Source organism: Oryx dammah, unplaced genomic scaffold, assembly GCF_014754425.2.
Source record: "Oryx dammah isolate SB20612 unplaced genomic scaffold, SCBI_Odam_1.1 HiC_scaffold_16, whole genome shotgun sequence".
Taxonomy (NCBI): Eukaryota; Metazoa; Chordata; class Mammalia; order Artiodactyla; family Bovidae; genus Oryx; species Oryx dammah.
In genome coordinates, this window is record NW_024070200.1 from 43576234 (window position 1) to 43647864 (window position 71631).

At 45.0% G+C, this 71631-nt stretch overlaps 3 protein-coding genes across 3 annotated transcripts; 1 reads left to right on the plus strand and 2 right to left on the minus strand.

The window, feature by feature from the left end:
* Positions 1 to 28275: 28275 nt before the first annotated feature.
* On the plus strand, positions 28276 to 29189 carry LOC120875556 (40S ribosomal protein S2-like). The gene has a single exon (XM_040257439.1). The coding sequence runs from the start codon at positions 28293 to 28295 to the stop codon at positions 28617 to 28619; it is 327 nt and encodes a 108-aa protein (XP_040113373.1). The 5' UTR covers positions 28276 to 28292; the 3' UTR covers positions 28620 to 29189.
* A 16-nt stretch (positions 29190 to 29205) lies between these two features.
* TMED3 (transmembrane p24 trafficking protein 3) lies at positions 29206 to 40061 on the minus strand. The gene is made up of 3 exons (XM_040257437.1): positions 39712 to 40061; positions 37319 to 37567; positions 29206 to 30047 (listed from the first exon to the last, which is right to left on the minus strand). Exons 1-3 carry the CDS (start codon positions 39880 to 39882, stop codon positions 29811 to 29813), a joined length of 657 nt encoding a protein of 218 aa, XP_040113371.1. The 5' UTR covers positions 39883 to 40061; the 3' UTR covers positions 29206 to 29810.
* Positions 40062 to 59512: 19451 nt separating this feature from the next.
* ANKRD34C (ankyrin repeat domain 34C) lies at positions 59513 to 61638 on the minus strand. The gene has a single exon (XM_040257440.1). The coding sequence runs from the start codon at positions 61636 to 61638 to the stop codon at positions 60031 to 60033; it is 1608 nt and encodes a 535-aa protein (XP_040113374.1). The 3' UTR covers positions 59513 to 60030.
* Positions 61639 to 71631: the final 9993 nt, after the last annotated feature.

Below are 71631 nucleotides of genomic sequence, written 5' to 3' on the forward strand. Positions count from 1 at the left end.
AGGAATGGAAACCCACTCCAGTATTCTAGCCTGGGAAATGCCATGGACAAAGGAGTCTGGTGGGCTACAGTCCAAAGGGTCGCAAAGAGTTGGACACTCCTGAGCAACTAAGCACAGCACTGAACATAACACAGATAACTAATGAGAACATACTGTATAGCACAGGAAACTCTACTGTAGTGACCTAAATGGGAAGGAAATCCAAAAAAGAGGGGATATATGTATACGTATAGCTGATTCACTTTGCTATACAGTAGGAACTAACACAACATTGTAAAGCAACTATACTCCGATAATGGCACCCCACTCCAGTACTCTTGCCTGGAAAATCCCATGGATGGAGGAGCCTGGTAGGCTGCAGTCCATGGGGTCGCTAGGAGTTGGACATGACTCAGCGACTTCACTTTCACTTTTCACTTTCATGCATTGGAGAAGGAAATGGCAACTCACTCCTGTGTTCTTGCCTGGAGAATCCCAGGGACGGGGGAGCCTGGTGGGCTGCCATCTATGGGGTCACACAGAGTCGGACACAACTGAAGTGACTTAGCAGCAGCAGCAGCATACTCCGATAAAAATTTTTAAAAATTAATAAGTGCAATTGTATCAGTAACATTATTCCATTTATATAGCCAGCAAGCCTCTAATAAGTGCTTTATAATATTTATGAGGGCACAAATGTGTAGTGAAATTGCACAAGCCCATGCACGGGGATGATACTCAGATTCATCCCAGTGTTTACTTCTGGGAAAGAGGAGGGTACTGGCCTTTGGTACTTGTAAGCAGGGCCCTTCAATTTCTCTGGACAATTTGATTTCTTTCAACAAACCTCAGTGACTACTTAATGCATTGTGGTGACCTGAATGGGAAGGAAATCCCAAGAAGAAGGGATGCATATATACATATAACTGATTCACTTTGCTGTAAGCAGAAAGTAACACAACATTGTAAAGCAACTATACCCCAATAAAAATTAATTTAAAAATAGATAACCATATAAAGAATGACTGCAAGCATTATGTGATAGGTGACACAGGTGGTGCATGCTCCAGAACCACTAAGAAGGAAAATATCATTCTTGGCTGGTTTGCATTAAGATCTTATACCAGCCAATTCTGGAATATTGATCATAGATTTATTATATATAGAAAGTTATCTGAAATCACATGTGTCATTTATTTCTTTGTAGACATAGAAGAGTTTGACTTAAAGTTAAAATATCTGCTTTGATGTAATAAAGAGGAAAAAATAAAAATAAAATTTAAAAAGTTCAGTGAAATAGGTACTGTGTTAAAATTGGATGGAACTGTGGTAATAAGTACACACGTCTTACCATTCTCTGTGCTTTGCTGTGTGCTTGAAATATTGTTGTTGTTTAGTCGCTCAGTCATGTCTGACTCTTTGCAACCCCATGGACTGTAGTCCACCAAGCTCCTCTGTCTATAGCCTTTCCCAGGCAAGAATATTGAAGTGGGTTGCCATTTCCTCCACCAGGGGATCTTCCTGGCCCAAGGATGGAACCCACATCTCCTGCTTGGCAGGTGGATTCTTTACCACTGAGACGCCAAATAAATCTAGTGGGACAAGCAATACAAGAAGCCCTTCTCCATGTATAGCCCCACCTTTGTGTCCAAGGGAGTCTGGTCCCCAAACGTGCTGTGAATGGTGGAGAACCTCTTCCACAGGCATCTCACAATGAGAAGCAGAAGCCAGGCTTGAGTGCCAGCCTGTGCATCTAAGAGCTGCTGTGCCATCACAGTCAGGCTTCATGAAGCAAAATCTGTTTGCAAACTTCCCTCCCCCTGAGTATTTTTCTAGGAAATCTCCAGTTGCCAATGTAAGGTGAATCCAGCTCTGGGCTTTCCTAGCCAGAGACACAACCAGAGCCAGGGGAAACAGATCCACACACATATGGAGGTTTGATTGATTACAAAGATGGTACAGCAGAACCCAGGATAAGGGTGGTCTTTTCAATGAATGGAACCAGGACAAGTAGGGAGAAATCAAATAATATTGGACTCTTATAAAATAGATAAAAAGCAACAAAGTTAGGTTATAGACTTAACTATAAAATGCAAATTTACAAAGCTTTTAGTGGAAATTCAAAAGAATCTCTTCCTGACTTATAGGTAGAAAATGTACGTGCTACAGTCCTTAGGGTTGTGAAGAGTCAGGACGAGTTGAGAGAGTAAGATTGACATATATACATTGCCACGTGTAAAACAGATGACAAGTAGGAAGCAGTATAGCACTGAGAGCTCATCTCGGTGCCCTGTGATGACCTAGGGTGGTGGGATGGGGTGGGTGGGAGGAAGAATCAAGAGGGAAAGGATACATGTAAACACATAGCTGATTCACACAGTTACACAGTAGAAACCAGCACAACATTGTAAAGCAATTATATTCCAACAGAAAAGATGGCATAAAATTTTAAAAGTAAAATCACTAAAGATAAAAACAGTTATAGTTTAAAAAAGATGCCCTGGAGGAGAAAATGGCAACTCACTCCAAAATTCTTGCCTGGAGAATCCCATGGACAGAGGAGCCTGGTGGGCTATGGTCCATAGGGTTGCAAAGAGTCAGACTCAACTGAGCGATTCAAGAACAACAATAAAAACAGTACTTTAAATATTGGACCCTCAAATTCAGCATCTGTATAAGATGCCTCAAATTCTATCACATGTTATGTGTGGATCCCACCCCAACGGTTCAGTTCAGTTCAGTTGCTCAGTCGTGTCCGACTCTTTGCAACTCCATGGACTGCAGCACGCCAGGCTTCCTTGTCCATCACCAACTTCTGGAGCTTGCTTAAACTCAGGTCCATTGAGTAGGTGATGCCATCCAACCATTTCATCCTCTGTCGTCCTCTTCTCCTCCTGCCTTCAATCTTTTGAGCATCAGGGTCTTTTCTAATGAGTCAGTTCTTCGAGGCAGTGGCCAAAGTGTTGGAGGTTCAGCTTCAGCATCAGTCCTTCCAATGAATACTCTACTCAGAACTGATTTCCTTTAGGATTGATTGGTTTGATCTCCTTGAAGTCCAAGGGACTCTCAAGAGTCTTCTCCAACATCACAGTTCAAAAGCATCAATTCTTCGGCGCTCAACTTTCTTTATAGTCCAACTCTCACATCCATACGTGACTACCGGGAAAGCCATAGCTTTGACTAGACGGACCTTTGTTGGCAAAATAAAGTCGCTGCTTTTTAATGTGCTGTCTAGGTTGGTCATAGCTTTTCTTCCAAGGAGCAAGCGTCTTTTAATTTTATGGCTGCAGTCATCATCTGCAGTGATTTTGGAGCCCTCCAAAATAGTCTTTTACTGTTTCCATTGTTTCCCATCTATTTGCCATGAAGTGATGGGGTTGGATGCCATGATCTTAGTTTTCTGAATATTGAGTTTTAAGCCAAATTTTTCACTCTCCTTTTTCACTTTCATCAAGAGGTTCTTTAGTTCTTCTTTGCCTTCTGCCGTAAAGGTGGTGTCATCTGCATATCTAAGGTTATTGATACTTCTCCCAGCAATCTTTTTTTTTTCACTTTATTTATTTATTTTTTGGAGGCTAATTACTATACAATATTGTATTGGTTTTGTCATACATTGACATGAATCTGCCACGGGTGTACATGTGTTCCCCATCCTGAACCCCACTTCCACATCCCTCCCCATCCCATCCCTCTGGGTCATTCCAGTGCACCAGCCTCAAGCACTCTGTATCATGCATCAAAACTGGACTGGTGATCGGTTTCACATATGATAGTATACATGTTTCAATGCCATTCTCCCAAACCATCCCACCCTCACCCTCTCCCACAGAGTCCAAAAGACTATTATGTACGTCTGTGTCTCTTTTGCTGTCTTGCATACAGGGTTATCATTACCATCTTTCTAAATTCCATATATATGTGTTAGTATACTGTATTGGTGTTTTTTGTTCTGACTTACTTCACTCTGTTATAATAGGCTCCAGTTTCATCCACCTCATTAGAACTGATTCAAATGTATTCTTTTTAATGCCTGAGTAATACTCCATTGTGTATATGTACCACAGCTTTCTTATCCATTCGTCTGCTGATGGACATCTAGGTTGCTTCCATGTCCTGGCTATTATAAACAGTGCTGCAATGAACATTGGGGTACAAGTGTCTCTTTCAGTTCTGGTTTCCTCGGTGTGTATGCCCAGCAGTGGGATTGCTGGGTTATATGGCAGTTCTATTTCCAGTTTTTTAAGGAATCTCCATACTGTTCTCCATAGTGGTTGTACTAGTTTGCATTCCCACCAACAGTGTAAGAGGATTCCCTTTTCTCCACACCCTTTCCAGCATGTATTGCTTATAGACTTTTGGATAGCAGCCATTCTGAATGGCATGAAATGGTACCTCATTGTGGTTTTGATTTGCATTTCTCTAATAATGAGTGATGTTGAGCATCTTTTCATGTGTTTGTTAGCCATCTGTATGCCTTCTTTGGAGAAATGTCTGTTTAGTTCTTTGGCCCATTTTTTGATTGGGTCGTTTGTTTTTCTGGAATTGAGCTGCAGGAGTTGCTTGTATATTTTTGAGATTAATTCTTTGTCAGTTGCTTCATTTGCTATTATTTTCTCCCATTCTGAAGGCTCTCTTTTCACCTTGCTTATAGTTTCCTTTGTTGTGCAAAAGCTTTTAATTTTAATTAGGTCCCATTTGTTTATTTTTGCTTTTATTTCCAATATTCTGTCTCCTGGCAATCTTGATTCCAGCTTGTGCTTCATCCAGCCCGGCATTTCACATGATGTACTCTGCATATAAGTTAAATAAGCAGGGTGACAATATACAGCCTTGACGTACTCTTTCCCAATTTGGAACCAGTCTGTTGTTCCATGTCTGGATCTATGTCTGCTTCTTGACCTGCACACAGATTTCTCAGGAGACAGATAAGGTGGTCTGGTATTCCCATCTCTTGAAGAATTTTTCACAGTTTGTTGTGATCCACACAGTCAAAGGCTTTTGAATAGTCAATAAAGCAGAAGTAGATATTTTTCTAGAACTTTCTTGCTTTTTCCATGATCCAGCAGATGTTGGCAATTTGATCTCTGGTTCCTCTGCCTTTTCTAAATGCAACTTGAACATCTAGAAGTTCATGGTTCACATACTGTTGAAGCCTGGCTTGAAGAATTTTGAGCATTACTTTGCTAGCATGTGAGATGAGTGCAATTGTGCAGTAGTTTGAACATTCTTTAGCATTGCCTTTCTTTGAGATTGGAATGAAAACTGACCTTTTCCAGTCCTGTGGCAACTGCTGAGCTTTCCAAATTTGCTGGCATATTGAGTGCAGCACTTTAACAGCATCATCTTTTAGGTTTTGAAATAGCTCAACTGGAATTCCATCACCTAGCTTTGTTCATAGTGATGCTTCCTAAGGTCCATGTATTCAAACCCCAACAGTCCCACGCATTTGCAGTGTTCCAGTTGTTCTTAGGGGCTGCCTTCCTCTCTCCTCCATTGCTGCCCCCTACATTGATCTCAGCACTTAACTCAATTCTCACCAACCATCACTGGTTGCCTTGACCAGATTTTGCTAAAGATTTGGAGTAGTGGAAGGAGATTACAACACAGTAAAGTCCAGACATCAGGTTAAATTTAACGCTAGACTTTAACGTCCTAAAAATGTATGAAATATTCCTCTGATGGTCGTGCCTGAATCATAAGGAAGAGACCTGCTCTTTGTGGACCTAAGGGGGCGTAACAGCCACTCCTGAGGGATCCTGGCAATTTGTGTATTATAATAAGGTTTTTACACATATGTACTCAAGTATTTCTCTTGCTGGGTATGATCATCTGATTGTCACCTTTTTGATACACATTTCTTCTCCTCTCCCATCCTCTCCCTTTTGTGAGCTTTGTTGTTGCTGTTTAGTTGCTCAGTGATGTCCAACTATTTGCAACCCCATGGACTGTAGCCCACTAGGCTCCTTTGTCCTATGGACAGGTCCATAGGATTTCCCAGGCAAGCATACTGGAGCAGGTTCCCATGCCCTCCTCCAGGGAAGTCTGTCAATCTCTCCAGCTGCCAGGAAACATCTCCAAACTCTGTATCATTTGTTAGGGGAGCTGTTTATTTCTTTTTATGCCCTTGTGCCCAGGGGGAAACCTCCTCTTTCAACTCAGAGGTCCATTAGGTGATTTTTCTGGGGAAGGATCCATCTCCTTTACATAAATTATGCCACTTCTAAGAACGCAGATGCAAATACAGTCTACTTTTGTTTTCAATTGCTTTTTTCCCCCTTCTGGCTGCATAAGCCTCCTCACCTACCTGGTCTCTCCTTCCTGCCTCAGACATCAACTGAAATCAGAGGGGGTTCTGAATGCCCCAGAGGTGGGGGATGAGAACTGAAAATACATCCACAGACAGCCAGAGCCTAAGCAGAAGTAGGTAAAACATCAGTTCAAGAAGATGTGTTTTTTTGTTTGTTTGTTTGTTTAAAAAAAAAACTTTAAATTCTAAAATTAATGAATGCTTTTTTTTTTAAATAAAGAAGAGTATAACATGGAAAATAGAGTTCCCTTCTTCAGAGGAACTTGCTATTGTTAGGTAGGTAGAATAGGGAAAAGGAGTCCAAAATGGCGGTGGCTAAAAGACAAGGAAGGGGAAAGCCTGCAAAAATAGAACAAAAGAAGGGGGAGGACCGGAGTGAGGACCTCAGGTAAAACAAACAACACTCCTGGCTGGCCCAATTTACATAGGACAGGCCCAAGGAGAGATAAACATATAAATAGAGGAGCCAAAGCTAGCTCGCTCTCTCCCTTGCGCTGGGGCGCTCTTCTCCTCATGTCTTTGGATTGTCGTGCCCTCACACCTCGAAGATGGATTTTCCTGCTATCTTCTCAATAAAATAGAGCTGTAACACTGAGCTGTAACACTGATTTGTCTAAGAGCTATAACATGGTCCATTCGAGACCTGAGAGCTATAACACGGTCTATCCAAGACCTGAGAGCTATGACACGCCGAGGGGGCTTTAACGTCCGTCACTCCAAATCTTTGTTGTGACGAGGCAAAGAACTGAGGAACATACACTTGCGTGACACTGTCAAGCTGGTGTATCCTTGCAAACATTTTTATCCATAAGTAAACACAGACATTCATATATGCTTGTATATTTATTTACAAATGTCAATACATGTACTGTCAGTTAAAATTGGCACTTGCCATCCCTCTCTGCAAGGATGAAATCACGTGCTGCTGCAGCTGTCGACCTTCAACACCCTGGGAAAGGGGTTCAGGTGGAGAGCAGAAATGAGGCACCCTGTGCTCTGGGAAAACCGGGCAGAACCGGTCTTCAGACAGTTGGATATTTTCAGGAGCTGATTTTTTTGAGCCCACTTCTTGTATCTCCTCATATCTAGAAAAGCACTAAAACCCTTCATGACGACTGTTTCTTGCGACTAGCAGAAACCTTCTAGAAGAACATGCACTTGACAGCATGTATTCCCCCTTCACCAAAATCACATCTAAACTGACCTCCCCTCTCCCCACATCTCTTTGAAGCAGTTTCTCAAAACTCTCTGAGGTGCTGTCTCCTGGGCAATAGTCCTCATTTTTCCCCAAATAAAACTTAACTCGCAACTCTTATGTTGTACATTTAAGTCAACAATCATATTTTTTTTCGTAAAAGAAAGCTTATATTATGCATTCTCTTCTGAGATTTTCGTTTCCATTTCACATAATATATTCAGTACATTTTGTCTATGTCAAGACATACAAATGCCCCTCTTTTTGAATGTCTGCCTAGTAGTAACTCATAGTGTGGCTATATTGTAACTTATTTAACTTACTGATGGATTTTTGCATTGTTCCTAGTTTAAGGATGTTATAAATAATTGCTGCAGTCAGAATCTCCTTACAGATCTTTGTGCACTGCTGAGAAGCTGTGAGATAAATTCCTAAAAGCAGAAATGCAAGAGATGGGGGATGAGCACTTAGGCTGTGTTTTTTAGAGTAGCCTCTCCTGATTTCCTTTCCACCCTGTCACCATCTGTATTGGAGAAGAAAATGGCAACCCACTCCAGTGTTCTTGCCTGGAGAATCCCAGGGACGGGGGAGCCTGGTGGGCTGCCGTCTCTGGGGTCGCACAGAGTCGGACACAACTGAAGCGACTTAGCAGCAGCAGCACCATCTGCTGACCTTCTCCATCCCTTTGAAGAAGGAAAGGGACAGGCCGAGCTGACTCCATCTTGAAAAAGAAGGAAACTCCATTTTACATTCCCGGTGAATTTTGAACTATGTACCTGATAGCCAGGGAGATCACATACCTACTGCTGAACAGGCCTCCCAGACTGATAGACACCAGATTCCATACCAAGATTTCCCTTCACCAGAAAGAATCCCCTATGTAGTCAATCACCTTTGTAATCTTTATGGTACTCATTGGTATAGGTTACAATGTATAACCAGCTGACCCTTCTGATTATGAATCATGGCTGTAACCTGATTGTATTCCCCTTTAACATTTTCCAGGCTAGGTTTAAGGAACTTGGGGGTGTGTACATTTTGAGCATGTACACTTAAGGTTTATAAGGCTTTCACAAAAGTCAGTCAGGGTTCCAGGCTAAAGAGGATACTCTGCTTCGGACACACCGGTGTAATAAACTGCACTCCACTATCCGCGCTGTCCTTCTGAATGAGTTTGTTTCCCAGAGCGTTTGGCTAGAACACCTTCACTTTGCTTTTTTGTTCTCCACAGCACTTGTCATTGTCTGAGATGGTGTATATTTGTTTATCTTTCATCTTCCCTTTTGGAAACTCATGACCAGAGGGGCTTTGCCTGTCTGTCCACAGCTGCAGCTGTTCAGTGGTGCTCTCAGATTCTAGAGAGTGTCTAGCACATAATAGGTGTTAGATAATTTTTTATTCATTTGTCCCTTCATTCCTTCATAAATGTATATTAAGCACATGCCAACACTGTTCTAAGCACTGGGAATACATCACTAATGAAAGTGGACACAGACTTCCCTGGTGGTCTAGTGGTTAAGAATCTACCTGTCAATGCAGGGGACACAGGTCCAGTCCCTGTGTCTTCCCTGGTCTGGGAAGATGCCACATGCCATGGGGCAACTAAGCCCGTGTACCACAACTACTGAACCCCCTCCCTAGAGCCTGGGAAGCACAACTAGAAAGCCCATGTGCCACAACTCCTGAAGTCTTTGCGTCCCAGGGCCTGTGCTCCACAACATGGGACGCCACGGCAATGAGACGCCTGAGCACCACAGCTAGAGAGTAGCCCCCACTCACTGCGACTAGAGAAAGCCTGCAAAAAGGAACAAAGACCCGGTGCAACCAAGATAAATAAATAACTTTAAATAAGTTCATCAAATTTAAAAACAGAAAGTGGACAAAAATCCCACCCTGTATTCAACAAATGCAGGTCTTGTTTTAGCTGGGGAGTTTATGGAGCTGGAGAACACTTTGAAGTCTTCAAAGGAGGCTGTTTTTCCTCTCCTCTGTTGAATTGCTGCATCCCTGCAGGAAAGCATGACACAGACCCACACTGATTCTGGGTCCAGAGGTGGTCTCTTCCCGTGTACTTGCCTACCAGACGCGTGCTGGGGGGTTAGCACACTGATCAGCAGAGTGTTCCAATAGGGCTGGATCACCCAATAATGACAAAGCACTGGATGAGAAGACTGTTCTTTTACTGTCTCTGACATTTAATTTCAAACAAGGATGTTCGCTTGGGCCAAAACATTTCAAATGAAATCCTTTCACCTAAAAATTCAGAAGTAAGCTGCATTTTCTTGAACATTTCATCAGTTAATCCATTAAAAAAAATAGCTATAAAAGTGGACAGCCAATGATGCCCAGAAAATCACAGCTGGAAAAGGAAGAGGTTGGGCTCAGAGAAGGCGGACCAGCCAGGCAAGGGAAGGTCAAGGCTGACTTCTTGAAGCTGGATTTCTTGGAGGTTCACATCTGCCAGCATGTCCCCCAGACAGTGAGCCAGGCCTGAACCGAGGGGCCACGACTGAAGCCTGTTCTCCCACTGTCTGATCTGCTGCTGTCCCTTTGGGGATAGGCACAGTGTGTGCCCCAAGCCAGGCAAGGATGCTGAGAGTGGTCCAGCCATGTCAGATAACTGGCTATGCTGGAGGTCTGGTTTGAAACTCCAGCCACTTCCAGGACTCTCTTGATGGGAAAGCTGGGGTCACTCAGACCTGACAAGAGGTCAGCAGTGGGTCAATGTGTGTATTTGAGGACAGGTAAAAATGAAAGAATAGCACCATTTTGCTGTAGGTAGTGTGGCTTATTTCTTTCATTTTTAGATGTTTTATTACAGAATATTATATATATATATATATATATTTTTTTTTTAAGTAGAAAACAGGGATAGGCAAAAACCAAAACAAAATCTACACATCACGTTGCAGCCCTATTTACAACAGCCAAGGTAAGGAAGCAATTTCAAACATCCACTGACAGATGAATGGATAAAGATTTGGTCCATATATACAATGGAATATTGCTCAGCTATAAAAAAAGAATGAAATAATGCCATCTGCAGTAACAAGGATGCAACTAGAGATTATCATACTAAGTGAAGTAAGTCAGAGAAAGATAAATATCATATCACTTATATGTAGAATCTACTTTTCTAAAGATATAAATGAGTTTATTTACAAAACAAAAGCAGATGTATAAATGTCAAAAACAAACTTATTATTTTCAAAGGAGAAACATGGAGGGGGGATAAATCAGGAACTTGGGATTCACATACATACTCCACTATCTATAAGACAGATAATCAACAAGGACCAACTGAATAGCACAGAGAACTTTGCTCACTATTCTGTGAAAAACTATATGAGAAAAGAATCTTAAAAAGCATGAATATATGTATATGTATAACTGAATTACTTTGTTGTACACCTAAAACTAACACAATATTGTAAATCAACTACATTTCGGTAAAATTTAAGTATTAAAAAAACCCAAAATCTACATATCACACTTGATGTGCCATTAAGAAAAAAATACATGGTGAAATTTTGACAATATTCTTTCTGGGGTTTTAATCAAAGCAAAAATGTGTGTGTGTGTTGTGTGTGTGTGTTTGCATATTTTAACTCCCACTGGGGCTATACTACAGATAATGTTTTATAACTCAAGGAAGTTATTTTCTTAATAAAATTCCTGCACATTTAAGAAAGCTCTTTCCGCTAGCAGTAAAAAATATATAATTTTGCTATTACAGCAAATGGGATCTTTTTTTCCATTAAATTTTCTAACCAGCTCTTGGTTTGCAAGAAAATATTGATTTTGTATATATTTTTAACCAGCCTTCTTACTGTACCCTTGTTAGTCCTAACAAATTTTTAGTTAATTACCTTGGGATTCCTACAGCTAGAATCATCTTGGCTACAAATAAAGGTTATTTGTAAATTATGACTTTTATTATATTTTCGAGGCCTAAGCACATAAAGAAAACTCAATTCTCAAAGGAACATGGTACTTAAATAAACATAAGCATTCCTCTGTCTTGCTGTAAATGAGATCGAATCAACAGCCCTGTTCAGGGTTGACCACAGGATACCTTATATTCTAGGACTGAGCAGAGTTTGTCTCCAAAAAATGACCCTGGTCTGTGGCAGGTTAGCACAGCGGCTTGAATGTTCACCAGGCGCCAGAGCTAATCAGAATGCTGACCTGTGCTTTCTGGAGAGCTGACCGTGGGGTGAGACTGGGTCAAGGGAACGTCTATTAATTGTCCAGAAATGGAACCAAAGGTCTGTGTCACATGAATGTGTGTCAAAGAGGATTTTTAAAGCCTGATTTCCCCATTTAATTTTATGAAGTATTTTATTCAGAAAGAGTGGAGAAGGAATCTATTTTGAAGCACTAGTATTTAAATTTTTTTTCTGGACGCTTGACCCATTTTTTCCTATGGAGTTGGTAGTGTTTTTCTTCTTGATTTGTAGCTCTATCTTTTTCTTCTTTTGGTGTAGACTATTTTGAAGTCTTAATTGAAACTGTTACAATATTGCTTCTATTTTGTGTTTCGGTTTTTTGGCCAAGAGGCAGGTGGGATCTTAACTGCCAGACCAGGGATCGAACCCACACCCCGTGCATTGAACCCACACCCCCTGCATTGAAAGCCAAAGTCTCAACCACTGGACCACCAGGGAAGTCCCCCTCTCTCTTTAATATCTCCTCCTTTTCTCCCTCTACTGGAGCTTTTCCATGGTGTTGCACTACCCACCCTCTTTAAAAACAATCCACCCCATTTCTCCATCTGGTTACAGCTCAAACACAGCAAAGCGTTAAAGCAAGACCCTTTTAAAACATTATCTACCTGCCTACAGCTCCTCATCTCCTTGGATGAGTCTGATCAAGTTGTAGGCAAGATGTTGGTTGACCTGAGAATGTTGAACTAGGTGGTTCTCAACAATTTTTAAATTCCATGACATTCTGTGGTGCGTTCAATAGCCCTGAATAATTAATTCCCAGCCTGAGATCCTCTGCAGGACGATTTTCTCTGCTCACAAGCAATGACTAGCCCAACCCTCCAGGCAGAAAGTAAGCTTTATTGATGTTTCTCTACTGCCCTCTTGTGGTCATTCCTCATATTGCTGCAGTTGTAAGAAGGAATTCATTGGGTATTTATGGGGGGAAAAGTGTTAATTACTTTAAGCGGGGGTTTACTAGGTAGCTCAGTCGGTAAAGAATCGGTTTGCAGTGCAGGAGACCCGGGTTCGACCCCTGGGTCGGGAAGATCCCCTGGTGAAGGAAACGGCAACCCACTCCACTATTCTTGCCTGGAAAAAACAGCGGAACCTGGTGGGCTGCAGTCCATAGGACTGCAAAGAGTCGGGTAGGACTGAGCAACTAACACTTCACTTCACTACAGTGGGAGATATGTGCATGTGTGCTAAGTCACTTTTGCTGTGTCCGACTCTATAATCCTATAGCCTGTAGCCCACCAAGCTCCTCTGTCCATGGGAATTCTCCAGGCAAGACTACTGGAGTAGATTACCATTTCCTTCTCCAGGGGGATCTTCCCAACCCAGGGATCCAACCCATGTCTCTCTTGCATCTCCTGCATTGGCGGGCGGGTTCTTTACCACAAGCGCCACCTGGGAAGCCCAGTGGGAGATACACCTTCATGCCATTCTCTGTGGAGTTCACTCTTTCTTTAGAAGTAAGACACAGCCCAGAAGTGTATTCTGTAGCAGCACGTACCGTCACAGAGCTGGATCACAGGTCTGACTTCACTCCTTACACACACCACCCTCACCACCATCTCCGTCACCTGCATCATGCCCACCACCACCGCTGCCAACACCACCCAAAGGCAGAAGCTGTCAAATCACGTGGACTTTTGAAATGGAAGTTAATAGAATCAACAGCAAACGGAGCAGATTAGCTATAAAACCTAATGTTTGTCCAGAGCTTTTCATTTTGCAAAGAACGTTCACAAATACTCATTGAAACCTTGCAACAGTTTAAGAAGTGAAGTAAGTACTATTGCCATCCTTGTATTTACTTTGCTCTTGAAAATTTTAATACCGAAAAGTGCAAAAGGTAATATAACACACATCCGCATATGTGCCACCCAGAATTAACAAATGCTAATGTTTTGTCATATATACCGGAGACTTTTCTTTTAAGAAAAGCCCAGAAGACAATTAGACATTAGAACTTACACTTTCTTCTATCTTCCTCATTTATTGTATTGTTATTTTTAAATCATTAGAGTTTATGAAATTTATTCTAGCTAGATTTTCCATAGTGGTTCATCTCAGGCATATACCTTAGTGGATGAAATACTTCTGCATTTTTAATTAATATGATGGTTTCTCTCTTTCCTTGCTCTTAGAGGTCTTTCAGGAGGTAGCTTAGAGTAACCCCCCTACACACGAACGAGTTCCATTCTGAGAGCATGTCTGTAAGTCCAATTTGTTCCTAAGTCCAACAAAGTTATCCTAGGTACTCAACTAACACAATCGGCTATATTTATAATACTTTTCACACAAATAATACAAACACAAAAATAAAACATTTTTAATCTTACAGTACAGTACCTTGAGAAATACGCTAGTACAGTACAACAGCAGGCACACCGGGCTGGCATTGAGTGAACAGGCAAGAAGAGTTATTGACTGGAGGAAGGAGAAGGGGTGGGAGACAGTAGAGCTGAAGGGTCGTCAGCTATAGGAGATGGAGGACAAGCTGAGATGCCACTCATGCCCGAGGTTGATGGCATGGGTTCTGGTTCCTTGCTAGATTCAATTGTTCACATCTTCAGAAGTTTGAAACTTGGAATTCATATATAGGGGACTTAACTGTGTTCAGTAATGGTTCATGAGTGCTCTGACCCCTGAGTTCCTTCCAGCTTTAGAGTGGTCACCTCCTGCCTTTGTATTTGAATCACAAGCTCACAGTTTATAATCTCCTTTGGTCTGCACTCTCTTTACCTAAGTTGCTTAGAGACACTACTTTGCTGTCTTTCTCACAGTAAATGTCATAGAAAAGTTGGAGATCACATGATTTCTTCTTGGAGATAACTTGCTTTTTTGTCTTTGTTTTTAATGTAACATAGATGTTGATGACTTCTTCATTTTTTTTTTTTTTGGAAATTCAGTAGCTTCACTAGGATATGTCTGTGTTGACTATTCTGCTTCAATCTTTCCTAAACTGCAAGGTACCCTTAAAACTGAGGATTTGGGTCTTCCTTTATTTTTATTAAAGCTTTCTCTTTCATGTCTTTAGATTTGTTGCGGCGGTTCTGTTTTCTTCTTCAGGAGCACCAGTTATCGGCATGACGGATATCCTTTGTTGTAAAAATCTCTCAGCTTTTCCCTGATAACTTCGGGTTCTTTGTTCTTTTTTCTATTTTATTTGGATAGTTTTCCCAAGCCTTTCTTTAGTGTTCCTACCTGTGATTTCAGTTGTATCTGTTCTCTTTTTGGCATCTTCAAATTGACAGTCATTTCATAACATTTTTTTTCTTCTTCCACATCTTCCCCTGAGATTTGACAATTCTTTTTCATCTCTTCTGCTGTATTATGACCTCTTCTATAATTCTTTGTAAGCTTTTTCTGAAGTCTTAGTGCCTTTTTATAAAAAATATGAAGGAAGTAAGTCAGAAAGAGAAAAATATTAAAGTATATATATGGAATCTAGAACAATGATACAGATGATCTTATTTGCAAAACAGAAATACAGAGGCAGATGTAGAGAACAAATGTACAGATTTGTAATATACACTATTGATACTATGTATAAAATAGGTAACTAATGAGAACATATTGTATACCACAAGGAACTCTACTTCAGGCTCTGTGGTGACCTGAATGGGAAGAAAGTCCAAAGGGAGGAGACATATGTGTATATATGGTGGATTCATTTTACTGCACAGCAGAAAATAGCACAACATTGAAAAGGAACTATACTCCAATAAAAATTAATTTAAAAATTGCTAACAACAAAAAAATAAAGACTTGGGGGAAACTATGTTTGCATTGTTCTGCTTCCTGGAATAATTCTCCTGAAATGCACTCTTCTAATTGTTACCGTGCTGTTATTTCTGGTCCTGTTTGTTGCCCCTCCTTTTGTCATCCACGTCACTGATTTGCAGGATTCGGGACAGTGGGGAGCTTGGAGCAAGGCATCTCCAAAAGCATTTCCATCAGTTTTCTTGGGCACACGCTGGGAACAGGCTTCTGCTCAGCAGCCTTCAAGGTGATCAAGCAGACAGCAGTTTTTTAGCAATACCCCGCCAGCCGCAGGCCTATTGGGGGTAAGATCTGGTGTCATCAGGATCACAAAGCTGACTGTCTCCCATACCCCTCATCCACTTGTCACATCTCCTGTCCATCTGTCTGACAAGCTTCCCCTCCAACCCCCTCCCTGACGACGCTGAGATGGGCAAGAGAGTAGGAGTCACCCCTGCCACTCTACATGGCTCTGAGGTGCCACCATTCCAAGCTGTGTTGCTGCACCATTCAATATAATATTCCTTCTTTAAGAAAAGCCCAAACATGGGGACAGTTTCAATCTCTGGGTTAGGAAGATCCTTGGAGAAGGGAATGGCAACCCACTCCAATATTCTTGCCTAGATGATCCCATGGACAGAGGAGCCTGGTGGGCTACTGTCCATGGGGTCGCTAAGAGTTGGACACAACTTAGCGACTGAGCACACGCATCCAGGAGGTTCTAACTATAGCCTGCTGCTGCCGCAAGAGCTGGAAAAACAGGTTCTCCCCAAACTTTGTTCCAGAAACAATTATTCAACTGTATTAGGCTGCACTCAGTTGTGAGTTTGGTCAGGCAGGTTCTACCTGCATTCTTACAATAAAAATCATTCTTACAATAATTGGCCTTCAATTCTGTTCTGTTAGATACTGAGATAATTACCTCGATTTAATTTAGTTGTTTTCCTGGCAAGTCTTCATCATTTTATTTTTAACATTCCTGTGTCTTTTAATGCATGTCTCAAAACATATTACTGGATCTTATATTTTTTACCTAATCACAGTTTCCCATTTAATTAACTACATTTATTATAATCATTCTTTCATTAGAAATATACAAAGGTACTTCTTTTTTTCCCTATTTTCACTTACTATGCTATTTTTTTCTGCCTCCTTTCCATTTTTCCTCAGGTAGATCAAATTTTCTTTCACTGATTCCAAAATTATTTTTTCCAATTTTGTTTTCATGGTGGCTGCTTGCTTCTAACTTAAGGTCCAAACTCTTATCTACTTGTCTATTGATTTCTTAAACTTACCATCCTCATGCTCTTCTGTTTCTCTGCCTGCATTTTAAACTTTTCCAACCTTGTTCAAAATGGTAGTACTGTGTTGGGAGCTGCGTTAGGCATTACTGACAAAATGGAGGCACGGCCCAAACCCCCTCTCCTCATCTCGCAGGCACAGTCCCGGGATGAAGGGCTTAGCTCTTGTGATTCTGACTTGTTTCTTCCTTTCTTTGGTTGAGTTGGCTGGAAAGAATGTTAAGGTGCTTATTGTTCTTGAGAGGAGCATGAGAAAGCACAAAGCTTTCTGCAGTTGTGCCCAGAAAATAATCCATAAAGTTAACCACTGACATTTGTTCAAAGATCTTTACAAAGAATGTTCCAGGATAAGCATGTAGGCCGCAGCTTGAGGCCATGGGAAGGATTGTTATCTGAGACCTGTTTGTGAGGGGAATGTTTATGGCAAAAGAAGTTTGCTGAGCTTCAGTTCAGTTCAGTTCAGTCGCTCAGTCGTGTCCAACTCTTTGAGACCCCATGAATCGCAGTACACCAGGATTCCCTGTACATCACCAACTCCGGGAGTTCACTCAGACTCACGTCCATCGAGTCAGTGATGTCATTCAGCCATCTCATCCTCTGTCGTCCCCTTCTCCTCCTGCCCCCAATCCCTCCCAGCATCAGAGTCTTTTGCAATGAGTCAACTCTTCGCATGAGGTGGCCAAAGTACTGGAGTTTCAGCTTTAGCATCATTCCTTCCAAAGAACACCCAGGGCTGATCTCCTTCAGAATGGACTGGTTGGATCTCCTTGCAGTCCAAGGGACTCTCAAGAGTCTTCTTCAACACCACAGTTCAAAAGCATCAATTCTTTGGCGCTTAGCCTTCTTCACAGTCCAACTCTCACATCCACACATGACTACTGGAAAAACCATAGCCTTGACTAGACGGACCTTAGGCGGCAAAGTAATGTCTCTGCTTTTGAATATGCTATTTAGGTTGGTCATAACTTTTCTTCCAAGGAGTAAGTGTCTTTTCATTTCATGGCTGCAGTCACCATCTGTGGTGATTTTGGAGCCCAAAAAAATAAAGTCTGACACTGTTTCCCCATCTATTTCCCATGAAGTGATGGGACCAGATGCCATGATCTTCATTTTCTGAATGTTGAGCTTTAAGCCAACTTTTTCACTCTCCTCTTTCACTTTCATCAAGAGGCTTTTTAGCTCCTCTTCACTTTCTGCCATAAGGGTGGTGTCATCTGCATATCTGAGGTTACTGATATTTCTCTCGGCAATCTTGATCCCAGCTTGTGTTTCTTTCAGCCCAGCGTATCTCATGATGTACTCTGCATATAAGTTAAATAAGCAGGGTGACAATATACAGCCTTGACGTACTCCTTTTCCTATTTGGAACCAGTCTGTTGTTCCATGTCCAGTTCTAACTGTTACTTCCTGACCTGCATACAGATTTCTCAAGAGGCAGGTCAGGTGGTCTGGTATTCCCATCTCTCTCAGAATTTTCCACAGTTTATTGTGATCCACACAGTCAAAGGCTTTGGCATAGTCAAGAAAGCAGAAATAGATGTTTTTCTGGAACTCTCTTGCTTTTTCCATGATCCAGCAGATGTTGGCAATGTGATCTCTGGTTCCTCTGCCTTTTCTAAAACCAGCTTGCACATCAGGAAGTTCATGGTTCACGTATTGCTGAAGCCTGGCTTGGAGAGTTTTGAGCATTACTTTACTAGCATGTGAGATGAGTGCAATTGTGCAGTAGTTTGAGCATTCTTTGGCATTGCCCTTCTTTGGGATTGGAATGAAAACTGACCTTCTCCAGTCCTGTGGCCACTGCTGAGTTTTCCAAATGTGCTGGCATATTGAGTGCAGCACTTTCACAGCATCATCTTTCGGGATTTGAAACAGCTTAATTGGAATTCCATCACCTCCACTAGCTTTGTTCGTAGTGATGCTTTCTAAGGCCCACTTGACTTCACATTCCAGGATGTCTGGCTCTAGGTGAGTAATCACACCATCGTGATTATCTGGGTCATGAAGCTCTTTTTTGTACAGTTCTTCTGTGTATTCTTGCCACCTCTTCTTAATATCTTCTGCTTCTGTTAGGTCCAGACCATTTCTGTCCTTTATTGAGCCCATCTTTGCATGAAATGTTCCCTTGGTATCTCTAATTTTCTTGAAGAGGTCGCTAGTCTTTCCCATTCTGTTGTTTTCCTCTTTTTCTTTGCATTGATCGCTAAAGAAGGCTTTCTTATCTCTTCTTGCTATTCTTTGGAACTCTGCATTCAGATGCTTATATCTTTCCTTTTCTCCTTTGCTGTTCACCTCTCTTCTTTTCACAGCTATTTGTAAGGCCTCTCCAGACAGCCATTTTGCTTTTTTGAATTTCTTTTCAATGGGGATGGTCTTGATCCCTGTCTCCTGTACAGTGTCATGAACCTCATTCCATAGTTCATCAGGCACTCTATCTATCAGATCTAGGCCCTTAAATCTATTTCTCACTTCCACTATATAATCATAAGGGATTTGATTTAGGTCATACCTGAATGGTCTAGCAGTTTTCCTACTTTCTTCAATTTAAGTCTGAATTTGGAAATAAGGAGTTCATGAGCCACAGTCAGCTCCCGGTCTTCTTTTTGTTGACTGTATAGAGCTTCTCCATCTTTGGCTGCAAAGAATATAATCAATCTGATTTTGGTGTTGACCATCTGGTGATGTCCATGTGTAGAGACTTCTCTTGTGTTGTTAGAAGAGGGTGTTTGCTATGACCAGTGCATTTTCTTGGCAAAACTCTATTAGTCATTGCCCTGCTTCATTCTGCAGTCCAAGGCCAAATTTGCCTGTTACTCCAGGTGTTTCTTGACGTCCTACTTTTGCATTCCAGTCCCCTATAATGAAAAGGACATCTTTTTTGGTGTTAGTTCTAAAAGGTCTTGTAGGTCTTCATAGAACCGTTCAGCTTCAGCTTCTTCAGCATTACTGGTTGGGGCATGGACTTGGATTACCGTGATATTGAATGGTTTGTCTTGGAGATGAACAGAGATCATTCTGTTGTTTTTGAGATTGCATCCAAGTACTGCATTTCAGACTCTTTTGTTGACCATGATGGCTACTCCATTTCTTCTGAGGGATTCCTGCCCGCAGTAGTAGATATAATGGTCATCTGAGTTAAATTCACCCATTCCAGTCCATTTTAGTTCGCTGATTCCTAGAATGTCGACGTTCACTCTTGCCATCTCTTGTTTGACCACTTCCAATTTGCCTTGATTCATGGACCTGACATTCCTATGCAATACTGCTCTTTACAGCATTGGACCTTGCTTCTATCACCAGTCACATCCACAACTGGGTATTGTTTTTGCTTTGGCTCCATCCCTTCATTCTTTCTGGAGTTATTTCTCCACTGATCTCCAGTAGTGTGTTGGGCACCTACTGACCTGGGGAGTTCCTCTTTCAGTATCCTATCATTTTGCCTTTTCATACTGTTCATGGGGTCTGAAGGCAAGAATACTGAAGTGGTTTGCCATTCTCTTCTCCAGTGGACCACATTCTGTCAGCCCTCTCCACCATGACCCGCCCGCCCTGGTTTGCCCCATGGGCATGGCTTAGTTTCATTGAGTTAGACAAGGCTGTGGTCCTAGTGTGATTAGATTGACTAGTTTTCTGTGAGTATGGTTTCAGTGTGTCTGCCCTCTGATGCCCTCTTGCAACACCTACCATCTTATTTGGGTTTCTCTTACCTTGGGAGTGGGGTATCTCTCCACGGCTGCTCCAGCAAAGCGCAGCCGCTGCTTCTTACCTTGGACGATGGGTATTTCCTCACCGCCGCCCTTCCTGACCTTCAGCGTGGGATAGCTCCTCTAGGCCCTCCTGTGCCAGAGCAGCCACCGCTCCTTGGACATGGGGTTGTTCCTCCCGGCCGCTGCCCCTGGCCTCAGGTGTGGAGTGGCTCCTCTAGCCCGTTCATGCGCGGTTGTAGCCTGGCACTCTCAGCCGCTGCCCTTGACCTCGGACGTGGGGTAACACCTCTTGGCCGCCGCCCTTCAGGCATGGGGTCCTCTTGGCTTCTGCCCCTGACCTCGGACATGGGGTAGCTCCTCTCAGCCGCGCTTAGTGCGCTGGTCGCAGCCGCCTGCGCTTTCACTTACTCTTGCTGAGCTTAGGGTTTAGGAATAATTAAGAATAGCTAAAAGCCTTTTTAGGAGATAGTGAGCTTAGGATGCTAGGGGCAAACAGGATTTAGAAAGATAAGAAATAAATTGAGGAATGTGGTATGCAGCCCATAAATAAGCATGAGTTACAATGTAATCACAAGGACACATAAGACGAAGTAGATAATAGATAGGATAGTGAAAAAGTTGGCTTAAAGCTCAACATTCAGAAAATGAAGATCATGGCATCCAGGCCCATCACTTCATGGGAAATAGATGGGGAAACAGTGGAAACAGTGTCAGACTTTATTTTGGGGGGCTCCAAAATCACTGCAGATGGTGACTGCAGCCATGAAATTAAAAGACGCTTACTCCTTGGAAGAAAAGTTATGACCAACCTAAATAGCATATTCAAAAGCAAAGACATTACTTTGCCGCCTAAGGTCCGTCTAGTCAAGGCTATGGTTTTTCCAGCGGTCATGTGTGGATGAGAGAGTTGGGCTGTGAAGAAGGCTGAGTGCCGAAGAATTGATGCTTTTGAACTGTGGTGTTGGAGAAGACTCTTGAGAGTCCCTTGGACTGCAAGGAGATCCAACCAGTCCATTCTGAAGGAGATCAGCCCTGGGTGTTCTTTGGAAGGAATGATGCTAAAGCTGAAACTTCAGTACTTTGGCCACCTCATGCGAAGAGTTGACTCATTGGAAAAGACTTTGATGCTGGGAGGGATTGGGGGCAGGAGGAGAAGGGGACGACAGAGGATGAGATGGCTGGATGGCATCACTGACTCGATGGACGTGAGTCTGAGTGAACTCCGGGAGTTGGTGGCCTGGCATGCTGCGATTCATGGGGTCACAAAGAGTCAGACACGACTGAACTGAACTGAAGTGCAACCCGATTCTGAGAGAATCGCTGAAGCAGGAACTCTGTTTGTAGGGCAACAGTGATTTCTGGAGACAATAAATCTGGGGGGGGGGGGGACTGAAAATGTCAAACCTTTGACTTAATGCTTTTGTCAAAGTATAAAAGAGAACCTGAAACTTGAAATAAACATGTAGTCCCGTACTTTGAGTCAGAGGCTGCATCATCCCCCGCCAACACCGCTCACCCCTTCAGGCTGATTCCCTGGCTGTTGGAGCTGGACTCGCCGTACTCGGTTGGCATGTGTGTATTTTCTTTCCTCTTTTCTCTGGCTACAGATTGGCTTTTTTTGGCAGTGAAAGTGCGGAGCCTTAACCACTGGATCACCAGGGAAGTCGTTGCCCTAGATTTTTAAACAAGAATTAACATCAGTTCTCACACATGTTACAGCTGTCTCTGAGGTTTAGTTCTCTTCTCTGCTGTGGTCCACATGCCTGAGATCTTCAGTGGAATTTCATATTTACAATTTGGTTAGACATCAGTGTCTGAATTCAGGGGTTATTTTGTTCTTGCCTTTTCTATTTTAAAAATAGGACCTTATCTTCTTCTTGCATGCAGTGTTGCTATTGTGAAATCTAATTTCACTCTGATTGATGGAGGAGTTGTTCTTTCTCTCTGGAGGCATTTAGAATCTCCTCTTTGCCTTTGGAATTCTTACATGTCCATGTCCATGTGGGGGTTCACCTTCTCGGTCCTCAACCCTGTTTGTCATGTCACTCCATGAGCCTTTTGCTCTGAGATCTTTCATCTTTCTTTAATTCTAACAAACATATTTTTATTATTTCTTCTAATATATTTTTTCTGCTTCAGGTTCACCTCTTATCCATCTCCTACCATTTTTACTTTTCATATCTCTTAGTTCTTTTCCCCCCTTCTTTTTGCCTTCTAGGAGGGTTTTCATACACATCAGCTCTATTTCATGCTTTTGTCCTCTCTGAGGGTGGCCTTCATTTCTACTTTTTTATTTCTCATCTGTAACATTTCCATTTGTTCTTTATTACAACTTCATGTTGCAGCTGAACATTACCAACATTTTCTCTTTTAGGTTGCTTCCTTGGTGGATCAGACAGTAAAGAGTCTGCCTGCAGTGCAGGAGACCTGGGTTTGACTTCTGGATTAGCGTTGCAGAAACCAGTACTCGAGAAAACAAGCACACACTCAGAGAGTTGGAGAACTCAGGTTTCTTATGCCAGCGGGCCCAGAGGAGTTAACAGTCCAAGCTCTGAGCCCCGAACAAAGGGATTACAGAATTTTTATAGACAGACTGTAAGCAGGCAACACTAGCTGTTAACAGGCTGGCTTAAACTAAGGGGTTTCATGCTTGCAGGAACAATGGTCAAAATGGGAAGGGGGATGCCTGACCTGGGCAGGCATGATTAAGCAGGTTTGCAGGGGCTGGGCAATTGCAAAAAGCAGGACAAGGGTGAGTGAGATAAAATTTAGTTCTTAGTATTACAAATCCCCACCTTTTGAGACTATGTGACCTACGTGATCTAGACTTTGCAAGGGGCAAGCTGAGTTACAGAGGTAGAAGGAGAAGCAGGTTATGTAAAATTTTAACTTTTCCTCTTCATTGGGAAGATCTCTGGGAGGAGGAAATGGCAACCCACTCCAATATTCTTGCCTGGAGAATCCTATGGACTGAGGAGCCCAACAGGCTACAGTCCATGGGGTCACAAAGAGTTGGATAAGACTGAGTGACTAACACTTTCTCTTTTAGAGTATATTTACTATGTTACTTAAAATGGAGCTCTGTGACAACCTAGAGGGGTGGGATGGGGTAGGAGCTAGGAGGGAGGTTCAAGAGGGAGGGGACATATGTATACTTATGGCTGATTCATGTTGATGTATGGCAGAAACCATCACAATATTATAATTATCCTCTAACTAAAAATAAAACAGAAAAAAAGTATAATCAGAAGAAAAATGTGTAAAAATAAAAATTTGGCTCCACATGTTCCAACAATTTCAAACAATAGTTTGGATGGTGCTCAAGGGGTTGTGTTTCTTCTTTGTTCATCTTGGGAGTATGGTTGTTTCTGCCTGGGTATGCATGTTCTGTTGGGGTCTGGGATGTTTTATGAGCAAGTGCTAAAGACCAGGCTCTGGTTGGTGTCTCCCTAGAGAAGTTAAGGAGGTACTGGGGGAAGGATATTCCCCAGGATGGAGTGTCACAATGAGTAACCCTCATTATCTGATACTGGGTTGGCCAAAATGCTTTTCTGAGTTTTCAAAACACCTTACGGAAAAACCCAAACAAATTTTTGGCCAACCCAATACTTGGCAGCTTGTTCACTGTTCAATTTATTTTATTGATTTATATTAAATTTATTTTTGGCCACACTGGGTCTTTGTTGCTGAATGCGAGCTTTCAGCGTTACAGCAAATGGGGGCAGCTACTCTCTAGTTGTGGTGCATGGGCGTTTCATTGTGGTCGCTTCTCCTGTTGTGGAGCATGGGCTTAGTTGTCCCACAGCACAGGCATCTTCCTGGGCCAGAGACGGAACCTGTGTCCTCTGCATTGGCAGGCAGATTCTTAACCACTGGACCTGCAGAGAAGCCCTCAATGTTCACTTTAAACTCTCAGAAAGAACAGTCTGGGGATGAGAGCAGCCTTAGTTTCTAACCCATCACCCAGAGGTCTTAGGAGGGGAGGACAGGGAAGAGGAGATGCCCTAGGGCAGCTGGTCAACCACCACTCTGCATCCTGAGGCAGGGCCTCCGATCTGCCCTGATTGTGCCCTACACAAAGCACCTGTGGCCTGACTGCTGCCACTGAAATCATGTTAAAGGGTGGGTGGGGAGCATGGGAGCCTCAAGGCAACATGCAAGAGAGGTGGGCACAGAGCAACAGGGAGCTTCTAAGAGGAACCGGTTACATTATATTGGTTAATCCAGGTAGTGGAACATAAGGATGTGTTACACTGTTTATCACTATACTCCAAACATGGGGAAAGTCCCTGGCGGTTCAGTGGTAAAGAATCCACCTGTCAGTGCCGGAGACACAGGTTTGATCCCTGGGTCAGAAGATCTCCTGGAGGAGGAAATGGCAACCCACTCAAGTATTCTTGCCTGGAGAATCCCATGGACAGAGGAGCCTGGCAGCCTACAGTCCATGGGGTCACAGAGAGTTAGACATGACTGAGCAACTACCCAACAATGAATACTCCAAACATACTTCATAAAAAATCTCTTATGTTTACTTGGTACTTAACTTTAAGAGAGAAGAAATACCATCAAAACTCTATGAACAGGTTTAAGTAGGATTTATCTTTCAATCAAGCTAAGTAAGGCTTACAGAGCTTCTTTCTAGGCAGACTGTTTATTTTGTTCCCTACAGGGCACTGCTACTGCTAAGTAGTGTCCAACTCTGTGCGACCCCATAGACAGCAGCCCACCAGGCTTCCCCCGTCCCTGGGATTCTCCAGGCAAGAACACTGGAGTGGGTTGCCATTTCCTTCTCCAATGCATGAAAGTGAAAAGTGAAAGTGAAGTCGCTCAGTCGTGTCTGACTCTTCAGGACCCCATGGACTGCAGCCTACCAGGCTCCTCCATCCATGTGATTTTCCAGGCACTATTAACACTTAAAACAGCTTAGGATTTCAGATTTGTGGGGTTTTGTGTTTTTTTTTTTTTTAATGAAAGACATGATATCTGCCCTCAAGACCTACTATTTAGATATTTGATCAGTATGCATTTAAACATCTATTCTGCTTTCTTGACTATGCCAAAGACTTTGACTGTGTGGATCACAAGAAACTGTGGAAAATTCTGAAAGAGATGGGAATTCCAGACCACCTGACCTGCCTCTTGAGAAACCTATATGCAAGCCAGGAAGGAACAGGTAGAACTGGGCATGGAACAAGAGACTGGTTCCAAATCGGAAAAGGAGCACGTCAATGCTGTGTATTGTCACCCTGCTTATTTAACTTATATGCAGAGTACATCATGAGAAACGCTGGGCTGGAAGAAGCACAAGCTGGAATCAAGATTGCCGAGAGAAATATCAGTAACCTCAGATATGCAGATGACACCACCCTTATGGCAGAAAGTGAAGAGGAGCTAAAAAGCCTCTTGATGAAAGTGAAAGAGGAGAGTGAAAAAGTTGTCTTAAAGCTCAACATTCAGAAAACGAAGATCATGGCATCTGGTCCCATCATTTCATGGGAAACAGATGGGGAAACAGTGTCAGACTTTATTTTGGGGGGCTCCAAAATCACCACAGATGGTGACTGCAGCCATGAAATGAAAAGACACTTACTCCTTGGAAGGAAAGTTATGACCAACCTAAATAGCATATTCAGAAGCAGAGACATTACTTTGCTGACTAAGGTCTGTCTAGTCAAGGCTATGGTTTTTCCAGTAGTCATGTATAGATGTGAGAGTTGGACTGTGAAGAAGGCTGAGCGCCGAAGAACTGATGCTTTTGAACTGTGGTGTTGGAGAAGACTCTTGAGAGTCCCTTGGACTGCAAGGAGATCCAACCAGTCCATTCTGAAGGAGATCAGCCCTGGGTGTTCTTTGGAAGGAATGATGCTAAAGCTGAAACTCCAGAACTTTGGCCACCTCATGCGAAAAGTTGACTCACTGGAAAAGACTCTGATGCTGGGAGGGATTGGTGGCAGTAGGAAAAGGGGACAACTGAGGATGAGATGGCTGGATGGCATCACTGACTCGATGGACCTGAGTCTGAGTGAACTCCGGGAGTTGGTGATGGACAGGGAGGCCTGGCGTGCTGGGATTCATGGGGTCGCAAAGAGTCGGACACGACTGAGCAACTGAACTGAACTGAACTGACTAAGCTGAATGGGAAAGGCTGTTCATCTAACAACTAACACATATTAAGAGCTTAGCATCTATCAGGCATTATTCTACACTAGGAATACAGCAGTAAACAAAGGCCCTGCCTTCATGGAGTTTCCATCTTTATGAGGTAAGCACAACAATAAGCAGACAAGTAAACATATCTGTGGGTGGTGATACATGCCACACAGAGAAGTAAAGCCAAGACAGGCATGAACGGCCAGGGCGAGGCGAGATGACGCCATATTAGAGAAAGTCATCAGGGGAGACCTCACAGCTAACATGATACTGGTCAGGAGGAGCTCATGCAGGCAGCAGGGAGAGGGTGTTCTTGTAGAGGAAACAGCCTGTGCAAAGGTCCTGGGGTAGGGGCATGGCCTGCTGTGATGGGAATAGCAAGCCAGGAGGACTTGAAAGCAGAGAGTGGATGGCGTAGGGTAGGGGCTTCCAGGGCCAGAGGCTGAGGCACCAGGCACTTCAGGACTTCACCACCACGGTGGGGACTTAGCCGTGAACTGAGAGCAACATGCACGACATGGGGAAAGTTCTGACCAGAAGTGAAGGATCCGACTTACATTTTAAGGAGGCCACTGTGGCCATGACCCTGAGACAGCCACTCAGTACTGCTCAGGCTTGGCATTTTCTGTTCTGAGCCCCTGTATTTAAATGAAATGATGACTCAGTCATTCAGAGTAACCACTAGTCTGAGACCACAAAGTCACCAGCTCCCTACTTCACTGTTTTCATTCAGCTGAGAGGAGTAACTTACTGCCCCCTCCACAAACGTCTACACAGACCCATCTCTGAAGTATAACTTGCTCTGTCACATTCCAATTATTTATATGCATGCCAGTGATCCCCACTAAGCGGTGAGCTCCTTTAGGGACACAAAGAGTAGTTATACGTATATATACAACTGATTCACTTTGCTGCACAGGAGGAACTAACACAATGTTGTAAAGCAGTTATATACCAATAAAAAACGAATTTAAAAAAATGACCTTAGGGCCTGTTACACAGAGTGAAGTCAGAAAGAGAAAAGCAAGTATTATATATTAACACATATATGTGGAATCTAGAAAAATGGTACAGGTGAACCTGTTTGCAGGGCAGGAACAGAGAAGCAGACTTAGAGACTTGTGGACACAGCGGGGAAAGGAGAGGATGGGACAGACTGGGAGAGTAGCAGTGATGCATATACGCTGCCATGGGTAAAACAGACAGCTGATGGGGAGGTGCTGTACAGACAAGCTCAGTTCGGTACTCTGTGATCACCCAGAGGGGTGGGATGAGGAGAAAGGGAGGTCCAAGAAGGTCGGGATATATATATACTTTACAGCTGATTCACATTGTTGTACAGCAGAAACCAATACAACATTGTAAAATAATTATCCTCCAATTAAAAATAATAAAGTCTTATACCTAAAAAAAGACCCTGATGCTGGGAAAAAGCTCTGGTGGCAAAGACTGAGGGCAAAAGGAGAAGGGTGGGGCAGAGGATGAGATGTTTGGATGGCATCACTGACTCAATGGACATGAGTTTGAGCAAACTCCAGGAGATAGTGGGGGACAGAGGAGCCTGGCAGGCTACAGTTCATGGGGTCACAAAGAGTCAGAGATGACTTAATAACTGAACAACAACACCTAAAAAAATTAATTAAAAAAAAAAGAGCTTCTTCTTCGTGAAAACACCAAATGGCGGATGACGCCGGTGCTGCGGGAGGGCCCGGAGGCCCCGGTGGCTTCCGCGGAGGCTTCGGTAGTGGCGTCCAGGGACGGGGTCGCGGCCGGGGCAGAGGCCGCGGAGCTCGCGGAGGCAAGGCCGAGGACAAGGAGTGGCTCCCCGTTACCAAGCTGGGCCGCCTAGTAAAGGACATGAAGATCAAGTCTCTGGAGGAGATCTACCTTTTCTCTTTGCCCATCAAGGAGTCTGAGATTATTGACTTTTTCCTGGGAGCATCCCTCAAGGATGAGGTTTTGAAGATTATGCCCGTGCAAAAGCAGACCCGTGCTGGTCAGTGAACCAGGTTCAAGGCGTTTGTTGCCATTGGGGATTACAACGGACACGTCGGTCTGGGTGTCAAGTGCTCCAAGGAAGTAGCCACCGCCATCCGTGGGGCCATCATCCTGGCCAAGCTGTCCATCGTCCCCGTGCGAAGAGGCTACTGGGGGAACAAGATCGGCAAGCCCCACACGGTTCCTTGCAAGGTGACTGGCCGCTGCGGCTCCGTGCTGGTGCGCCTCATCCCTGCCCCCAGAGGCACTGGCATCGTCTCCGCCCCTGTGCCCAAGAAGCTGCTGATGATGGCCGGCATCGACGACTGCTACACTTCTGCCAGGGGCTGCACCGCCACCCTGGGCAACTTCGCCAAGGCCACTTTTGATGCCATTTCCAAGACCTACAGTTACCTCACCCCTGACCTCTGGAAAGAGACGGTGTTCACCAAATCTCCATATCAGGAATTCACTGACCATCTTGTGAAGACCCACACCAGAGTCTCTGTGCAGAGGACGCAGGCCCCAGCTGTAGCCACCACATAATTTTATAAAGGGAATAAAAAAGTGAATGAAACCAAAAAAAAAAAAAAAAAAGAAAGACCCAAGTCTCTATGGTGCTCACACTCAGATTTTATTAGCCAGAGTCCCACCTCCAAGGAGATACACAACCAGCCAAGGCACCCAGCTACCATCCTGTTCTTGCTTCCAGGGCCGATTCCAGGGCTCCCCGGGGGTGGGGTTTCTGCAAAGCTGCTTTAGGGCCTGGTTTCCACAGGTACAGAGAGCTCAAGGGAGGGAAGCCCAGACTCAGGGCCCAGTCTTCTCCACAGGGGAGAGGACACAGAAGCCAAATGTGTTGTGCATCACAGAGCAAGGAGAGAGAACCCTGAGCTGTGGTGTGGAGGCCGTGGCACTTGGGATTCCTTCTGCTGGCCAGGCTGCTGGATGGCGGCCTGCCTGCCCCCCACAGTAGCCAGTCCCTGCCTGGTCAGACCCTTTCTGCGTTCACTGTTGCACATATAAGGCAGCTCGATGCCTCCTGCTAACTGGGCTCTATGAGCTCCAGCTGCTGGAGGACAAGGACCAAGCATCTGATTAGAAGGTGAGATGACAGGGCATCCACCCTGGGGTACACCCACCAGCCCGCACGAGCCTGAGGCCCAAGGGGGCTGCTCTGTCCCGGGGTGCAAAGGGCTTGGGAGCAGAGCACCCCAACTAGGAGTGGACCGTCCTGCCAATGGGCCGTTTCTCTGTAAAGAAGCTTTTTAGCAGTAGCACCTGGCTGAAGCTAACCACAAACAGGGCGATGGTCTCGCCGATGGACCAGTAAGAGACTCGGCTGTTGAGGTCTTCTGCGCGGGCCCGGTCCTGCGCCTCCCGGAGTCGGTAATGCTTCTGGGAGTCGATCACCGTCTTCAGAGCCTCATGGATGGTCACACAGGCAGACTCCATCTGGGCAGAAAGAGAAAAGAGGTCGCTGCTGACCCTCAGAAAAGAAGAATGGAAACTGGCACACACAAAGCAAACTCCGTCATCAACATCCTAGGTACTACTGAGTGCTAACGATGTGTCTGTGCTAAGGGTCTGACACAGTTTTATTCATAATAAGCCTAACTGAGGTTCAGAAAGGTCAGGTAACTCGTCCAGAGTCACAGAGCTAGGAGATGGCAGGAGGGTGAAAGTGTTAGTCGCATCTCCATCATGTCCGACTCTTTGTGACCCATGGTCTGAAGCCCTCCAGGGCCCTCTCTCCATGGGATTCTCCAGGCAAGAATACTGGAGTGGGTTGCCATTTTCTTCTCCTAGTGATCTTCGCAACCCAAGGATCGAACCTGGGTCTTTCACATTTTAGGCAGATTCTTTATCACTTGAACCACCAGGGAAGCCAGATATGAACTCAACTGTCAGGGCTGCTCCCAATGCAGAGGACCTGGGCTGAATCCCTGGTCAGGGAACTAGGTCCCATATGCCACAGCCAAGATCTGGTGCAGGCAAATAAATAAAAACTCAACTGTTCGAGTCCTGAGACTATGCTTTCAAACACTGTCCTGTGTTCTTTTTTTTTTTCCTGAGCTCTTATTTAATACTTACCATATCTCTGACAGGCAAGGATCATTACCCCCAGTGCTAAGGAGGGCTGACTGATTGCTTACTGCATATATTAAAGAGGAAATTGAGTCTTAGAGAGGCTACGTGACTTGCCCAAGGTCACACAGTAAATTAATGGCAGGGCATGGTGTAAATTCCAATTGCACTAGACTCTGAATCTACCCTGGCGGCTCAGATGGTAAAGAATCTGCCTGCAATGCAGAAGACTAAGGTTCAGTTCCTGGGTCAGGAAGATCCCCTGAAGAAGGGAATGGCTACCCACTCCAGTATTCTTGCTTTGGACAGAGGAGCCTGGCGGGCTACAGGCCACGGAGTCACAAAAGAGTCGGACGTGATTGAGAGACTGACACCTTCACTTTATTTCTGAATCTACTGCTCATTCTATTACAAAACTGCTGCCTACACTTTTAGGCATACATACATATACATGAAAACATACACTTCTCATGTACATAGACCCACACCCACATACAAACAAGGGCAAAGACACAGACACGTGTGCCTGTCAGCACATACACATGCATATACTCACATGTAACACGTGCTACATCACAACTTCCTTTACTTGCTAAACTGCCATGTATAGCAGGCAGAACTCTGACTATGTCCCCACCACCACTACCAAGGCCCCTGCTCTAACCCCAGGAAGCTGTGAATATAATGAGCTCCTTCTATGACAATTATATGTCACACCTGAGCCTGTCCAGGGAGTCTGAGAGCCCTTCAAAACAGGGAGCTTTCTCGAGCTGACACCTGAAGGACAAGTTAGAGAGATGGACACAGGAGGATTCAGCACACTGCTGCTGGCTCTGAAGATGGAGAAGGTCACATGCAAGGAGCAGAGAAAAGAACTCTAAGGGCAGAGAGCATGACCGCCAACTGCAAGGAACTCAACTCCGCCAAGCACCTGAGTGAGTGTGAGACGCCCCAGAGCCTCCAGAGGACAGCCTGACCCCACCAGGATCTTGAGTTCAGCCCCGAGAACTTGAGCAAAGCCTCTAGAACTGTGAGATAATAAATGGTTATTAATTTCAATCATTTGTAGTAAATACTGACTCAGCAATGGAAAACTAAGACATTATGCCTTTGAAAGAACATGTCCTTACTCACTGGCAACCTCTAAAACATTCAAAACCTAGAAAACTCTATGGACAATGGGTTCCTGTGTTACAGAATTTCATGAGCACCCGACAGACAACTGCTTCCCATACTGGAAAGGTGAACTGTTCATAAAGTTCAATATAAGAAGCTAGAAACTAGGGCTTCCCTGGTGGTCCAGTGGTTAAGACTTGGTGCTTACAATGCAGGGGGCCTGGATTCTATCCCTGGTCAGGGAACTAGATCCCACAGGCTGAAACTAAAGATCATATTTGCTGTAACTAAGAACCAGCGCAGTCGAAGAGATAATTTTTTTTTTTTAAGACGAGTGGATCTGGGAGCCATTTAGAGACTTTGTAACAGGTCTCTAAAAATCAGTGGGATGAAATCAGTGGGATGGACAGAGATATACATATATATATGTATACCTGCATATGAATGGCCGTTTGTATATGCATGCATACGCATGTGTACATATATGTACATACATGTTCAATATGTATAAATCCATACTTTGCTTTTTAAATACAAGGGAAGGGCTCCTTGGCTTTCCAGGCTGGAATTCCATCCTGTGTTTACGTCCATCGCACACTCATTCAGAAACTCAAGGTATACATTTCATTCACTTGAACTGGGTGCTCCTGGGACCCCTGGGCCTGGCCTGAGCATTCAGCAGTACAGGTTGATACCTCCACCTTCCTCCCAGAGTCCAGAGTCACTGGAGAAGGAGTGCGGTCAGGGTTGGCAGGGAGGAAGAGAGACTGAGGACACAGAAATCACAGGTGCAGACACCCGGGCAAGGGACATGCCACATTGCCGAGGAAAACATCACTTCAGAGGCTTGGCTCGCATGTCACCGGCCAGAGACCAGCACCGAGAGTCTCTGAAGAGGGCCCGAGACCTTCAGAGGAACAACCTCAGACCCGATCAGTGATGGGAAGGAGGTCAGTCCTCAGAGTTAACAGAGCAAGAGGTGGTGTTCTACAGTCTTCCTGGCGTTTGGAACCAGCAAACCCCTTCGAAACTTAGCATGGGCCCCCAGAGACCAAGAGCAACATGACACCAAGATCCACAGACACTGGGAGTAGCCCTTACCGGAGAAACATCATTCCTCCCTTCTCAGGGACCTGCCGTTGCCGTTTGCCTAAGACACCAGTTCCGCTTGTTTCCACAAAGTTTCAGTTAGGCAGCCTGGCCAGCCTGCTTCCTGCCCAGCAGGAAGCCAGCAGAGGCCCTTTTTTTGCAAACAGCTCTGTTTGCCCAAGGCCAGGGGTCCCCAGCTCTCCCAGAGCGTGACTTTCACCCTGCTGAGACCTCCAACCCTGCTAGTTCCCAGTGTCCTGGAGCCTCACGGGGATGGTGGGCACTACTCCATCCTGACAGGTGGTCTCTGGAGACACTCTGACCAATCCTTCTGCCCCTAGGACTATCCCTTTCCTGCATCCCATGCCCACTCCCATCTTATCTCCACCACCTGCTGGCGCCCAGGTCTTCACTCTGTAACTGTCAGGAAATTCACTCAGCCTCACCTCTTCAGGGCCCCCACGGATAAAGCAAGTTCCCTACGTACGATCCTTCAAGTTGCAAACTTTCAAAGGTGCAAATGTGCATGCCATCAAGGTCAGGCATGACAGTGCAGCTTGCCCTCCATCTCCTATTGCTGATGACCCTGCATCTCTACCATCTCCCACCTCCACTCCCTCCTCCTGTCAGTGACTCTTCCTGCTTGTTGACTCGATGCCAGCCCCTGTGTGCCACCTGTTGTACTGTGCTCCTGTACTTTTCAAGGTACTGTACTATAAGATTAAAAATGTTTTCTTTATTTTCTGTGTTTTTTATGTATTATTTGTGTGAAGAGTATTATAAACCTATATAGATGATTGCGTTAGTTGGATACTTTGCTGGACTTAGGAACAAACTGGACTTATGAATGCATTCTCGGAAGAAAACTTGTTCGTACGTACATAGGAGACTTACTGTACTTGGTTCTTTAAATTCTTGAAGAACTCAGAGGCAGAGTCGTGTGAGCTGGCATCAGAGTAGAGTCAGGGAAACTTTAATCTTCCCTTGACCAACACTGAGGCAGCCCCGGACCTTGGACCTCTGTCAGAAGCCTCCAGCCTCCCCTAGGACCTGCCCAGACTCTCGGGATGCTGGGAGCGCTTCAAGCTTGGCCTCCCTCAGCAGGAACCCTGGCCCGTGTCCTCTGCTAGGAGCCCGGTCGTTCTGGAACTCAGGGTGAAGACAGTCCCTCCTGCCTGGGACTCGGTCACTCTGGATCCTGTTCTTTCCCCGAGGCTGATACTAGTACCACAGCACACGGCCTCTGGCGCGGTGCTGACCTAGACGAAGCCTCATGGGAAGAGACATGACAGCTGCAGGCAGAGAGGGGGTCTGTGCCAAGCAAAGCAAGAGCAAAGTTAAGATCAGGGCCCAGGAGGAAATGATGCCCTGAATACCTGCATCTGCTGTTCTCGCCACCTGGGAGGCCCTCTGTCCTCCTGCACATGCTCCTGCACAAGCACTCACACTGTCGCTTGTCAGCTAAGACTCTCCCTGCGAAGACTTTCCCAAACCTCCGGGAAGAGTCAATTGGTCCCTTCCCTGAGAACCCTCACCCTTAAATCACAGCTCTGGGACTTCCCTTGTGGCTTAGTGGTAAAGAAGCCGCCTGCCAATGCAGGAGATGCGGGTTCAACCCCTAGTCTGGGAAGATCCCACGTGCCACGGGGCAAACTAAGCCTGTGCGCCACAACTATTAAGCTTGTGCTCTAGAGCCCGGGAGCCGCAACTACTGAAGCCTGCTTGCCCTAGAGCCCATGTTCTGCAACAGGAGAAGCCGCTGCATTGAGAAGCTTGCGTAGCGTACCTAGAGAGTAACCTCCTGCCTGCCTCAACTAGAGAAAAGACTGAGCAGCAAGTAAGACGCAGCACAACCAAAAATAAATAAATAAACAGAATTATTACAAAGAAAAGACACAGCTCTGATCACAGCATCCTCCGGGCACAAGTGCAGGCGGAGCACGTGCCCAGCATTAGCAAGTGGGCTTTGTCGGAGGCAGACACAGATAGAACCCCGCTCAATCAGGGAGAGGGGACAGAGGTACAGAAGTAGATGGAAATGTCTCCTGCATCTGGGCAGAAGTAAGGATGAGGTCCCCAGATGCAGAAGCAGCAAGTGCAATCTCTCCTGCAACAAAACGCAACTCTGAGGCTCCAGGAAAGAATGTCTCTACTGCCCTAACCCACAAAGCCTATTCTCTACTGACTAAAGGGCCATACAGTCAAAGCTATGGTTCTTCCAATAGCGATGTACGGATGTGAGAGTTGGATCATAAAGAAGGCTGAGTGCTGAAGAACTGATGCTTTCGAATTGTGGTGCTGGAGGAGACTCTTGAGAGTCCCTTGGACAGCCTGTGCTCAGTCAATCCTAAAGGAAATCAACCCTGAATATTCATTGGAAGGACTGATGCTAAAGCTGAAGCTCCAATCCTTTGGCCACCTGATGCAAACAGCCAACTCACAGGAAAAGACCCTGATGCTGGGAAAGACTGAGGGCAGGAGAAGGGGGCGACAGACGATGAGATGAGATGGTTGGATGCACCACTGACTCAATGGACGTGAGTTTGAGCAGACTCCGGGAGACGGTGAAGGACAGGGAAGCCTGGCATATGCAGTCTATGGGGTTGCAAAGAGTCAGACACAACTGAACAACAACTGCACTAATCCACAAAGCCTTTTCTCTACTGGTTTCTTTTCCACTGTGTCAAGGGGCAAATCTCTCAGCTCATGTGGCGACAGTGATGAAGAACCTACCTGCCAATGCAGTCAAAGGAGGAGACGTGGGTTTGATCCTGGGTTGGAAAGATTCCCTGGAGGAGGAATTGGCAACCTGCTCCAGTATTCTTCCCTGGAGAATCCCATGGACAGAGCCTAGTGGGCTACAGTCCATGTGCTGGCAAAGAGTCGGACATGACTGAGCAACTGAGCACACCCACAGCTTCTGGAAACTTACAAAATCTTCAGCACAGAAGCTATTTCATCAACAACCAACAGAACTCTTGAGAGGACAGGTTATGAAAGCTCTTACACATAAAGACACATCCTGGGCTGGACTGTCTATCAGCACTCATGTTGCCAAGTTCAAATACAATGATGCCCAGCAGAACTCTCCACGCATGGGCACCAGCCACTTGGGACTACTGAGCACTAGACAGATGTGTTGTTACAGAGCAAACAAGGAAGCGAATTTTAACATTAATATGTCAGTAGCCCTAAGTAGGTAGTGTTTACTGACTGCACAGTGCAGTACTAACCTTCAGCTGCTCAGAGAATAAACCCATCATCAAAGCCACAGAGGAATGGAGCCTGTGGTCACTTTGGAGGGCAGCCCAGAAGGTGACCTGGTCTCACCAGAGACTCAGATGCTCTGGCTTTGGTTCTGGGACAGGTGCGGCCACATATGGTCATTCCCATCTTGGGGACTCTCCTGGGTCTTGCCACTCAGTTGCTCGACAAATATTTGGTGAGCTCCTATTCTGTGCCACACTCCATGCACCGGGGCGCTGAGGGCCCACGGGTAAATAACACAACAGTTCCAGCCTGAGCCTGTGTCTGGGAGGGAGGAGCTTGAACAGCAGGAGGAGAGACTGATGGAGGAGGCTGAGGTTGAAGTATAGTTAACCGTGAGCCACGGGTGACACAGATGAATATCTGTCCTCCAAAAGTGTCACCATTTCTCTGTCAGGATGTGGAGCTGTCACTAGGGATCAACTGCCTAACAGGAATGTCTGTGCCAGCCCTCCTTCCATCCACCCAGACTGTCCACATGACTAATTCTCTTAACAATGAGATATGAGCAGGGGTAATGGTGTCACTTCTGAGCCAGGGTTTTTAAGAAGCAGGCAGGGCTTTCTCATTCTCTCCAATTTTTGGTGGCAAGAAACAGAGGACTCTGAAGCCCTAAGGGACAGTGGAAAGATGACCAAAAAGGAGCCTGGCTTCCCAAGTCACTCCATGGAGGAGAGTCCTCCACCCCCACCCCCACTTTCCAGATTATTGAGTGAGAATCACAATTCCCATTGTATTAAGCTATTGATATTTGGGGTTTACTTGTGATAGCAGCTTGTGTTACCTTAACCGATGCACCATAGAAAGCAGGACTTTGTCTTTCTGATGCAGACGCACTGAAGGAGCAGAGAGGCACGCATTGTGTGTGCTTTGAGAGCGGTGCTGTGTCAGACTAAGTGGGAACGTGGGAATATCAGAAGAAAGTACTGCAGGGACACAGTTAAAGAATGGAGAGGAAGACCAGAAGGGGAACCAGAAAGCAGAACCGTAACGTCTTCTAGGACTAGACGTGAACACGAGCAGAGCAAATACTGCAACTTCAGACTGGGAGGTGGGTGGCTGGTGACTGTTCATCAGCCAAGACCAGGACGGACGAGGAGGAATAGGCCGGGGGTGGGGGTGGGGGGGCGGTTCATCTCAGACTGTTGGTGCCGACGTCCACTCACCTGGGTGAGAGCTGTGACTCTGTTCCCCATGTCTGGGAGAATGGGGGGCTCGTCGCCCACTTGAAAATCAAAGTAGACGGTTTTGTGAGAGAAGGTGGAAAACTCATTACTGAAGCAAAATTGATACACGCCCTTGACCTCGGCCTTGTGCGTGAAGCTGTCATACTGCTTCTTGGTTTCACTGTAGATGGTGTTCCCCAGGGGGTCTTTCACAAAGCAGTCGACATCATAGTGGCCTCCAGTGATGACCTGACAACCATAAGAGATCCACAGGCCGTTTTTCACCAGGGGGCAACCAGCACTTACCAAAAGCCAACCGGCCACTGTGACTAGATGGCACAAACAGTGTTTTCCTTTAGTCTTTACAACCTTCTAAAGCAGGTGCCATGACACTCCCCAGTTCACAGAGGAGGAGTCTGAGGCTGAGAGAATTGCAGTGAACTGTTCACATCACACAGCGTGAAAGTAACAAGGCTAAGACTTGGATCCATGTCTGACTCACTCCAAAAGTTTTGCTCTGCAAGAGTGCAAAGAGCCATGGGGTTTCCCTGGTGGTCCAGTGGTTAAGATTTTGCCTTCCTGGATACATGTATATGTATAGCTGAGTCCCTTCACTGTTCACCTGAAACTACCACAACATTGTTAACAGGCTACACTCTAATACAAAATAAAAAGTTTTTTTTAAAAAGACTTTGCTTTCCAATGCAGGGAATGCAGGTTCGATCCATAGTGAGGGAGCTAAGATACCACATGCCTAACAGCCAAACAACCAAAACACAAAACAGAAGCAACATTGTAACAAATTCAATAGACTTTAAAAATGGTCCACATCAAAAAAAGAAAAAAAATCTTGAAAAAAAGGCTGCAAAGAGCTTAATTCTCCCCACTTTACACAAGAGGAAACTGAGGCTCTGGAGGTTTATATTATTGCAGATGAAATGCAAGAGGAAGGCAAATACAGATTGAAGCCTTCACAGAATCAGTGACTACCAGGGGAGTCATTAGTTTAAACTGCACCACAGGAAAGATAAGATCTGCTAAGGGCAGAATCACAGGGATGGCCACTGACTAGAACTAAGGTCCATCAAAGAACACGGTGAAAGGCCTCCATCTGCTTCCAGACGTTAATATTTCCTTTCGTACAGATGGAAGAAATTGCTTTGTGATCAGTGAGATTCCTAATGCTGGACATGTACAGACTTATGCTGAGCCCGTAAGAGTGGTTTCTGACCTATCACGGACCTGATGACCTCTCAGGCCCCTCCAGCCTCACAACAATCTGTTTTCAAATACTTATTCATGTATTTATTTATTGCACTGCATTGCGTCTTCATTGCATCCCACAGGATCTTTCGTTGTGGCACGTAGGATTAGTTGTTCTGCAGCATGTAGGATCTTACTTTCCTGACCAGGGATTGAACCCATGTCCCCTACACTGCAAGGCAGATTCTTAACCACTGGAGCACCAGGGAAGTCCCACAAGGATCATTTTTTTTGACGACTGTGTCTGGGTGACCCCTGTTTACCCAGCTGCAGTTTGCACACTGTCCACAAATGTGAAAGTAAGCAGATGAATGACTCAGAGGCCAGGACACATGATGCTGTACCCATGCACAGCCTCTTTTAGTGGTTTTGGTTATAGAGGGCCCATCAAACTGCCTACCCTCCCTTTTGCTGCCCGTGCCACTTCCCTTCTGTAATGCCTGCCAGTATTTGTCTACGATCAGACGCCTGTATGGATATCTGGGCAGGATTGCCTAAACTCAGATTGCAGCTCTCTCACTCAAGACCTACCTGCTCCCTACCGCCTCCCCCTCCTCCCCTACACCCCAACAGCGAGCCACGAGAACTCTCACACCAGCCAAGAGTGCAAGAGCTTGGAGCTTTTTCTGAGCCATATGGCAGTAGTCACAACACCACTCCTTGTAAACACTGCCAGGCTCAAAGCCTGCGTGGACTCCTTTCCAAAGCACCCTCACTCCCCCTAACTATGACTTCAAACGCAGGAGAGAAGGGGGAAAAATAAAACCACGAACCCATTTCCTCTCGCTGCCATTTTCCAGTACAGGCGGGGACAAAGCTGTCCAAAAAACGTTGGGACAGAGAGCCTGGTGCCATAAATGGCGTTCTGTAGAGTCAACGCGCCCGCAGGTCATTCAGATCAACTCCCCAGGAAGCCGGAGCCGCCCGGGCATCCCCATCCTGGGCATGCACCTGCGGTGCTACCTCCCTGGCTAGTCGGCCCGTCTCGGGTGGGCTCTGACTTCCTTGTCTCTGGTCATTCCCGCCTCCCTCTGCAGCCTCCTTGGCTAATTCCAGCTACTACAGCCGGGGGCGCACGAGTGACCACTGACGACCTGGAAGCGGGAGAGAGAGGAGGCGCCAGGTCTCACCTGGTAGTCTAGGGAGAACTTCACACCCTGCTCCACCTCCTCGTGGAAGCACTGCTTGGCGTTGTCCGGCAGCTCGAAGGTGAGCTCGGCGCCCCGCGGCCGCTCCGCCTGGAGCAGCAGCAGTAGCAGCAGCGGCAGCGCGGAGGCGGAGCGCGGGACCACGCCACCCATGATGCTCCCGGTCCAGACCGGCAGGCCGCGGCTCGGGCGTGCGCTCCGCACGGGCGGGGCGGCAGCTGCGGGACCCGGAGAAGGTGCAGCACAGACGTGGCGCGAGCCGGCGCCGCGCTTCCGGGCCCGCGGTTCAGAGCGCAGACGCGCGCTCGGGGGTGTGCCCGGGACGCGGGCCAGGGAGCATCGCTGCGCCTGCGCGCTGACTGGGCTGGGGAAGGGGACACTCCCCCTTCGCTGCCCCGCCCCGCTTTCCTGCTGGAGCGTCTCAGCGAAGGGGAGGCGAGGCCCCCACCGCCAGCGCGCATCTCCCCAAAGCGCACTCTACTTGCATCCCCAACAGGGATGTTTCTGCACCCACTGGGTCCCGCAGGGTTGAGTGTTTCCCGGAGTCGGCCCAGGTCCACGCAGTCCGTACTGTCTGGCTGCAGGAGCACGAAGCCCGTGAAGTTTTACAGGGTACACTCTGTTTTTGACTGGTTCTGGAGAAAGTCTCCTGGTCTACCAATGGGTGTGCTCAAACTTGCTATAACACAGTAGTTAGGAAGGCTAGATGAAAGAAGAGATGGAAACTCTAAGAATCCAATTAATACCCTCTTTTTCATTCCCACCGCCTTCCCAAGGTGAAAAAGTATGCCATGGGTCAGGAGATGGATGGTGAGAGTAAGTAGAAAACCCACAATTACATCTACTCCGGGAAAAACCGACAGGCGTGCTCATACTCAAAGCTTCACGAAGCTTCGTGAAGATGGGAATACAAGTCTCTTGCTCAGGGGTTTCAGGTTCGCTTTGGTTGTCAGGATAAGTGGAAGGTTCTTCTGGGACAAAGCAATCATTGTTTTCTTTCCTTTTGACTTCTCAAAAGCGCTGGAAATTAAATTAATTTACTGCCTTATCTATACCGTTGACCTGAGAAGCTATTTTGTATAATCATCACTATAGCGTTTTATAGTATACTCAGTATAATCAGGTAAGACAAAGAGAAAACCCACTGATTTTAGTTTCACTACTCAGTAAAGGGGGCTTCCCAGGTGGCTCCGTGGTAAAAAAAAAAAATCCACCTGTAATACAGAAGACTCGGGTTTGATCCCTGGGTACGGAAGATTCTCCAGAGGAGGTCATATCAACCCATTCCAGCTTTCTTGCCTAGAGAATCCCATGGACAGAAGGACCTGGCAGGCTATAGTCCATAGGGTCAGAAACAGTTGGATATGACTAAAGCAACTGAGCACGCACTCAGTAAAGAGTTTTGTTTTTTTTTTCAGAAGATTGTTGGTTGACCTGTATCTTGATTTTAGCAAAGACTTTTACTGCCCAGATAGGTCTCCACGTAGATAAGACCAGCTGTCCTGTCCCTGGACATATTTGGACTTCCCTGGTGGCTCAGACAGTAAAGAATCTGCCTGCAGTGATGAAGACATGGGTTCGATCCCTGGTTTGGGAAGATCCCCTGGAGAAGGAAATGGCTACCCACTCCAGTATTCTTACCTGGGAAATTCCCATGGAAGGAGGAGCCTGGCAGGCTATAGTGCATGAGGTCGCAAAGAGTCAGACATGACTAAGTGACTAACACTACTTTTTAGGATGCTAACCTATCAATATGTGAAAGCAGTCTGTTGACTGAAATAATATGCATGCATGATGTAATTGTTAATATTTACTGGCTCTGTACTGGACTTGGCAAGGTATATAGTGTGCTTTGAGGCTCCTTCCATGGCCCTGTCCTGTTAAACATTATTTTTTAGTAACTGGTAGAAAACATGGACGTAGTAATCATCAAATTTAGAGGCACCAAGTGGAGAAACATATGACAAATATAAGACCAAGATTACCTCAGGCAGCTCAGCTCAGCCAGCTGAATACTCTGAATACTCAGAGTATTCAGCCAAGACTAACAAAAAGAAATCTCACCAGGTTAAATGTTAAATCCTAAATTAATTCCAAGAAAACACCTGCATAGTCTCAGGGGCAAGAAACTTGGCTTGGTAGTAGCTCAAGTCGGGGTATGTGAAGACAGATAATCAACTGTTAGCTGAATATAAGACAATGGAAACAGAGAAACTAAAAAAGAATCCCTGACTTGGGCTGGGTGACTAAAAGAACAGCATTGTTTTAGCACCTATTGTGTGGAAGTTCCTATTACTGAAAGGAACTGCCTGCACTGTAACAGGCAATGATCAGATCATAGCTATTGTTCTAAGAGGGACATTAATAAAATACAGAGTATAGGAAGTAATTAGGAGGGAAGCAGTATAATAAATTGCTGGGAAGGCTTCTCAAATAAGGTAAAATCAAAGGAAACAGGATTTAACCTGGAAGAGTAGAAAGTAAGAAGGAAGAGAGTATTAGCTTTAAAAGTTTGCATAATAGTGCTCCAGTGGTTAAGATTCCACGCTGCAGGGGGCATGGGTTCGATCCTATGGTCAGGGAACTAAGAGCTCATATACTGTGTTGTTTGTTTGGTCACTAAGTTGAGTCCAACTCTTTTTTGATCCCGTGGATTGTAGCCCACCAGTCTCCTCTAGCAAGAGTAGTGGAGTGGGTTGCCATTTCCTCCTCCAGGGGATCTTCCCAACCCAGGGATCAAACCCACATCTCCTGCATTGGCAGATGGGTTCTTTACCACTGAGGCACGGAGGAAGCCCCCTGTAGGCTTGATGATTTCCTAGATGATATGGCAGGCTCAGGGCAGCCTCCCAAGAGAGCCAAGTCAGAGACAATTTGGCCCTTCTCCCTCTGCCATCCCCACCCACCCCCACTACATTCAGAATTTGCCCAGTATCACTTTTAACACATTCTGTTGATCAAAGTAAGTCCCAGGGCCAGCCCAGATTCAAGGTGAAGAAATGGATTCTGTAGACATAAAAAGAATATTCGAGCTGTATTTTATTTGGTGGGAATTTTTAGGACTTCAAGCCTGGAGGCAACATTGCAAGAAATTCTGAGAGAACAGCTCCAGGGAGATCAGGTGGGGAGCCAGGTTATACAGAAGATTTGCAACAAAGGGCAGGTAATCAGAACATCAAAGGAAAGAAAGATGAGATATTCCAAGGTAAGGAGTTTAGTGCTTTTCTGTGTATGGGAAGATGTAGGAATCTGGGCTCACTGAAATCATTCCTTTGTGTGTACCTTAGATATAGAGTCAGTATCCTGTGTTTTCTCATCTTGAGCTTCCTCAGAGCTCATCATAGGGCATGGCTGCAGTCTGATGGCTGCTATATGGCAGGTATTCTCTCCTTCTTGAGTCCCCTCAGGGCTGATCAGCTCACCATTGGTGGTGGCTGCATTGGCTGGTGACTATGACATCATTGTTTACTGATACAGCAGGAAATGTTCCATTTCTCAACTCCATCCATCTCTGGATTGGAGGAGCTGCAGAGTCACATTCAAAGGAGGAGCATACTAGGTTGGCAGGAAGCTGTGGTCATGACACAATCTACCGTAGTACTCAAATTCACTCAACTTGTTAATGGCTAAGCCAGCAATTGAAACTAGGCCTGCCTGATTCTAAAGGCCACATGCCTTTCGCCACACACACACACAACTCTACCCATTCCTTGGGGTAGATCTGTCCTGCATGTTGCATCTGCCATAAATAACTTGGGCAAACCATGAATCTGACATTGAGGTATATTTCAACTCAACGTAAGAAATGACTTCCTGACAACTAGAGCTTTCCATAAATTGATGAGTAGAGATAATGGATTTTTTTCATTGCTTAAAATATTCAAGCAGAGACTCTATAAATAGCCTGGGATGTTGTAGAGAAGATTCATGAACTGAGTGATGGAGTGTAATGGCTGAGGACCTCCAAGCCTCTTTCAGTGTTTGTGTTTCATGATATGTGGTGGAGTGGGTAGACTATCCCTTCTCCAGGGGAACTTCCTGACCCAGGAATCGAATCGGGTTCTCCTGCGTTGCAGGTGGATTCTTTACCAGCTGAGCTACCAGGGCTCTTTTTTCTTTCTTTTTTTTTTTTTTTAATCATGAATGGATGCTGCACTTTATCATACTTTTTCTGAATCTATTAAGATACTCATTTTTAACTTACTGTTTTAAGAGACCTTTAGAGAAGTCAGCTGTGAAAGTGGACAGGTAATAGTTTTGCTTTTGTTTTCCAAGTTATCCTGTTTTGGAACCTAAGGATGGGCTTCCCTGGTGGCTCAGATGGTGAAGAATCCGCCTGCAATGTGGGAGACCTGGGTTCAGTTCCTGGGTTGGGAAGATCCCCTGGAGGAGGGCATGGCAACCCACTCCAGTATTCTTGCCTGGAGAATCCCCATGGGCAGAGGAACCTGGGGGGCTATAGTCCATGGGGTCACAAAGAGTCAGGCACAACTGAGTGACTAAGGAGAGCACAGCAGATCAAACATAATTGATAATTCCTTAATGTCATAAAATGTGTATTAAAAAATGAGAGCCCACCTCATGGTTAACAAACATAAAAATCTTTCCCTTTGAAACTGGCAATAAAACATAAACTATCACCACTGCTATTCAATATTGTTCCAGAAATTCTTGACAGTAAAATAAGGCAAGATAAGGAAATAAAAGGATCAGAATAGGAAATATGAAAGTCATAATATGAGGGGCACCCAAGGGGAACTCAGGAATGTTACCATTGTGACTCGTTGTTGAATTGCACACTTGTGTTCTGTATGTGTATTTTATTTCACAATTTTAAAGGTTTTGAAAGTGACCTATAAAGATACAGGCTTTATAAAGTGAATCTGTCTGCCCCGAAGCAGGTTTTTTATTTTATTTTTAATTGGAGGATAGTTGCTTTACAATGTTGTGTGGCTTTCTGCTGTACATTAAAGTCAATCAGCCGTAAGTATATGTATGTGCCCTCCCTCTTGAACCTTCCTCCCACTCTCCGTCCCATTGCACCCCTCCAGACTGTCACAGAGCATCAGGTTAGGCTCCCTGTTTTATACAGCAACTTCTAACTAGTTATCTGTTTTACACATGGTGATTTATATATTTCAGTGCTACTCTCAATTCATCCCACCTTCTCCTTCCCCGCTGTGTCCACAGGTCTGTTCCCTATGTCTGAAGCAGGATTTTTATTTGTTCCATGCCACAGGAGCACACTCCACAACTTGCTCTTAGGATTTTGAAAGAAAATCAGTTTTTATCCATGCATCATACATGTAATTGATGGTGAGGAAAGAAAGCAATGTAGTTGCTATGGACTGACTGAGGCAAACCGCATGTGCTGCCATGGAGCTGTGGCCATACCAGGCTTTTCCCAGACAAACCAGAGAAGGTGACACACACTGCCCTCCGTGAGAGGCCAGCCTGCCTCCCATCACAGCACCCAGAGGGCCAGGTATTCCCCCTCTTTCTGCTTGTAGGTCCCAAGACATGTGGGCATGTGACCCAGGCTCTGCCAACCAGACAGTCTTGCATCCGATCTTGAGGGGGTGTCTAAAGGCATGAGGACGTCAAAGGTTATTGATGGCAGTGGTAGGATGGAGACTCCTGGGGAGTGAGAACAAGTGCCCAGGAGCAGAAGTTCACCCTGAGAGGAAGCTTACCATGGCATGATTTTGCCGGTGCATTTGGCCACTTAACCTTTCTTAAGTCTTAACCCCTTTTGTGAGTCAATTTCCATTCTTCTCATTGTTTCTATAGAGTTTGAGATTTTTAAACTGAAGTGGAATGGGACTGGATTTTTCATTACCTTTGAGCAGCTAGAAAGCTATAGGATTCACCTAAAAGGTTAAGACAGGATAGGAAGGGGACTTTCCTGAGGGTCCTGTGGTTAAGAATCCACCTGCCAATTCAGAGGACACGGGTTCAATCCCTGGTTAGTGAAGATGCCACATGCCATGGGGTAACTAAGCCCGTTCACCACAACTACTGAGCCTGTGCTCTAGAACCAGGGAGCTGCAACTGCTGAGCCCACATGCTGCAACTAAATGAAGTTTGGTTTCGTTGCACAGCAATTTAGTTTAGTTGCACAACAATAAAAGCCACTGCAATGAGAAGCCCACACTCTGCCACAGCTAGAGAAAGCCAGCAAGTAACAAAAAAGTCTAGCATAGTCGAAAATAAATAATCTTTTTATAAAAAAGAGGAATGGGAAAGGGAAATTCTACAAAGTACTTATGAAGGCAACACTTAGAGTAAAATAGCCTCTGTATGATTATCAATAGACCACTCTGAAATTATGTGCTGTGGAAACATAGAATCAGGAGAATGCTTTGAAATAGCTTTTGTGTTTATAGTACAGAAAATTTCTTTGTGTTTATAGTACAGAAGAGACACACACACTGATCCCACTCCCAGCTCATTTTCCTCAGTTTATATCATGGCCCTACCCAATGACAAGGTGAATGGGAAGATATGTCCCCCATGTGTCCAGAAGAAGAGGAGGACGGAATATAGGTGAATACTATTCATAGCTGTTGCATTACAGTCAATAATAATAATAGAAACACAACAAAGACTTACAGTTTCTAGTTAAGGCAGGTTAGATCATTTGAACTTAAGTTCCCCCTGAAGACAACAACTTTAAATGTTCTCTAGAAAGCATCAAAGAACTGACAAAATTGGAAAGAATTATCAAGGGACAACAACCCATTGGAGAGGGAAGCGGTCCCAAATGCTGCTTTTCCCATGAGGGCCTTTGCCAGTTCTGAAAATGTTTAATTTGAATGTTTACAGTCACACAGGGAGAGTGGACAGAAAACAGAGCCTGAAGGAGGATGTTGGGGGCACATGATGTCACTTTCTAGCTCAGAAACTGCAGCGTATTATCCACACCAACCACATGCAGTTGGCTTCACAGAACTATCACAGTTTCTCTTGATCCTGATTATCCCAGTGGGTCCTGAGCATCACCGCTGTTTTAGTCTCCATTTGGAGCCAACGTGCTCTGACAGTCGTTTCCCATTCAGACTTCATTTGTGTTGTTCATATGCCTGGGAGGCTCTGCCAGCTTCCTTTAGGGACCCTACTGCTCACACCATCCACAAAACATCTATCGTCTTATGATGAATCCATGTGGCTGAGCCACAAGGCGCCCAGCTATTTGGTCAGACGTCATTCCAGGTATTTCTGTTCATTCCAGGTATTTCTATAACAGATGTTTGGATGAAATTAACGCTGAGGTCGCTGCAGTTTGAATAGAGCCAGTTGCCCTCCAGAATGTGAGATGACATCGTTGAGTCAGTCAAAGGCCTGAATAGACCAAATGGCTGACCTTCCCCTGCACGAGAGGCATTTTCCATCAGATTGCTTTAGGACGTGAATTGGAGCATCAGCTCTGCTGTTTGTCCAGCCTGCCGGCCCACCCTGAAGGTTTTGGACTTGACCCAAGCTTTCACAATTCAATTCCTTATAATAAAGCTTTAGTTAGATAGACAGTTCATATATATATACTTCATGTATATCATATATGCGCCTCCCAGTGGCACAGTGGTAAAGAATCTGCCTACCAATGCAGGAGACACTGGAGAATCCCTGGGTTGGGAAGATCCCCTGGAGAAGGAAATAGCAGCTCGCTCCAGTATTCTTGCCTGGGGAATCCCATGGACAGGGGAGCCTGGCAGGGTCGCAAAGTCACAGAGTCCAAGGGGTCGCAAAGAGTCCGACACAACTGATCACACACACACACATCATATATATCCTATTTATTCCATGCCTGTATACTATATATAGTATATATAATTCCATGTGTATGTGTGTATACTATCCTATTGGTTCTCCTTCTCTGGAGAACCCAACAAATCACTCCTCCTACAGTCTGTGTTGTCTTACTGTCTCACTTTATGTAGTCATTCTTTAATTTTCCTGTATCAGGGGAGCTCCTTATGGGACTTGGCTAAAAATTGAGGTGTAATTGACATGTGACAACCCACATCTGTTTAAAGTGTACAGTTCGATGAGTTTTCACCTGTACATGCCTGTGAAATCATCGACATAATCACGACAGTGAATCCACCTCCCCCATAGTTTCCTCCTTCCCTTTGTGATCCCTCCCTCTCTGCCTCCCCAACCTTCCCATTCATTCCCATAACCACTGATTTGCTTTCTGTCTCTACATTCATTAGCATATTCTAGAATTTTCTACAGCTGAAATCATATAAAAGCACTGCGTTTAGTAGAGCTTCTTAAACTCAGCACAGTTATTTTAGGATGCATTCATGCTGTTGTGTATGTCAGTTGTTTAGTCGATAAGTCATGTCAACTCTCTTGTGACCCCATGAACTCCTATATAGCCCACCAGGCTCCTCTATTCATGGAATTTTTCAGGCAAGAATACTGGAGTGGGTTGCCATTGCCTTCTCCAGGGGATCTTCCCGACCCAGGGATTCTCCAGTGTCTCCTGAATTGGCAGGCGGATTCTTTACCACTGAGCTTCCAGGGAAGCAATGTATCTCAGTAGTTCATTCCTCTTTATTACTGAGCAATATTCTAGTCCACATATCCATGGGTTTATTTCTGATCTCTCCAATTGGTTCTCTCCAACTCTGTTGTTCTTTTTCAAAGTTGTATTGGCTCTTGGAGGTCCTTTGCATTTCCAAGCGAATTTTGTTTTATTTTTTTATATTTTGTTACAATGCAAAAAATCATTAAAGTTGCCGATGGAATTATAGGTACTTATCAACTGACTTTTTTTTTTTTTTTTGCCTGAGCAGCATTCGAGATCTTAGTTCCCTCAGCAGGGATCAAACCTGGGCCGCCACAGTGGAAGCTCAGAATCTTAACTGCTGGATTGCTAGGTAAGTCCCTCCAAGTGAATATTAGAATCAATTTTTTAATTTCTATAAAAATGTCTGAAGAAGTTAGCTTTAACCATATACATGGGCAGCTGACTTTTTTACAAAGGTACAAAGGCAATGTAGTGGAGAAATGACAGCTTTTCCAACAAATGATGCTGGAAAAATTGGATATTCATATGCAAAAAAAAATACTTGTTTTAAAGAACTTGGATCCATATTTCATACCAAATACCAAAATAATTGAATCGTATGCCTAAATTTAAAACAAAAAGGTATAAAACTTTGTAAAATGGAAGAAACAAGGACATCCCTGGTGAGCCAGTGGTCAAGAATCCACCTGCAGGGGACACAGGTTCGATCCCTGGTTGGAGAACTAAGATCCCACATGCTGAGGGGCAGCTAAGCCCACCCTCCACAACTAGAGAGCCAATGTGCCGGAAACTAAGCTCATGCAAGTTCCACTCGAGGGACTCCAACCTTCTGAGCCCCCTATCAATCCTGGGAATGCACTCCCTCCCTCAAGGCAGGCCTTGTCCCTCATTACGCCCCCCTCCCTCACCACTTCTTATTCTTCTCCACCATGGAGATCCTTCCTAATCTCTTCTTGAAGGAGCTGGAAACAATATTGGCTTCCCTTTCCTGCAGATAGAAGGGGGACAAAGACATGCTGAAAAGAGTCCTTTTCTTCAAGATTTTTAAGATTTAAAAATGAGGACCATTTTAAAAGTCTATTGAATTTGTTACAGTATTTTTTGTTTTGGTTTTTTGGCTGCAAAGCATGTTGGATCTTAGCTTCCTGACCAGGGATCACCCCCACAGCCCCTGCATTAGAAGGCAGAGTCTTAACCACTTGACCCCCATGGGAAGCCCCCCCTTTTTTGTTAACTGTAGTGTAAGCCTGACAGCTGGCTTTTCTTCTGTAATGCAAGTGCCTGACTTTGTTTTTGATGGTTGAGGGCCTCCATCTCAAAGATGGCTTTCTCCCTAGATACATTACCAGTCACACAGGACGGAATAAAGAACCTGGTCATGCTCCCCCCAACTTTGTTTTAGAGATCTTTGTTGACTGACTGTTTGGGCCTCCCTTTTTTTTTTTTCTCTTTTCACACTTTAAATTCCCGCTGTTACAAGTCTTTTGTTTGTTTTTCAGGGTAGGTGCAGGAGGATTATTGGGGGGCATTGCTTTTCAGGTTTTTTGGCTGTGCTTTTCAGCATGTGGGATCTTAGTTCCTCAACCAGGGATTAAACCTATGCCCCCTCCAGTGGAAGCTCAGATTCTTAACCACTGGACAGCCACGGGAGTCCCTCACTTTTATGTTTCAAATTCACAAATAAAAAGCGAGCCCCCGACATAAATCACAGCAGGATCCTCTATGATCCACCTCCCAGAATACTGGAAATAAAAGCAAAATTAAACAAATGGGATCTAATTAAAATTAAAAGCTTCTGCACAACAAAGGAAACTATAAGCAAGGTGAAAAGACAGCCTTCTGAATGGGAGAAAATAATAGCAAATGAAGCAACTGACAAACAACTAATCTCAAAAATATACAAGCAACTTATGCAGCTCAATTCCAGAAAAATAAACGACCCAATCAAAAAATGGGCCAAAGAACTAAATAGACATTTCTCCAAAGAAGACATACGGATGGCTAACAAACACATGAAAATATGCTCAACATCACTCATTATTAGAGAAATGCAAATCAAGACCACAATGAGGTAGCACTTCACACCAGTCAGAATGGCTGCGATCCAAAAGTCTACAAGCAATAAATGCTGGAGAGGGTGTGGAGAAAAGGGAACCCTCTTACACTGTTGGTGGGAATGCAAACTAGTACAGCCACTATGGAGAACAGTGTGGAGATTCCTTAAAAACTTGCAAATAGAACTGCCTTATGGCCCAGCAATCCCACTGCTGGGCATACACACTGAGGAAACCAGAATTGAAAGAGACACATGTACCCCAATGTTCATTGCAGCACTGTTTATAATAGCCAGGACATGGAAGCAACCTAGATGTCCATCAGCACATGAATGGATAAGAAAGCTGTAGTACAAATACACAATGGAGTATTACTCAGCCATTGAAAAGAATACATTTGAATCAGTTCTGATGAGATGGATGAAACTGGAGCCGATTATACAGAGTGAAGTAAGCCAGAAAGAAAAACACCAATACAGTATACTAACACATATATATGGAATTTAGAAAGATGGTGATGATGACCCTGTATGCGAGACACCAAAAGAGACACAGATGTGTAGAGCGGACTTTTGGACTCTGAGGGAGAGGGAGAGGGTGGGATGATTTGGGAGAATGGCATTGAAACATGTATACTATCATGTAAGAAACGAATCACCAGTCTATGTTCCATGCAGGATACAGGATGCTTGGGGCTGGTGCACGGGGATGATCCAGAGGGATGATATGGGGTGGAAGGTGGGAGGGGGGTTCAGGATTGGGAACTCATGTACACCCGTGGTGGATTCATGTCAATGTATGGCAAAACCAATACAGTATTGTAAAGTAAAATAAAGTAAAAATTAAAATTAAAATTAAAAAAGAAAAGGAATCTAAGAGAAGCACAAGAAAAAAAATAAAATAAAGAGCGAGCCCACAAAACCTTAGGTCCTCAGCTTGGACCCCAGTAAAATCAGACCTCAAGGCCTGGGCCCTCTGACTACCCACAACCTCACTGTATGACTCCAGGTATGCCATGTAATCTTTAGAACCTTTTCAAAAAAAATCAGCAAACTTCTTTCCCCCCAAAGTTTCCTAATGATTATTGTGGATGGATTCTTGCAGCCACAATGAGAACCACAAGGGCTGGACTTGTCATAACATTGGTTTAGGCTGAGATGGGCATAAAACAATAGAATTTATTTCAACCATCTAGGGAAGAACCTCGGGGTAAGGTTTGGAACTCTCCAGGGAATCAGGATGTCTGGATGAAATCTGAATCACAGAATGCTGGAGTATAGGGGATAAGAGAGACTGTCCAGCTGGTTCATTTGATACTTACTACCTACTACCTCTGCATATAAGTTAAATAAGCAAGGTGACAATATACAGCCTTGACGTACTCCTTTCCCTATTTGGAACCAGTCTGTTGTTCCATGTCCAGTTCTAACTGTTGCTTCCTGACCTGTATATAGGTTTCTCAAGGGGCAGGTCAGGTGATCTGCGATTCCCATCTCTTAAAGAATTTTCCACAGTTTATTGTGGTCCACACAATCAAAGGCTTTGGCATAGTCAAGAAAGCAGAAATAGATGTTTTTCTGGAACTCTCTTGCTTTTTCCATGATCCAGGGGACGTTGGCAATTTGATCTCTGGTTCCTCTGCCTTTTCTAAAACCAGCTTGCACATCAGGAAGTTCATGGTTCACGTATTGCTGAAGTCTGGCTTGGAGAATTTTGAGCATTACTTTACTAGCATGTGAGATGAATGCAATTGTGTGGTAGTTTGAGCATTCTTTGGCATTGCCTTTCTTTGGGATTGGAATGAAAACTGACCTTTTCCAGTCCTGTGGCCACTGCTGAGTTTTCCAAATGTGCTGGCATATTGAGTGCAGCACTTTCACAGCATCATCTTTCAGAATTTGAAACAGCTTAACTGAGATTCCATCACCTCCACTAGCTTTGTTTGTAGCGATGCTTTCCAAGGCCCACTTGACTTCACATTCCAGGATGTCTGGCTCTAGATTAGTGATCACACCATCATGATTATCTGGGTCGTGAAGATCTTTTTGTACAGTTCTTCTGTGTATTCTTGCCACTTCGTCTTAATATCTTCTGCTTCTGTTAGGTTCAGACCATTTCTGTCCTTTATCGAGCCCATCTTTGCATAAAATGTTCCCTTGGTATCTCTAATTTTCTTGAAGAGATCTCTAGTCTTTCCCATTTTGTTGTTTTCCTCTATTTCTTTGCATTGATTGCTGAAGAAGGCTTTCTTATCTCTTCTTGCTATTCTCTGGAACTCTGCATTCAGATGCTTATATCTTTCCTTTTCTCCTTTGCTGTTCACTTCTCTTCTTTTCACAGCTATATGTAAGGCCTCTCCAGACAGCCATTTTGCTTTTTTGCATTTCTTTTCCATGGGGATGGTCTTGATCCCTGTCTCCTGTACAATGTCATGAACCACATCCCATAGTTCATCAGGCACTCTACCTATCAGATCCAGGCTCTTAAATCTATTTCTCACTTCCACTGTATAATCATAAGGGATTTGATTTAGGTCATACCTGAATGGTCTAGCGGTTTTCCCTACTTTCTTCAATTTGAGTCTAAATTTGGCAATAAGGAGTTCATGATCTGAGCCACAGTCAACTCCTGGTCTTGTTTTTGTTGACTGTATAGAGCTTCTCCATCTTTGGCTGCAAAGAATATAATCAATCTGATTTTGGTGTTGACCATCTGGTGATGTCCATGTGTAGAGTCTTCTCTTGTGTTGTTGGAAGAGGGTGTTTGCTATGACCAATGCATTTTCTTGGCAAAAGTCTATTAGTCTTTACCCTGCTTCATTCTGCAGTCCAAGGCCAAATTTGCCTGTTACTCCAGGTGTTTCTTGACGTCCTACTTTTGCATTCCAGTCCCCTATAATGAAAAGGACATCTTTTTTGGGTGTTAGTTCTAAAGAGTCTTGTAGGTCTTCATAAAACTGTTCAACTTCAGCTTCTTCAGTGTTACTGGTTGGGGCATAGATTTGGATAACTGTGATATTGAATGGTTTGCCTTGGAGACAAACAGAGATCATTTTGTTGTTTTTGAGATTGCATCCAAGTACTGCATTTCGGACTCTTTTGTTGACCATGATGGCTACTCCATTTCTTTTGAGGGATTCCAGCCCACAGTAGTAGATATAATGGTCATCTGAGTTAAATTCACCCATTCCAGTCCATTTTAGTTCGCTGATTCCTAGAATGTCGACATTCACTCTTGCCATCTCTTGTTTGACCACTTCCAATTTACCTTGATTCATGGACCTGACATTCCAGGTTCCTATGCAATATTGCTCTTTACAGCATTGGACCTTGCTTCTATCACCAGTCACATCCACAGCTACGTATTGTTTTTGCTTTGGCTCCATCCCTTCATTCTTTCTGGAGTTATTTCTCCACTGATCTCCAGTAGTGTGTTGGGCACCTACTGACCTGGGGAGTTCCTCTTTCAGTATCCTATCATTTTGCCTTTTCATACTTTTCATGGGGTTCTCAAGGCAAGAATACTGAAGTGGTTTGCCTTTCTCCAGTGGACCACGTTCTGTCAGCTCTTTCCACTGTGACCCGCCCATCTTGGGTTGCCCCATGGGCATGGCTTGGTTTCATTGAGTTAGACAAGGCTGTGGTCCTAGTGTGATTAGATTGATTAGTTTTCTGTGAGTATGGTTTCAGTGTGTCTGCCCTCTGATGCCCTCTTGCAACACCTACCATCTTACCTGGGTGAAACACAAGCTGGAATCAAGATTGCCGGGAGAAATATCAATAACCTCAGATATGCAGATGACACCACCCTTATGGCAGAAAGTGAAGAGGAACTAAAAAGCCTCTTGATGAAAGTGAAAGTGGAGAGTGAAAAAGTTGGCCTAAAGCTCAACATTCAGAAAACGAAGATCATGGCATCCGGTCCCATCACTTCATGGGAAATAGATGGGGAAACAGTGGAAACTGTCAGACTTTATTTTGGGGGGCTGCAAAATCACTGCAGATGGTGATTGCAGCCATGAAATGAAAAGACACTTACTCCTTGGAAGAAAAGTTATGACCAACCTAGATAGCATATTCAAAAGCAGAGACATTACTTTGCCAACAAAGGTCTGTCTAGTCAAGGCTATGGTTTTTCCTGTGGTCATGTATGGATGTGAGAGTTGGACTGTGAAGAAGGCTGAGCACCAAAGAATTGATGCTTTTGAACTGTGGTATTGGAGAAGACTCTTGAGAGTCCCTTGGACTGCAAGGAGATCCAACCAGTCCATTCTGAAGGAGATCAGCCCTGGGATTTCTTTGGAAGGAATGATGCTAAAGCTGAAACTCCAGTACTTTGGCCACCTCATGAGAAGAGTTGACTCATTGGAAAAGACTCTGATGCTGGGAGGGATTGGGGGCAGGAGGAGAAGGGGACAACAGAGGATGAGATGGCTGGATGGCATCATGGAGTCGATGGACGTGGGTCTGAGTGAACTCCGGGAGTTGATGATGGACAGGGAGGCCTGGCGTGCTGCAAAGAGTTGGACACGACTGAGAGACTGAACTGAACCTACTACCTACTTACCTTACTACCCTAGTAAGAGCTAGGAGAAATCAGCTTCTGTTAATGATCATCAGGATTAGAAATCCGGCCCAAGGAGGGCTGACCAGGAACCTTTAAGTCCCTGCCAGTAGCAGATGGCAGGTGCATCCCTGGGGTGAGGGGAGGGGGGAACCAACAGCAGAGGCATCGTAAAGGAATTCACTCCCCTTGAGGCCATGACTTTTCATTCTTAGCCTTTTGTAAGCAGAATAGAAACTATAATCCTTGTGTAATTAAAAATTAATTGGGGGGACTTTCCCTGAGGTTCAGTGGTTAGGACTTCATCTTCCAATGCAGGAGTGTCTGGTTCAATCCCTGGTCAGGGAGCTAAGATCCCACATGCCTGCCCAAAACCAGAACATAAACAGCAGAAGCAGCATTGTAACACATTCAATAAAGACTTTGAAAATGGTCCACATCAAAAAAATCTTTAAAAATTAAAATTTAAAATCATGCATACATAAAACAGTGTTTACTCAGTTCAGTGTTACCAGGCAGTCATGTCAAGCCCATCTTAAAGAAAACATAATACTTATGATTGAGATCTCACTAAGAAAAATGGGAAATGCTACTGAAGGATTGCAATTTATCTTTTATTGACACATCAGAAGTATCTAAATAGTTCCATTACATGGAATTTGGTACATCCTTGAGCACACTGTCAGCTTGAGACTAGGATAGAACATTGTAGAGAATCAGTTCAGAATGGTACATCTAAAGTACCAAGACACACCAAAGAAGGTCAGACAACACCTGCATTTACTTGATGAGATTCTAAGAAAATGGACGATGGACTTAAATGATCAAACAAATGCTTTGGAATGTTTAGAAATTGAATGCAAATCCCAGACATGAGGCTTTAGACTCACATTCTATGATATATTTTGATAAACATTTCAGAGAGTCTTACATAGGCGAGTTATTGAAACTGCAGTTTGCAACTAACTTCTGTAGTGATCTAGGTTCCCCCAAATCTCTGATCTAGAAAGCATGTTTGAATCTAAATATGCCTTTAAAAAGCATTCCTGTGAGGTTTGTTAACACAAAGAAAACTGCCCATTTATGCATTAACCATAATCAAGTATTGCAGGGGTTGTACTAGTTTGGAACAGTCTAATTCAACTACCGCATCATCAGATAGTGCTAAACAGTACTATTGTAATGACTGTCTACAGAAAGGCTAATGGGAAAATCCCGACTGATGGATACAGGCAGTAAGTGGCGTGAGCATACCTGCTATTACCCACCTGTGCAATGGACAGGCTATGCTGAATGGGCAACTCGCACTGGGTAGTGTTTTGCCTAAGCTAATTGCTATGAATGTGCCACAGTCACTATTTTGGATAAATTACGCTTTCAAGTCTTAGCTAAAGGTTTAGAAAAATTCTCTTATGCAGTCTCGCTATCCCCACAGTTAGATATTACTAACAGAGGTTAGTTAACTGACACTAACATCTGCTAGAAAAGTATTTAAAGTGTGCAGTGTGTGTGTGTGTGTGTGTGTGTGTGTGTGTATGTGTATCTTTAATGAGCTGCTAATGTATCTCTCTTTAATGTATCAGAGTGGTGTTGCTTTGCCTGTAATCATGTCCACTTGGTAAGAACTATTCTCATCTGAGGACTTCCCAGGTGGCTCAGAGGTAAAAGAATCTGCCTGGCAATGCAGGAGACGCAGGTTCAGTCCCTGGGTCAGGAGGGTTCTCTGGAGAAGGAAATGGTTACCTACTCTAGTATTCTTGCCTGGAAAATCCCATGGACAGAGGAGCCTGGCAGACTACATTCCATGGGATCTCAAAGAGTCGGATACAACTTAGCAACTAAACAACGACAACATTCCTATCTAAATGGTCCTGAGAAGCCTATGGGATGTCCACATTCAACCAAGTTTGTGAGCCCTGGGTTTCACTAGCTTATGTGCAATGCATCCCATTTTCTTTCCTTGCTGCCAAGTACAAGAGGCCATTGGCACTCATGTCAAGAATCCTATAGGCCCACATTGTATGTTAGTCACCTTCATGCCTCTCAGTTAGTGGGACAGCCTTGCCAGCCAGCCCCTCACCTCTGCGCAGTTCGGTTGTTCTTGACATACTTCTACCACACACACAATTGTTCTCCTAGAGCCGTGCTGATCAACTGAGGCGGTATTGCCTCCAGGAGATGTCTGTCCATGTCTGAAATCACTGTGGGTTATCCCAGTATGGGGGGAAGTTGCTGTTATCTAGTGGGTAGAGGCCAGGAATGCTGCTCAGCAACACATAGTACACACACAGTCTCCCACAGAAAAGAATTACCCAGCCCAAATGGCCAACAGTGCCAAGGTTGGGTATGTGCCTGCCCTAATGGAATTACTGAAAAACAAACACTTGGAGTATTTATAACCATCATTAGCACTTTTGATTGGGATATTCAGATATATTTCTAGAGAATATCCTTACAGAAATGGTCTGATCTGCATAGCTTCTGTGGCAGAATTTCTTTCACTTTACAAATAAGTTTGGGGCTCAGTATGTATAGAACCCATGAGAATCTCAAGGCTTCCCTGGTGGCTCAGATGGTAAAACATCTGCCTGCAGTGCGGGAGACCAGGGTTGGGAAGATCCTCTGGAGAAGGAAATGGCAACCCACTCCAGTACTCTTGCCTGGAAAATTCCATGGACTGAGGAGCCTGGTAGGCTACAGTCCATGGGGTCGCAAAGAGTTGGACATGACTGAGCGACTTCACTTCATGAGAATCTCAAGGGCTCTTTAAATATTTCAGCTAGAGTCTGCTTCACTTTGCATAGGGTATTCGGTATTATTTGAGATTTTGAGACTTCAGAGGTCTGAAGGAGTATTTAAAATCAGCTACCTCTTATTTTCATTGTTATACAAGTTAATTTTGGGTTTTATATCACAGCATTTAAACTTTGGGAAAACTGAAATATAATCAGATCAATGGAATTTCACCGAAAGTCTCCTTGTGTGCCTTCCCATTCAGTCCCAGTCACAAAGGTGGCTACTTTCTGATTCTTTTTTCCACCACAAATTAGTTTTGTTTGTTCTGGGACTTTATATAAATGGAATCCTTTGGTTTGTACTCTTTTGTGTCTGGCTCCTTAATTCAGCATAATGTTTTAGAGATTTATCCACCTATGTAAAAATATACTCCTGTTGATGGACATTTGGGGTGTATTATTATTATTATTATTTACTATTTAGTAAAAGCTTCTATGAGCATATATATAAAAGTCTCTGTATGAACTTGAATTTTTATTTCTTTTGGGTAAACGCCTAGAGTGGAGTTACTAGATCACACAGTGGTGTAGGTTTAACTTCATAATAAAGTACTAAACAACATTTTAAAAAAATCAGCTTCATCTTATCCAATTACTCCTCCCTGTGCTAGGCACAGTTACAGGCACTTTCATATATTATCTCATTTAATTCTCACCACAAACTTTCCAGGTGAGGCATTACTAACCCCATTTTACAGATGAGGGGGTGGAGGCTTGGAGAAGTAAAGCTACTTCCTTGAAGTCTTGCAGCTGGTAATTGATGAAACAGAGACACAAACCCAAATCTCAAAGTCTTTCCTCTTTCTAGGATGTGATGCTACCTCCAAGGGACTACTGAATTTTTCTTTAACCATAGAGCAAACCTATCTAAGTAGCATGAAAGAGAAAGTACATGGGAAATAGCCAGAAATAGCTTCATTTCAAAGGTGGCTACATGACACCAAAAGTGATAAATATCTGCTTCCCTTCTTGGGTTCAAACAGAGTGGCTTTAAAAGGTTATACAGGTTATTTCTACAAATTTCCCATCACGTAGATAATTCAGGCAAAGAAGAAACCAGACGTTCTTGAATTTCCCAGAAAAGTGAAGGGGAAATGACAGTGTGCATCCCTTAAAATTTTCAGGCTCCGACTGTCCCCCCTGCCCCCTGCCTCTGACCTGAGAACCATCCATCAGCTCTACCTTGGAATATATGTGTCTCTCAGCATCACGCATTATTCTAGTTTGGCAAGATCTCACCCAGCTGGTTTTTTTTTTTTTTTAAAGAATAATAAGGAAATACGTCTTATGGGTCTATTCTATAAGTTGTATAATATTTAGCTCCAAAGTGCTAATAGCCCTGACTTTTTTTATTTTTTTCATGAGATTTCAACACAGAACCTGAGTCAGATCAGGAGGCCAACGTGAGTTTCACTTCTGGATGTGATTCGTCTTTGAGGCACCAGCTACTATTACATGACAGAATTTGGGGGACATGTAGATATGATATTTGGGAACCCAAAAGTGTTTGTCACTCTGTTGCATCTGACTTTTTGCAACCCCATAGACTATAGCCCGCCAAGCTCCTCTGTCCATGGGATTCTCCAGGCTAGAATACTGGAGTGGGTTGCCATTTCCTTCTCCAGGGGATCTTCCTGATCCAGGAATTGAACCCAAGTCTTCTGCATTGCAGGCGGAATCTTTATCTCCAAAACACTAGAGAAACCCAAAGGACACCCAAATTAGTGGATAAAATCTGTTGCTGAAGTTCTGGAAGAACTCCACTGTGCTGTACCAGCCAGTGCCCCCTGATGTGGTTCAACATAGGAAGCAGATGTCAGAACCTCTCTGAATGCTGCTTCTTTTTTTCTGGATGTAACACACATCCCCAAATTTCATAGCCTGAGGGTTGGTGTTGAGCCTCTGCACATTCTAACACATGTTAAAGCCCCTCGTTTTTCTCTTGGGCACTTTATACATTTATGACACATGACATACTCCAAATACCACCTTGTGATTTAAATTCTTGTTTGTCTGATATAAAATAACAGGTGTCAGCAGCTCAGATCATGGTACCTGCTGTGCAACTTTGAAATTCCAAAGGTTTTCTTCTTTGGGAGATTTTTTTTTTTTTTTTGCAATTTCAACTCTAAAAGTTATCCTGAGCTCTTTCCAAGGAGCCCTATAAAACCCCAGATGTCCTTTCAGAACGGAAGTGGCAGTCTGTTTTCATTTCTTTTGAAGCAGCCACACACCAGCATTAAGGAATGATCAGGATACAGAGAGCCTGCATGGCTATGTTGGTCTAGATTATAGTACTATTCATAAACTACATAGATTAAAAAAAAAAAAAAAACCTCCCTAAAAGCTTAGTCTAGGTCATGATTTCCTCAAAGTCAGACAGCTGCTTCATCTGCTCAACTTGCATAGAATGCCTCCGGAGGAGTTTCTTTTTACTTCTCAAGTCAACTCTCTTTGGTGAGCTTGGAGCGACAGGAACCATGGATTTTAAGCCACTAGCAAGTGGAGAGGAAGGTTTGCTGCTCACTCTAATATCCGGGATAGGTGGGCTCAGATTTACATTTAAAGGTGGGAGGAAGCCAGGCCTGGTCTGAGAAATTCGGTCCAGGAGCAAGGTTCCAGAACCTCGTCTTTCTAGAAGATGGGGTGGCCTGCGGCGGGCTGAGTTGGGTGACGTGCTGGACACAGCGTCCAGGGACTCCCTGGAGCCTTGGAAGAGAGAAAGGTGGGAGCTGTTGAGCTTCTTGCGATCCAGTGGACCTTTGCCTGATTCTAGGGAGATGGGGTTGGGCAGGTCGGCCCCAGGCTGTAACTCTAAATCATAGAGGTCATTCTCCAGCCGTTTGAGGGTCACGGCGTCTTTGAGAGCAGAGGGGCCTGCTGGGCAGATGCCCACCTTCTCTTGGTCGATAGGGAGAGTACCTCTTCTGGCCAGACGTGGGTGGGGAGCCTGAGTCTTCTCATAGGCTGCCTTCCACGAGGCCGGTGCCGAAGAGACCGGGATCTTCACCACCTGTTCCGTGACCGTGTGGACGAGGCTGGCATCTTTGCCATCAATGCTGCTGGTTCTGGAGAGGGGGCTCCTTCTGGGGAAGGATACATCACCGATGCTCTTGACCTCGCCGTCCATGCCCACGCCATGGGTCTCATCCTGACGCACACAGGAGGCAGCCAGCACGGATGGTGCCGTCAGGCCCCAGGGCTCAGACTGGAGCCTCTTCAGCTGAGGCAGGCGGGCCCTTTTGAGATTCCCAACTTTCTGAGCAGGTGACCCAGGTTCATTAAGAGCCTTGGCAGTGTTGCAACTACTTGGATGCCCTGACTGGAGGCTAAAGAAGTCATCTTCCTTCTCGCTGGGTGGAGATCCCAGGCCTGGAGCCTTCAGTTCAACCTCAGACGGAGAAGCACACAGGGGAGGCGACTGTCTGTCTTCTTCTTTGGGTGAAGGGGGGACATTCAGATACTGTTTGGTGGTTTTGGTGCCGGAAGATGACTTGTCTGTCGTTATGATAATTACCTCCTTGCCTTTGGCCTTGCAGGCATCCAGAAGCTGTCTCAACGCATCCTTGTCATCTGCATTTATGGCATAAACCAGAGCTGAAGCCCCAGTGCGGTCCTCAAGGCTGGGGTCTGCTCCGTTCTCCAGCAGCAGGGAGACCACGTCCCCACCAGCTCTTCGGATGCAGGCGTGGATGAGGGCAGTCTTGCCAGACTTATCCTGGATGTTGGGGTCTGCCCTGTTGTCCAGCAGGTACTTGACCATCTTGGACTTGCTGATGCTCTGCTGGTCCACGTGCTTGGTGATGCACGCCACCATGAGAGCCGTCTCCCCCTTGTCATTGCTTTCATTGATGTATGCGCCCCCTTCCAGGAGGAGCCTTGTCAGCCTGAGCCTCCCGAGCCACACAGCCTTTAAAAGTGAGTTTCCATCCGTCCTCAGTTCCGTGTCATCGTCCATCATCCTGGCTACAGCTTAGGGTCTCTGAACCACAGCAGCAGTCAGACCTAGCAAAGGAAGAAGAGAGAAAAGTGTCATATATTCTATAGCTTTGGAGAAGGAAGTGAAGCCTATTCCTGTATCCTTGCCTGGAAAATCCCACAGACAGAGGAGCCTGGCGGGCTACAGTCCATGGGGTCACAAAGAGTCAGACACAGCTGAGCATGCATGCACACATTCTATAGCCAATCTGAGCAGCACAGGTGTTACAGAGTCTGTGTACAGTCGTGTCCCAACCTGATCCCAAGTGATGCCACCTTGCTTGGTTTTGTTTTGTTTTGTTTTGTTTCTTTATTGGCTATGCTGGTTCTTGCCTGGAGAATCCCAGGGATGGAGGAGCCTAGTGGGCTGCCGTCTATGGGGTTGCACAGAGTCGGACACGACTGAAGTGACTTAGTAGCAGCAGCAGCTGGGTCTTAGTTGCAGCACATGGGATCTTTAGTTGCTGCGTATGGGATTTTAGTTCCCCAACCAGGGACTGAACCCAGATCCCCTACATTGGGAGCTCAGGGTCTTAGCCACTGGACGACCAGGGAAATCTCTTGCTTGGTTATTTAACTTTTCTGAATTTGCTTCTTCATCTGTAACCTGTCAGGGGTAGGGGTGGTGATAGTAGCAGGCTACCCCATAAAGTCATTGTGAAGATTAAATGGGATACTGTATATATTAATTAAACAAGTAACCACATATAAAGTAGCTGGCATAATGTCTAGGAGAGAGTAAGCAAGAAAACATGCAAGCTCTTACTGCATTGACTGCACATATTTATCACACTGCGGTTTAAGAACCTTTGTGTTTTTTCTGTTGGCATCACTAAGGTCGAAGTTGCCATAAGGAAAGATTTGTGTCTGTCTTGTTCACTGCTGTAGCCTCAGCCTTTAGCAATGACTTACACTTCATAGGTTACCTCGTCAATAATGATTTAATGTACTGTTGCTCTAGGTGTGTATCCAAAAGACCAGAATAAAATGCACTACAATGGAGATGGGATTGTGAATAGATTTCATGTTCTTCTTTTTGTTGTACTTCCTAAACCAAACATGTATCACAGTCATCACAGGAGGAAAAGATTATAAAAACAAGAACAGTCCAGCCATCCCTTTCCAGGCTGTAGTTCCCACTTCTCCAGCAGATGTCAGAGTTCTCATCCTTGATGATCAGACTCGCAGACCCACTGGAATGATGCATTGCCACACCCTCCTCTCTGGTTGAGCAGACCTGAGGCAGAGGGTGGACAAGGGATTGCATCTTTGCTCACCAGTGTTAGGAAATAAAGCTCATACCAGAGCTGCCCCCGTTGAAGTTTGTCAAACCTGGGTTTCCTGTGTTGGTTTTCCTCGTGTCAATTACCTAAATCCTGGACTTAGAGCCTCCAAAGTGGGTGTTGATCGAGAGGTCTTCCAGGAATAAGGAGACATGGTCTCCCAGAATTGATGCCTGCCAGCCCTGGACCTCTCACTGGCTGCACTCTGCCCACAAGGCCCCACCAGGTAGACTTTTTGTCCTTTGGGCTCAGCTGAGCAGGTGTTACAATGCCTGAGCTTTCCTTCTCCTCTGATACACACCATCCTTCCTCTTGCCCCACTCCTCTGAGCAATTATTGATCAATTTCCATCCCTCTATTGTATAAGAGGGCTTCCCCAGTGGCTTAGCAGTAAAGAATACGCCTGCAATGCAAGAGACATGGCAGGAGACACGGGTTCGATCTCTGGGTCAGAAAGATCTCCTGGAGAAGGAAATGGCAACCCACTCTAGCATTCTCGCCTGGGAAATCCCATGGACAGAGGAGCCTGGCAGGCTAAAGTTTATAGGGTCACAAAGAGTCAGACACAGCTGAAGCGACTTAGGAGCAGCTAAGGTCGCAAAGAGTTGGACATGACTGAGAACACATGCACACAAAAATTAAGTAGGAAGTCAGCTTTTCTTGGCTCAAGTTGAGAGATGGATATATAGCCTTTTAAAACATTCAATACATGAATAGATACTTGTTTCTTTTTTGGGAAAAAATGCCCAATTCATATAAAGAAGAAGCAATACCCTTTACGCCCCCTCCCAACCCTCTTCAAAGCTCCTCTTTCCCTTCAGAAGTAACTTTGATTTACAGTCTAGGATGTATCTTTCTGCTTCAGATCATTTTCTGCTTCTTCCAAATGCTCTGTTCTAACAACAACTCCATCTCAGTCTGATCTTGTCGCAATTGTGTCTATGTGTTCCTATGAGATTTTTCTGTAAAATCACTACCATCCAAAGATACCATATGTTATTAAGTGTATCCACAAGAAGTCTCCGTTTCTGTCTCTTCAACTCTATGCTGCTTTCTTCAGGCTCCTTCCAATTCTATTTGTTTGTTGATTGATTTATTTTTGACTGCTGGGTCTTCCTTACTGTGCAGGCTTTCTCTAGTTGTGGGGAGGACTTCTCATTGCAGTGGCTTCTCTTGTTGTGGAGCACAGGCTCAGTAGTTGTAGTGCCCAGGGTTTAGTTGCCCTAAGGCATGTGGAATCTTACAAGACCAGGGGTTGAACCCATGTTCCCTGCATTGGCAGGTGGACACCCAACCACTGGGCCACCAGGGACGTCCTCTCCTACTGATTCTTTATCTCTCCCTCTTCTCCCTGATGTGGCCTTTCTTTCTCTTCTGATTCTGTCATTTTAACTTTCCTGTGGTCCTACATATGATCATTTTATTACAGTTCCATGAGTTGATAAGCTTGTTAATCCCTAAACTCTGGGCATTTAAAGCAGAATTTTCAAGAGCTAAAGGAAGAAATGAAGAAGGGAATGGCAACCCACTACAGTATTCTTGCCTGGAAAATTCTCTGGATGGAAGAAGCTGGTGGGCTACAGTCCATGGGATCGCAAAGAGTTGGACATGACTGATCCACTAACACACAAAAGAAGAAAAGGCAGCGTGCAGTGAAAACAAGCTGTCTTCCACTCCATCCAAGGGGCCTTCATCTCCTGGCCACGCATCTTCAGCACCTGCCTGCTACACCTGTTCCCTTTATGCTCCATCTATCTTGAAAGCTGGCCATTGCTCAACCACCCCACTTTTTCCTTTTCTTCCTTCTAGCCCTGTTCATGTTTCTAACTATAAGCCCACCCTGCTCTTCTTTAATTATTCATCATCTCTCAAATCTCAGCTCCAATGTTACTTCCTTTTTAATCAAGAGAAAAATCACTCAAGATGGAAGGGAGAGAGTGGAATAAAATTACAACTGACTCATATCCAGACTATATAAAGAACACCTACAAATCACTTCCTCCAAAAGAGGATACACAAATGGCCAATAAGCACAGAAAACAGTGCTCAGCCTTGTTGTAATCAAGGAAAATCAAATTACAGCACCGTGTAGCCATAGCCCTACCCCCTCCAGCAAGGCTAAAATTAGACCGACAGCATCAAGAAGGCAGGAAGATGGAAGCAGGAGGTGTGCGTTGGTGGAGCATCAGTTGGTCCCAATGAGCCAGTGCCTATGCTCTGACCCAGTAATTCCATGCCTGGGTTTAGGTGTGTGGTGGACCGAAAAGCATGGCCACAAAGTCCTCCCCTCCCTGCGTGCACACCACCTGTGATGAGGTCTTCCCTCTCCTCCCATGGAAAGGAGGAGTCAGCATGGGATTTGCTTTGACCAATGAAAGTGAAGTTGCTCAGTCATGTCCGACTCTTTGCGACCCCATGGACTGTAGCCTACCAGGCTTCTCTGTCCATGGGATTTTCCAGGCAAGAATACCAGAGTGGGTTGCCATTTCCTTCTCCAGGGGATCTTCCTGACCCGGGGATCGAACCCAGGTCTCCCGCATTGCAGGCAGACGCTTTACCCTCTGAGCCACCCAATAAAATGCAGCAGAACTAACTTTGTGTGGTTTTCAAGGCAAGGCCTCAGGGGACCTTACAACTTCAGGATTTGCTCTCTTGGAATTTGACTGCCATGGACAGAAGCCTGGGGTATCCTGCCAGGAAGGACACAGAGCATTTCAGCTGACAGCCTCAGCGAACACTAGAGTGTCCATGAGACCATCTCAGAGCAGCCAAAGCCCCAGAAGATGGCAACAGCATAAGGGAGCTCGGGAGAAGCCAGCAGATGTTCCAGTTCCAGAACTATTAGCAAAGAAGTGATCCTTCACTTAAGCCACTCATTTTGGGGATGTTTTGTTCTCAGGAATAGATTACTGATAAATATGCGTAGCAAAACACGTGCAAAAATGATCCCAGGAGCCCTATTCATAAAAAAGCCAAAACTAGAAACAATACCTCAAGATGAAAATAGAGGGACTTCCCTGGTGTTCCAGTGGCTAAGACACTGGGCTCCCAATGCAGGTGGCCGAGGTTCTATCCCTGGTGAAGGAACTAGATCCCACATGCCACAACTAAAGATTGCTCATGCCACAACTAAGACCAGGCACAGCCAAATAAAAAAATAACGTAACTAAGTAAAAATATTTTTAAAAAAGAAAATAAAGAAATGGTAGTGTATTCATACACTGGAATACTGTGCATCATCTTTGCATTCTCTGTCTCTCTCTCACACACACTCACACACACACAACATACAAAAGAAAAAATGTGGATACTGCATTCCCTGGGGTCACCTTCTTCACTTGGTGTATTGATCTGGTTAACCATCTGGGTCAGCCTCCTCCCTGTATCTCTGAGCCCTTTGAGGCAGGGAAACTGTCTTTTGTCCCTCATCAGCTCTGTGATAATTTGAAAGTTGGATAAAGGGAAAGATGGAGGAAGGGAGGAAGACAATCAAGAAAGGAAGATGGATAGGGGACATGGGCGGACCATTGGGTTGTCTCTCTCTGTGTTGTGTGTAGTGCCAGTCACATAGCTCTGGACCACCTCAAAGTCTGGGGTGGAAGGAGGCAGGTAGGGAGAAAAATAAGAAAGGAAAGGAGGGAGAGGATAGAATATCTGGGAGGTGCATCTCTCCCTTCACTTTTGCATCAGCGGCTACCTCCTCCTCTGAGCTCAGGCTTGTCCCCCATCTACTCTTCCCCCGGCCCCTAAGGAGAGAGCAAGATGGAGACTCAACATCCCAGTTGCTCTCTGAGGTCTGGGTTGTCTAGCCCATTGACGGAGGGAACTTTTTCTATCCCCAGTGAGCTACTTTTCAGGTTGTCTCTGGCCATTTTTTTCACTGTGGTCCTCCCCACTTAAATTCCTTAAATGATGAAAATGCGGGAGCTCCGTGCAAGGACAGAATCAGTTCCTTACCTCATCCCTGTAGCCCAGATAAAGTGTGCTGCCTTAACGTTAACTGTTGGTGTGCTGCATCCATCTTACGCTTTTCCCATCAAGAAAAGTGGGTTGAAGAGATTGCAGGTCACATGGCTTATTGACAAGAGCCTTGCAGATGATGCCAGACTCACTTTATGTATCATCCCAGATGTACGTCCACCTCTCCTCTCTGGGTGTTGGCTGCTCACCTTGCTCTCTTGCCCAAGTGGCCTTCGAAAGGTCTATACCTCGGTCTTAGAGTCAGGTCACCCTTGCTGTCACTGCTACAGATGGCTGAGCCCCACACCTGGGTGCCACTGACCAGGAGAAACTGACTACTGGAGAAACTATTTCTCCATCAGCTGCCTGGAGAGATCAAGTTACTCTGCTCAGAAGCTGGTGGTGAGGACTGGCCTTTTGCAGGACAAATGTTGACTGATGGGAGATGGGTGGTAGATGTGAGGTAAATTCTTTTCCCTTTCTTCTAATAGCCTAGTTTGGGTCTGGGTGAGATGCAGTGGATTATACAATTTCCAAAAGACTGAGTAATCACTGCACTAGTTGCCAAGCCATGAAAAGCTCAATAATGTATTTACTTTTCCTCTTTCCTTGCCTTGTGTTTCATTTCCCTTATTCCTACTTTCCAAGGTTTTATAACCCAATACAGTAACTCCCCTGCATACAGATGAGTTCTGTTCCAAGAGTGCATTCATAAGTACAATTTATTGCTAAGTCCCACAAAGTTAGCATAGGCACCCAACTAACATATTTGCTTTATAATACTGTACTGTAATGTACTGAGATCAAACCAGTCAATCCTGGAGCAAATCAACCCTGAATATTCATTGGAAGGACTGATGCTGAAGCTGAAGCTCCAATACTTTGGCCACCCGATTTGAAGAGCCGACTCACTGGAAAAGACCCTGATGCTGGGAAAGATTGAGACCAGGAGAAGTGGGTGACAGAGGATGAAATGACTGGATGGCATCACCAACTCGATGGACATGAGTTTGAGCAAACTCCAGTAGATGGTGAAGGACAGGGAAGCCTGATGTGCTGCAGTCCATGGGGTGGTAAAAAGTCGGACACAACTGAGCGGCTGAACAACAACTGTACTGTAATAGATTTATAATACTTTTCATACAGATAATGCATAAAAACAAACACCAAAAAAATAGCACTGTACAGTATATGAAAGCACAACCATGTGTAGAGGATACACCCACATGACAATATATGCCAGATATGTGAACTGACTTACATGATTGGACAGGTGAATGCACATTTGCATCTTTGAAAGTTCAAAACTTGAGGCTAATATGTAGGGACTTACCATAAAGGGCTCATATGTATGTTTTTGCCCCAGGCTGACACCAACTGCCTTGTTTGAAGCAGGGCTGTTTTGTGTTTAACTCAACTCCACTCTAATGGTGACTAACATAATTTCAAAGGCACATGGACTAGAAATGCTAAAAACTAAAACATCTCTAACACACACACTCAAAATATTTTTTTGATGGAGGAGATGAATGGGTGAAATTGTTTGCCTTATTTTGTCCATAAGTGTTAGTCGCTCAGTCATGTCCAACTCTGCAACCCTATGGACTATAGCCCGGCTCCTCTGTCCATGGGATTCTCTTGACAAGAATACTGGAGTGGGTAGCGATTCCCTTCTCCAGGGGATCTTCCCAACCCAGGGATCAAACTCAGGTCTCCTGTATTGTAGACAGATTCTTTAGCATCTGAGTGAAGGGGGAAGCCCAGAAACCCTTGGATTATTTCATTATCCACAAACTATGGAAGTCTTAGACTTTTGAAGCTGAGATGAACCATCTTGTTCAACCTTTCCCCATTTATAAGTGGGAAGAGATTGAGTCTTTAATCTCGCTGAATCTAGGCTCTTTCACTGCCAGGTCTTCCCAGACCTTTAGCCTGATTAGTTTAGAACAAGGCTGCATAGTACTGGGCTGGGGGCTAAATGTAGTACACAGTTCTGTATTGCTTGACTGGAACAGTGCTTGAACATTTTTTAATGGGAATGTTTTAAGATGGATTAAGCCCTGCCCTCAGTTGTGCCCAGCACCCTGTAGAACGCCACTGGGGTTCATTCCCAATCCTCTTCCTCTTTGAATCACCTGCTCCCTGCTTCCTTCCCCCACTACCACACAACCACAATTCAAAGTTACCTGAATCTTGCCACATACGAGATCTCTTTGACACTTCCTCCCCTAGTACTTCTGCAGGGGAAGCTTTATTATCCTAACTTTACAGATAGAGCCTGAAGTCCAGACACATTAGGTAATCTTGCCCAAGAGCACACGTCTGTAAGTGGTACAGCTTTGATTTAAACTCTGTTCCTCTGATCCCAAGTTCAGAGCTCTTTGACAGAATTCTGCCTGACATATCTCCCGACTATTGCAGCACAGATTGGAGTTTAAGAACGCTGCTCTGCCATTTGGTGTTTGTATAAACTGGGGCAAGTTACTCAAGTTCTCTTGCCTCAGTGTTCTCATCTGTGAAATGGGGATCATAGACCCATTTGTGGCGGGCTCTAACAATAAAGTAACTCATGTAAAGAGCGCTTTGCACAGGGCCTTGGCACATAGAAAGCTCTCAGTAATTGTTAAAATTTGAAGAAGGTTGGGTCCACCTTTCAAAATCCAGGAGGCCACGCCTTTCAGCTGTAGTATTTGCGGAAGCTAGGGGGTATGTGTTTACACTCCACCTCTTCCTTCCGCAGTCACGGGAAGCAGTTAGAAGCGGATCAGACATTGAGTTCCACGTTTGCCTTTGCGATTCGAGAATCCTCTCTCCCGGCTGTAGGGGCGGCGTTGGGTAGCCGCCCTCAGCCAGGAGCCTCGGTGGCCTGGGGCGGAGACGTGATGCCAGGTGTTCTCGGGGCGCTGCGCGCTGCCCCGCGGGCTCTGTCCGAGGTGCTGAACGCCGAGGGCTCCCGGCGCGGGTGTCCATTGTTGCCAGTACCTGTGAGCATCTTCGTGGAGATGGCCGAGTGTGGGGGTCAGGTGAAGCCAGGGCGGTAAGTGCTTCTCCCATCATTTCTCTAAAGTGCTTAAATTCATACTCTACACAATATCTGGCACATTTTCAGGATCATCGCCTCTCACCTCCCCTTCATCACAGGTTTCTGCAAAATCTGAGGGCTTCGCTCCCCCTTCAGTCCATGCACAAATTCAGGCGCCTATCTCCAGGCCCGATCCACAAGCATTCCGACAAAAATTCAGCCCCCTACGCATCTCATCCCCACGCGTCAATACAAAAATAAAATATTTAAAACCATCTTCCACTCCTATCTCCCACAATTTCCTGTGATAAAAACAGACTCTTTCCTACAAACCTCCCACTCATGCCTGTGGCTGAACTGTGTGGACTTACTTCTTAGGAGCTGAAGGTCCCATTCAGGTGCCCAGTGGAGACCCCCCGGGGTGCGCTTACCTGGTGGGGACGCTCACCAAGCGAGGCCACCTGGGTCCGGGATACAGGGAGTGTCATTGCTCCAGAAGCAAAGTCAGGGAGCGCCCCGCACCCCTGCCTGAGGCTGTGGGCTGGCTTGCCATACTGAGCCAGCGCCTGGAGCTGGGGTTACCTGGGGCCTCGCGGGTCCCGTGGAGTGACTTGCCCAGAACTTCTTTAGGGTTTATAAATAAAGCTTCTGCGTCAATTCCTTCCAATCACTCCATGCTCCTCCAAGTTGCAGTGGGAACTTGGTTTGTTTGTTTGTTTCGGTTTGTTTGTTTGTTTTTTGAGCGAAAGAAAGAAGCGTGAAAGAAAGAAGCGTGAAAGAAAGATAAGAATTGTCCCCAGTTCTGGATTGTAGGTCTCCGGCGCAACCCCAGCCCTTCAGCTGCTTCTTGGGTTCCGCTGGCTAAGGAGGAGCCGCTGCCCGCTGGCTCCTCAGAGCATCTCTCCAGCCGGGAGGCGCGCGGCTTGTGTGGGTGTGTGTGCTAGGGAGGCAGGGGGAAGGAGAGGGCAGCGGGGGCGGGGATGCTCCTACCTGCAGCCTCGGGCGGAGGCGCCGGCCACCCCACCCCCTCATCGCCAGCTCTTGCGGGTTTAGACTCGCTCAACAATTTAGCTTGAGTCTCTAGGAACCCCAGAGGGTGGTGGGTGCGGGTGGGGCGCAGCGACCCTTGGATCGGGAGAAAGTGAGAGTACTCTCCCCAAAGTCTGACACTCCAAACCCCAGACTGGAGGAGGGATTTGAACTCCTGTCTTCTTTCCTCTTTCCGCTGCTCTGCCTTGTTTCATCAACGCCCTCCAATCTCAGGATGTCTGTCCACAGACTGGGAAGGAGAGGGAGAGAAGTGGGGGCAGGTGGAACGGTGAGATGGGGAGAATCTGATTATCACAGAGGAGCGGTTGGATTCCATTCCAGCTCCATCCTTTAGCCCACCTCTGGCTTGTTCCTGGGACTTCCTGGAGAGCCACTCACCAACAATTTGCTTCCTTTATTGCAAAAGTAATTCGTGACTTTTACAGGATTCAAAGCACACAGCTTGTATTTAGAAAGCAGCTGCCCCCCTCCACCTAGCCTTGCCTCTGTTAGTCCCATTTCCCAGAGGTAATCTGCATTTTTAAACCACAAACCTACTGATATATATCATCTATCTATCTATCTATCATTTATCTATATCTATCCATCATCTATCTATCTATATCAATCTATCTGTGGCTCTATATCTATTAATATGTCCAGCGTTCTATTTTTCCTTTAA

What these genes read in the sequence shown, in the direction of transcription:
- LOC120875556 (XM_040257439.1), top strand. Translation starts at nt 28,293, where the DNA reads ATGGCGGATGACGCCGGTGCTGCGGGAGGGCCCGGAGGCCCCGGTGGC.
- TMED3 (XM_040257437.1), bottom strand. Translation starts at nt 39,882, where the DNA reads ATGGGTGGCGTGGTCCCGCGCTCCGCCTCCGCGCTGCCGCTGCTGCTA. An exon ending in AGTTCTCCCTAGACTACCAG is followed by an intron (nt 37,568 to 39,711) that starts GTGAGACCTGGC and finishes TATGGTTGTCAG; the next exon opens with GTCATCACTGGAGGCCACTA. An exon ending in GAGTCACAGCTCTCACCCAG is followed by an intron (nt 30,048 to 37,318) that starts GTGAGTGGACGT and finishes CTTTCTGCCCAG; the next exon opens with ATGGAGTCTGCCTGTGTGAC.
- ANKRD34C (XM_040257440.1), bottom strand. Translation starts at nt 61,638, where the DNA reads ATGATGGACGATGACACGGAACTGAGGACGGATGGAAACTCACTTTTA.